General features: G+C 41.9%; 1 long non-coding RNA gene and 2 pseudogenes across 4 annotated transcripts; 2 read left to right on the top strand and 1 right to left on the bottom strand.

Moving 5' to 3' along the window:
• The first annotated feature begins 4062 nt into the window (after positions 1-4062).
• On the top strand, positions 4063-7017 carry LOC149744019 (putative POM121-like protein 1; annotated as a pseudogene).
• Positions 7018-7638: 621 nt separating this feature from the next.
• On the top strand, positions 7639-7744 carry LOC115802476 (U2 spliceosomal RNA; annotated as a pseudogene).
• Positions 7745-8302: 558 nt separating this feature from the next.
• On the bottom strand, positions 8303-57971 carry LOC149744020 (uncharacterized). Of its 4 annotated transcripts, XR_016391562.1 has the most exons (6): positions 57628-57939; positions 53046-53127; positions 50995-51085; positions 14655-16222; positions 10123-12048; positions 8303-8494 (listed from the first exon to the last, which is right to left on the bottom strand). It is a non-coding gene; the product is annotated as an uncharacterized LOC149744020 (long non-coding RNA). The 4 variants fall into 4 exon arrangements; XR_016391561.1 differs by lacking the exon at positions 8303-8494 and having other exon boundaries at positions 10539-12048; positions 50995-51209; positions 57628-57971; XR_016391563.1 differs by lacking the exon at positions 8303-8494 and having other exon boundaries at positions 10539-12048; positions 14652-16222; positions 57628-57958.
• Positions 57972-60948: the final 2977 nt, after the last annotated feature.

Below are 60948 nucleotides of genomic sequence, written 5' to 3' on the forward strand. Positions count from 1 at the left end.
TAGTAGTAGAGGCCGGAACCGACACACCCCTAAAGTCAGTCTTGGCTGGGCATGGGTTGCGCCCTCCGCTGGAAGTAGGGGGGCCCTGCCTGGGTGCGCCCACGGGGATGTGACCTAAGATGGGCCCTCCCGTAACACTGAGAGCTGCAAACATGCAGCTCAGATCTCGGGCAGCCGCTCTGCTCCCAAAACCCAGCTGTGTGCTGGCATGGGTGCCCACGGTGGAATTTGTAAATGATGAACACCCAGAAGATGCTTGTGCGGGGCCGTCCGAAGCTGCGGGGCCTGGAGCAGAGGCAAAGCCTGGAGCTTTCCGCTTCCTATGCTGGGGAGAGCTGCCACAGGCGGTGGTTCCTCGCTGCTGCCAATCAGGGGCCCCAGAGATGGGCTGGGTAGTGGCTCCAGGCTGCAGAGGAAATCTCAGAGTTTGGGTGCGGGACCTGAGTGCAAGCAAGCTGGTGGTGACTGTGACTGAGGATGTGCTGTCACTGGGGGGCGTCTGCCGGGCCTGGGTCGAGGAGAAGAGGCTCCCACTGGAGCCAGGGGCGGACCCCAAGAGGAGAGGATGGGAGGGTGGAGTGGTGTCCATGGGGGTGACCTCAGGGTCAGAAGCGGCCTGGGGTGCCAGGCCCGCAGATGTGCCGGGTGAGGGTCTGGAACTGACAGTACACGTAACGGGCAGGCTTGGGGAGGGGGCAGTAGGGCTGGTGACGGGAGGGAGGTTCTGTGGGGTGAAGACAGGAGAGTCCACACACATGGGTTTCCTATGCTGGGGAGAAATGCCCAGGTCCCCGATGGCATAGGTCTCACCCCGCAGCGCACTGTTGATGCGCCGGAAGGCTGCTTGCTTCTCCGAGTCTAGGTCTTCAGCGGTGACCCGGAAACCCGGCTCAGGGGCTGGGGGCAGCCTCAGAGGCTCCCCTCGCCGGTGCGGCAGCAGAGGAATCCTGCGTTTTCGGGGCCTGGGACTGTCAGACGTGCGGGAGCCCTTCCTCCAGGGTCCTTTCTGCCCTCTTGCTGTCTCTGCATTTTTGTCAGGCTGGCTTTTCCTCCGGTAAACCACCGGAGCTGCAGAGGGCGATGGAGGGCCCTCCTCGCCCCCTGTCTTTGTAGACTTCTGGGGCAGCCCTTGCGGTATAGCGGGACCCCTCCTTCTTTCCACTGGCAGGAAACCTCGGGTGGAGCTATATGAGCTCGTGATGGCGTTTCTTTGGGGGCAGGAGCTCATACAAGTGGTCTACAGTTTCCTGGCGGATCTGTCCTCTGCCCACTTGGCGTGGAGGTCTCTCTGCAGAGGTCCAGACCTGGGCACGAAGAAAGAGCCCCCCAGGGGCCTAAATGCAGATCGTGCGTCCCCGGTGTCATTGGGGCCGCTTCTCTGGTCATCGTTCCTCACTGTGACTGTGGGGACTTCCTCCTGCTTGGCCATCCCTTGCCCCCTCTCTCCCAGGGCCCTCAACACCGTCTTCTCGGTGCTGTAGTTCGGGACACAGCTGGGTGTCGTGGCCGGCACTGGCTGCCCCTGCGCCACACTGGCAGTGACTGTGTCCACTGCGGACACTGAGCTGCGGGACGTCGTGGAGGTGCGAGCACCCATCACTGCCTTCTTCCGATGGCCTCGCCTGAAGATGGAGATAAGGATCCCCATAAGGAGTGCAGCGTCTGCGGGATGGTAGAATGGGGTCTCAGAGACTCTGTGGCAAAGCGCAGATGCAGAGTCACTGGACACTTGTGGGCTGGCCTGCGAGTGGATAGCCGGCCATAGACAGCTGGGTGGCCCGGGCCGGCCACGGGAAGTCGGTGGGCGCGGGGAGCGGGCTGGGGGCAGCCGAGCCCTCCTGGCAGGTGCTGGTCCCCCAGTGCCCGGGGCGGGGGTGAGGGGCAGGGCCTACCTAAGTAACTGCTCCTAGAGAACTTAGGTGAGGTCGGTCCGTGGATACAGAGCTGGGCTCTGAGCACTCTCCTTCAGCTGCCAACTCGGCCAAAAGTGGAGTGCGCTCTCTTTGGCCTGTTGCCTTTTTATACTCTGAAACCTGTGAGCGAACAATGGGCGTGCGTTGGTGGGGCGCAACAATTTAGGGAGGGGTGGCGCATGCGCAGAGTACACGTCAGGCCCTGGGGCGCACAGGTGAGGATGCGCGCCCCTGGACCGTCTAGCGCTTCTGAATCCCCCGGGGGTCTGAGGGCTGGAGGTGTTTGCCTTGAGGGTGATGAGCTTCTTGGCAGGACAGCTGGCCCTTCTCCCCTGGCCGCGCCCCAGTGCTGTCGGGGTAACTAACTGTACTGGACGGGATCCCCGCCCAGCAACGTGGAGCAAGGTTGCTGGCTGTGCAGCTCCCACAAGAGGCGGCAGCTTTGGCAGCAGCGCCTCTGCGTTCCCCTGGCGCCACTGGAGGGGAGAGCCGCTAAGAACGGAAGTGCCCACACCATCCAGATCCTGCTGGGGTGACACCTGAAGTGGTGGCCAGGGCTGGCTGAGAGGGCCATACTTACCATATGACCCAAAAACCCACTCCTAGGCAGTTAACCAAGAGAAAAACTTTTCACAAAACACAAATGTGAATGTTTTAGCTATCTTGTCCACAATTCCTAAATATAGGACTATTGAGGTTATCCAATTTTCTTGAGTTTGTCATTTTTTAATTGTTCTTGGAATAACACTATGTATACGTATTGTTTCACAGTCTAGAGTTAATATTTTACCAATTAAATAAAATTCAGAAGGCTTACATCCATATAGATTCTTTTACCTTCCACTCTTTGTTATAGCTGTCATATGTGTCACCTTTATATGACTTCAACGCCACCCTCTGAGACTGTGGTATCCTTTTTTCATACATATACAGGGAACTCCCTGGCGGTCCAGTGGTTAGGACTCAACACTTTCACTGCTGGGGCCCCGGCTTCAGTCCCTGGTAGGGGAACTAAGATCCCGCAGGCCACGCAGGCGTGGCCAAAAAAAAAAAAAGTCATACATATATAAAATAATGTAAGAGGATAATTTTTCCAGATACTTGCCATTTTTGTTGCCCTTCCTTTGTTCCTGAAGTTGCAAGCTTACTTCTTTCTTGTGTCATTTCACTTCAGCCTGAAGAAGTTCCTTTCATGTAATGTTTTTATAGCAAATTGGTGATGAATTCTCTTAGTTTTCTCTCATCTCCATCAGACTTCATTTTGGCTTTTGTTTGGCTTTCAGTCTTTAAGGATATCCTTGCTTTAAGGATATCATATCCTGGTTTGGTCTTTTCCTTTAATACTTTAAAGATGTTATTCCATTCTTTTCTGGTCTCTGTTTTCTGATGAGAAATCACAGTCCTTCAAGTTGACATTCTGTGATGTATAACAGGTCGGTTTCCTTGACTGCTTTCAAGATTATTCTTCACCTTGGCTTTTTTATCAGATTGTGTGTCTGGGTGAGGCTTTCTGAGCTTAGGTCTGTGTCTCGAAATCAGTGACGTTTTCAACTATTCTTTTCCTCATATATTTTCTTCTGCACCTTTCCTTCAGACCCTCCAACGGCACAAAAGGTAGAACTTGCAATATTGTTTCACATGTCTCTGAGACTTAATTTTTGTTCAGTCATGTATCCTCTTTGTTTTTCAGATTGTGCCATTTCTATTGATCCATAAGTTTTCTGAATCTTTCCTCTGTTTTCTCTGTTCTGTTATTCAGCCCATCCAGTGAATATTTGCTTTTGGATATTGCATGTTAAGTTCTAAACTTTCCATTTGCTTCTTTTTCATAGTTTGTACTTCTCAGTGAAGAACTTCTTTCCATTAATTTCAAGAGGATTTACCTTTAACTCATTGAGCATTGTTGTAATGGATGCTTTGTCTGCTAATTCCTCCATGTGGGTTATTTCAGGGCTGGGTCTGTTGATTGCATTTTTCTCTTGAGAATTTGTCACATTTTCCTAGTTCTTTGTATGCTCCGTTGTGTGATTTTGGGTGGTATCCTGGAAAGTTTGCTTATTATGTTTCGAGACTCTGGTTCCTATTAAAATCCTCAGGAGATTGATACTTTTCCTTTTTCTGTGGTTTTTATTAAGCAATTCATGAACCTATGGTCAAACAGGTATTGTGCCTTGTCTTCTGAGTTGTTCCAGTCTTGGTGCAGTTTTCAGGACACTGCTGTGCTGTTTGTGTCCACATGGTGCACGTACCACTCAGGGGTTAATCTCGGAATTGAGTGGCAGTTTATACTGTAGTTCACTTCCGCAAGCCTCTATTCTGCCTCGTTGGCTCTGTCTGTGCATGAGGCTCAGGGGGATCCCAGGACTTATGTGGGCTCGTACACAGACCTAAATAATCTCCTCCTATAGCTCTCTCCTCTTTGGAATTCTACCCACATTCTCAGGCTTCAGGGGCCCCTCCTACATGTTCCTTAAAGTGTTTAAGCCGCCATGCTGTCATGCAGTTCCCTATGACCAGGTTGACCTTTCAGGTGAAATAGCAAGAGAAAAGAAAGGAAAATAACGGCATGCCCCCACACTCTTCAGACAATAGGAGCCTCTTAACCTGTTCCTTTGTCCAGAGACACAGGCCATTTCTCAGTGAAGGCCTCTACCATCACTGAGGTTGCAGGGGAGATGTGGTAACTGGGGAGAAAAAGACCAATGGGGATGACCCCCTCACTCCTCAACATCCAAGCCCCCCACTTTCTCACTTGTCTGCCTAGAAATAAAAGGTTGATCCCATGGTTTTAACTTTCAGCTGTTGCTGGACTTTGCGTGCCTTGCGTAAGCTGGGAGACAGAGGCAGGAAAAAAACCCACCATAATCACCCTGTTACGGGCTGTTATTCAACTTTGGACTTCCAGGTCCCATCTGCCTGTTAGCGTTCACTTCTTAGAGTTTCAAGTGCATGCTGTTTGTCCTCTATCTTGCTCCATGCGGCTCTCAAGCCCTCGTAATATGACCACAGTTCTCGTGCCACATGTAAACATTCGAACACTTTGCAGATACTGAATTAAAAATCTATTATTTACATTGACTCCACCATTTTTATTTTCCTGGTGTGTTCATTAGAAAATTCAAAATTACATATGTGCCTGGCATTATGTATTTTTTGGTGAGCAGTGATCCAGAGGATGGAAATGTATGCCTCCTTCGACTCCTTCAACTTAACCGCACTCTGGGGCAATGTCCCAGCCAGGCAGAAACTGCAGGTGGAGCTGGAGACCTTGAAGAGTTTGGCTATACTTCCAGCTCAGCCCAAAGCCCAAGGATGATTCTGGACTTTCATTCTGACTCGTGCATTTCAGATCTTTCTGGGTTTGGACCTGGTATATATGTCCCTCCCAGCCCGCCCTGCCTGCCCCTTCAGTTGTCACCCCAGCAGGATCCGGCTGGCTTGGGCACTTCTGGGTTTTTTTTCTTTTTTTTGCACTTCTGTTCTTAGCGGCTCTCTCCTCCAATGTTACCAGGTGGGAGGGCAGGTGGACGCACAGGCGCTGACGCCAAATCTGCCACCTCGGGCGGCGGCTGCTGAGCCAGGTACCCTGCTCTCCAGCTTTCCTGCTCTGGTGGCCGGGGACCCATCCTGTACAGTTAGAGCCGGCCGGGGGAGAAGGGGCAGCTGCCCTGCCAAGAAGCTCATCACCCTCAAGGCAAACACCTCCAGCCCTCAGACCCCCGGGGAGATTCAGAAGCGCTAGACGGTCCAGGGGCGTGCATCCTCACCTGTGCGCCCCAGGGCCTGACGTGTACTCTGCGCATGCGCCACCCCTCCCTAAACTTTTGCGCCCCGCCAAAGCACGCCCATTGTTCGCTCACAGGTTCCAGAGCTGCATCCCAGCAACAGGCCAAAGAGAGCGCACTCCGAGTTTGGCCGAGTTGGCAGCTGAAGGAGAGTGCTCGGAGCCCAGCTCTCTATCCAAGGACCGACCTCACCCAAGTTCTCTAGGGGCAGTTACTTAGGTAGGCCCTGCCCCTCACCCCCGCCCCGGGCACTGGGGGATCAGCACCTGCCAGGAGGGTTCATCTGCCCCCGGCCCGCTCCCCACGCCCACCAACTTACCGTGGCCGGCCCGGGTCACCCAGCTGTCTATGGCCGGCTATCCACTCGCAGGCCAGCCCACAAGTGTCCAGTGACTCTGCATCTGCGCTTTGCCACAGAGTCTCTGAGGCCACATTCTACCATCCCGCAGACCCTGCGCTCCTTTCTGGGGGTCCTTATCTTCATCTGCAGGCGAGGCCATCGGAAGAAGGCAGTGATGGGTGCTCGCACCTCCACGACGTCCCGCAGCTCAGTGTCCGCAGTGGACACAGTCACTGTCAGTGTGGCGCGGGGGCAGCCAGTGCCGGCCACGACACCCAGCTGTGTCCCGAACTACAGCACCGAGAAGACGGTGTTGAGGGCCCTGGGAAAGAGCGGGCAAGGGATGGCCAAGCAGGAGGAAGTCCCCACAGTCACAGGGAGGAACAAAGACCAGAGAAGCGGCCCCGATGACACCGGGGGCGCACGATCTGCACTTAGGCCCCTGGGGGGCTCTTTCTTCGTGCCCAGGCCTGGACCTCTGCAGAGAGACCTCCACGCCAAGTGGGCAGAAGACAGATCCACCAGGAAACTGTAGACCACTTGTATGAGCTCCTGCCCCCAAAGAAACGCCATCACGAGCTCATATAGCTCCACCCGAGGTTTCCCGCCAGTGAAGAGAAGGAGGGGTCCCGCCATACCGCAAGGGCTGCCCCAGAAGTCTGCAAAGAAAGGGAGCGAGGAGGGCCCTCCGTCGCCCTCTGCAGCTCCGGTGGTTTCCCGGAGGAAAAGCCAGCCTGACAAAGATGCAGAGGCAGCAAGAGGGCAGAAAGGGCCCTGGAGGAAGGGCTCCCGCACATCTGACAGTCCCAGGCCCCGAAAACGCAGGATTCCTCTGCTGCCGCACCGGCGAGGGGAGCCTCTGAGGCTGCCCCCAGGCCCTGAGCTGGGTTTCCCTGTCGCCACTGAAGACCTAGACTCCGAGAAGGAAGCAGCGTTCCGGCACATCAACAGTGCGCTGCAGGGTGAGACCTAGGCCATTGGGGGCCTGGGCGCCAAGCAGCCTTCCTGTCCCTTTCTGCTGCCTGCCGCAGGGGCTGCTTCTCCGCAGAAAATGTTTCATAGTTATTTCTATTTTAATATGATCATGGTACATTAAAATGTATTAGTGCTTGCCTGTGAACACTAAGGTCACTTGACTTGTAATTGTCTATGTTGTTCTATATTTTTGTGACTAAAGGCATTACTTGGGGGAATGAAAAGAATATCTTGAAGCGATTTTGGCTTTTGATCTGCCACTAACTCCTATTTAACCTTAATTCAGGGGTCGGATTCTTTGACCCAAGGAAACAGAATAGTATAAAAAGAAAGAATGTGAGTGTCAGATGGTGGCAGTGATTAAGTATAGCAAGAGACGCCTTTGCAAAAGTTACTCTTGGTCCCAGAAGACTCTCACTTAGCTGTGTGACCGTGGGCAAGTCACTTCACCTAAATCTCTGAATTATAGGGCTGTGCTGATGATTTAAAAGTGACTGAGCACGGTGGACACTCGGAAATCCTGGGTTCTCAATAAAGCCACTGCCCTGCTCTTTGGTCCTTTGGGATTACTATATTAGTAAAATTTATACTTGACAGTAATTTTAGCTTAAAGTTTATTTTGTCTATTTCATCTCAGGCTTTTGGCTAAGATCAAGTGTAGTATCTGTTCTTGTCAATTTAAATAGCAAGAGAAAAGAAAGGAAAATAACGGGCATGCCCCCACACTCTTCAAACAATAGGAGTCTCTTAACCTGTTCCTTTGTCCAGAGACACAGGCCATTTCTCAGTGAAGGCCTCTGCCATCACTGAGGTTGCAGGGGAGATGTGGTAACTGGGGAGAAAAAGACCAATGGGGATGACCCCCTCACTCCTCAACATCCAAGCCCCCCACTTTCTCACTTGTCTGCCTAGAAATAAAAGGTTGATCCCATGGTTTTAACTTTCAGCTGTTGCTGGACTTTGCGTGCCTTGCGTAAGCTGGGAGACAGAGGCAGGAAAAAAACCCACCATAATCACCCTGTTACGGGCTGTTATTCAACTTTGGACTTCCAGGCCCCATCTGCCTGTTAGCGTTCACTTCTTAGAGTTTCAAGTGCATGCTGTTTGTCTTCTATCTTGCTCCATGCGGCTCTCAAGCCCTCGTAATATGACCACAGTTCTCGTGCCACATGTAAACATTCGAACACTTTGCAGATACTGAATTAAAAATCTATTATTTACATTGACTCCACCATTTTTATTTTCCTGGTGTCTTCATTAGAAAATTCAAAACTACATATGTGCCTGGCATTATGTATTTTTGGTGAGCAGTGATCCAGAGGATGGAAATGTATGCCTCCTTCGACTCCTTCAACTTAACCGCACTCTGGGGCAATGTCCCAGCCAGGCAGAAACTGCAGTGTGTCTTGGAGAAGGTCTTTTGCATTGAGATAGTAGGATGCTCTTTTAGCTTCAAGAACTTGGATGTTGTTGAGTTTAACCTGGTATAAGTTCAAATTAGAGTGTTTTAATTTTAGGATGTTAAAGGTAATCCCCATGGTAAACACAAAGAAAAGAGCTATAGAATATTCCCAAAAGGAAGTGAGAAAGTAATTTAAATATTGTATTGTAAGAAATCAGCTAAACACACACAACGAAAGAGAGGAATGCAGGAAATGAGGGGCAAAAAAGCTTTGGGCAGATGGAAAAGAAACAGCACAATAGCAGAAATAAGTCTTTTTTTTGTCAGCAATTACTTTAAATGTAAATGCATTAAACTCTCCAATCAAAATACAGAGATTGGCGGAATAGGTAAAAACATATGATCCAACTATATGCTGTCTACAAGAGACTTACTTGAGATCAAAAGACTCAAGCAGGTTGAAAGTTAAAGGATAGAAAAGGGAATTCCAAACTCAGTGAGAAAACTCAAATAGTAACCAAGAGAGCAGGAGTGTCTATACCAATATCAGACAAAATAGACTTTGAATTTAAAATGGATCAAAGAGTTAAATATAAGAGCTAAACTATACAAATTTCTGAAGAAAAAAAGGGATAAATCTTCATAGTCTTGGATTTGGCAATGAACTCTTAAATATGATAGCAAAGGCACAGACAACAAAAGGAAAATGAAATTGGACTTTATCAAAATTAAAATCCTTTGTGTTTCAAAGAACACCATCAAGAAAGACATAATACAACCTTCAGAATGAAGGAAAATGTTTGCAAGTCATATATCTGATAAAGCCTAGTATTCAGAATATGTAAAGAACACTGGCAACTCAACAATAAAATGTCAAATAACCAAATTTTAAAAATGAGAAAAAGAATCTGCACAGATACTGCTCCAAAGAAGACACAAATTGCCAATAAGCACATGAAAACATGTGCAAAATTATAAGTCAAAATTATGCAAACTGAAACCACAGTGAGACACCACTTCATACCCACTATTGTGCCATATAATTTTTTTAAAAACAAGCGTTGGCAATGATGTGGGGAAATTGGCACTTTCAATCATTGCTGGTGCAAATACGAAAAAGAAAATAGTTTGGCCGTTCCTCAAAAAGTTCAACACAGAGATACAATATGGCCCAGGAACTCCACTCCCAGGTATATGTCCAGGAGAAATAAAAAACATATGTTCACACAAAAACTTGTACATGAGTGTTATATTGTCGTATCATTATTCATAATAGCCAAAGAGTGGAAACAACCCAACTATTCGCCAACTGAGGAATGGAAAAATAAAATGTGTTATATCCATACAATGAATATTATTCAGCCATTAAAAGGGTGAAGGACAGATACATGCTACAACCTGGATGCACCTTGAATACATTTTGCTTACTGCAAAAGTCAGACACAGAAGTCCGCACATTGTGTGGTTCTATTCATATGAAAGGTCCAGCATAGGAAAATCAATAGAGACAGAAAGACCCAGGGCTGGGGTGAAAGGGGTGGACAGAATGAGAATGACTGATACTAGGTATGAGGTTTCTCTTGGGGATGATGAAAATGTACTGGAATTAGAGATGTTGATTGCAATACCTGAGCACACTAAAAGCAGCTGAATCACACAGTTAAAAAAAATGTGAATTATATCTCAATCAAAAGATAATATGACAACCTTTTTATAGTCATTACTCTTGATCAGTTTCAGGATGGAATTCTCACAGTGATTTCAATGGAGTGGCTTGTATGGGATGATATTTGAGGCTCAACCCTTTGGGACTAGATGTTCATTTTGAGCTGTTGAATGACGGTGAGGGCCAGCCAGTATATTTTCTTCACGGAGGATCAATCCCCATATGGTATCTTGGTTTGAATCCTTGTCTTTTTCTCTTCATATTCCTGAAACAAGCTCCTAGGAAATACATTCACAATAGTGAGAGGTGTTGACATCTTCCTGGCAAAAGTCTTATTCACAGGTGAAACTTCAGATCTCCTTATTACTAGCTGCCCGGGGAGTCCCCTGAATCAAAGTAGGGCTTATGAAGATGGACCTTGCATTTTAGCGTGCACTTAAAATACCCAACAGGCTGATCACATGGGGAAAATAACTTTATTTACATGAGACAAGTACAAAGTCAGCACAACACAATGAGGGAGAGTATGGGTGCTGGTGCCTGATGGCCTGAAATCAAATCCTATTCGAACGCCATGTGTACCTGGGAAGGTTAGTTACTTAGCTCTTCTGTTTCTCAGTTCCCTGGCCAGGGATATGGAAATATTAGTAGGACCTGCTTATTCGTATTATGTTCTGAGGCTAAAAATTAGTAAATACAAAGCCTGAAGAAAAATGATGGGTACTTCATAAGTGCTACCTACATAAATGTTCAAGTATTAAATGCCTGGAAGAATAAGTAGGTTGTCTCCAGAAAGGGCACCTAGGAGGCTACAAATAGGAGGATAGAGCCTACTTTTTCACATTGATGACACGAGTAAGAAGTTTTAGAGCTCATGGAAAGAATATTATTTCTTGTGATGCACTGTGGGGTGGGCAGAGTAGGGGCTGTGACCCATATTTTATGGTTCAGGGCACTGAAATTTAGACAGATTGAGTAACTTGTCTAGCGTCACAACACTGATGAGTGATGGGTCTGAGGCAGGGGAGGGACAGAGATTCCGGAACACATGGACATGAGATCATACCCTGGATACACAAACCAAGAGCTCTCCTCACTCCCTTTCCCACATCCTCCTGCCCCAAGAATGCTGCAGGGAGACAGCTGGTACTCGGAGGAGGTGCCTGGCCCAAGAGAATGGCTCAAACCTGGACCCACCTCCTGGCTCTACGTTTCAATCCCTGACCCCAAATACAGTGTCTTTCCCCAAAATGCAGACCCCCTGATGGACCAGGGTATCCAAATATGTGTGCATCTCCCCTCCCTTCCCCCTCAGCGCTTGATTCTAGCAGCTGATTTGCAGTGAGACTTCCTGGTGGTCAGGTGACCACCCTGAATGACCAGTAGTCTACTTGACTCCCTAACTGACTCAAAACCCAGGACATTCCAAACCAACTGCCCACATGACAGTTGCACAGAGAATTAGCATCATCTTCAACTGATCAAACCCGGATGATGAGCAGTTAATATTCATTAGCTGGGAACAGGGTCTACTGGGCTGGTGTTTTGGTGCCTTAACACATGAAGGTTACAGGCCCCCAGGGTCTCACTGACTAGAAACTGACCAATCGTCTGAGCAGCTTGGACTAAGGCCTGGCTAAGAGCGGGCAGTGGCTGCACGGGCTCTGAGTGGGCACCTTCCCTGCCCAATCCTCCCTCAGCCAGATCCAGGCTCTGCTGTACAAACTACAGCCATTGCTCCTGAATCTACTTGCTGGTATTAGTTCCACAGTACCTTCAATGGAGTGGTCAGTGGGGGTGCTATTTGGGTCCCTACCCTGTTGTTTGGCCAGATGCTGATTCTGATGTGCCTGAACCACCGCTGTGGATGGCCAGCAGATTATCTTGATCACAGATGATATTCTTGTGCATCCTGTGTTTGATTCCTTTATAATCTTCCTTTTCTTCTTGGTACCCGAGTCATGATCCTGGAAAACACAACAAAAACTGAGAGAACTATTGATATGTTGCTGGGAGAAGACCACGCAGAGGTGTCAATTCATTCCCAGGTCACACGTCTGTTCTCTTTGTTCACCAGCCTCCTAGGGGAGTCTAGGGGAGTCACGTGAATCGAAGCTGGGCTGAGAAGAGGGTGTTGCAATGTGGTGTGCACTTAAAATAGCCAGCAGGCTGACTGCACGGGACATGACTTTATTTAGTGAGATAATATAGAAAGGGAGCACAGCACAGTGACCGACAGAGTGGGAGCTGGTGCCTGATGGTCTGGATTCAAATCATACCAGAAGCCACATGAACCTGGGAAAGTTATGCAGACCCTCTGTCCTCAGTTCCTTGTTCTGTGATAGTGGAAATGTTAATAGGGCCCACTTATTAGTATTACATGATGAAGCTTAATACAGCAAATCAGGTAGACCCTGATGAAAAATGATGCTTACTTCATAAGTGCTACCTAAGTGTTCAAATATTAAATGTCTGGAAGAATAAGCAAGAAATGTGGTAGTGCTGCCTCCAGAGAGGGGACCTGGATGCCACAGGGCAGGGGAGTGGGGAAGGTTATGGGTGTGATGCTTTAGAGCTTGTGAAGAATATCTGTCATCATCTCCTGTGATCCCCACATCAGCCCCGTGGGGAACTCATGGCAGGTGCTGTGAACCATATTTTATGGTACATGGCACTAAAATGTTGAGATTTTAAGTGACTTTCCCGGAGTCGCAAAGCTGATGACAGATGGATGTGGGACAGGAATGTAGTTGGTTCCCTGGGACAGAAATCCCTGAACCCCTGAATCCTCTAGATGGTGCTCTGGACTCCTGAGCCCAGGGCTCCCCTCCCTCCATCCCCCCAAGCCTCCTGCCTGCCCCATGGTTGCTCCAAGGACAGGAGGGGTCTGAGCCAACAGGAGGGCCCAAGCCTGACCCACTGCCTCCCTTACATGTTGATCCCTGACCCCACAGCTCTTAAATATCCCTGAAAGAAGGTCCCTTGAAGGATCAGGGGGTCCCATCTACGTCCCTCCTCCCTCAGCGTCTTCACACACTGGGTGAGCCTCCTGGTGGTCTGACCAGTGGTCGGCTTGTCTCCACGTGGCTCAGAGCCCTGGTCTCTCCAAGCCAGTTGCCCACGTGGCACGTCTCTAACAAATTAGCTTGGTCTTCAACAACCAGCCCTGGATGCACAGTTAGTGCTGATTAATCAGGACAGTGGCCTGCTGGGCTGTGCTTGGTGGTTTAGTGGGTGAAGCTGGCGTGCCCCACTGTCGCCTGACTATTGATGTGAGCAACTGTCTGAGTAGCCTGGGCTACGGCCTGGCTGGGGAGGGGCCGTGGCCGCACTGGCTCTGAGGGCGCACCTTCCCTGCTCATCCTTCCTCATCAAAATCCAGCCCCTACAAACTCATCCATCCCTAGACCCTGCAGTGGCACAGGAGAGAGGCCCATGCCCTTCTAGAGGGACCCCTCCATAGCCACAGCCTAGAGACCCCATCCCAGGACTGTCTCTGAGGATGACCCAGGCCCTCCTAATCTCTGTCACCAAATGTTCATTCCACTAACCCGATGGCATTGTCCCTTCTCTCCACATTCCCAGGCAGCGCCCAAACACCCAGTGATCCTGTCCACATCAACCACTGGAAATACCGCCACGAAATCCCAGTTTCCTTCCTTTCTGAAAACCTCTAGGTTTAGACTGCTAATATTTGCTTTTGGATTTTGACATCGACATTCAGAAGTGTTTAGCCTGGAATTTCTCCTGTCCTGTAATATCTACTGCTGGTATGACATCAGTATTCTCCTGGTCCGATGAAAGCAGTGTGGGTGTGTTCCCTCTGTATCTGTTCTCTGGAAGAGTGTGTAGGAGACAGGCATCGTTTCTGTCTTAAATGTTTGGTAGAAATCAGAGGAAGCCACCTGGCCCTGAAGTTTGTTTTGTGGGGAAATTTTTTTGGCATCTCTTTCTAATTGAAGTTTACTTGGTGTATTGTACAGGGCACAGATCTTAAGCATAGAGCTTTATGGTTTCTTGTAAATATAAACACATCTGTTACCAACACCCAGTTCAATATACAGGACGTCCCCAGCACCCTGGCCGCCCCCTGTCGAAGGGGAGAAGAATAAGTGCTAACTTATTCGGTTATAAGAATGAAGTCAGTTACTCCATGTATATTCCAAGTGCAGTGATTTACACACAAATAACTCAAAATGAGTGTGGCAGCACAATGAGAAAGTAGTGGAGGGTGCTGGAGGGCTGGGAGAATCCAGTCCCTTTGGGATTTCCGCTGTGGAGGTGGGGCCAGAGTAAGGAAGCTGAGAGGAGCTTCTCTGAAGCATCTGGGCTTTTACAGAGGGAAGAACTACTGCTCCCCAGAGTGCAGCGCCCATTGTAATTCACTGAGCCCTCCCTTTGCGGAGGGTGCTTTTCTATACTTGTGTGTTATTTTACATAGAAATGTTTAAAAAAAAAAAGAGGAGATCAATTTTGTTTGATGTAACAGCCTTTCACTGTTAAAAGTAAGACATATATCTAAAATTATGCTAAATCTGTACAGCTCCGACAGGAAGTAACCGGCACTCACTACCTGACTCAGGAGCGGAGGCGGAGCAGAGAGGCGGCCCTCCTTCCTTGGCCTCGTGTCTCATTTAAGCTGCCAGACGCTGCACAAGCTCCATCCCCTCTGAGTCTCAGGCTGAGGCCTCCAGGTCACAGTCTTCACAGGAGTCAGACGAGAACCTGCCACACAAAGGCAGGGACTGGAGTCAGTGGGGAGGTGGGCTCCCTGGGGTCGGTGTGTGGGACCCAGGGGGCTACTCAGACCCTGCAAGTGACTTTGGGCCCTGACATCCCCAGGGCTCACATCCCCAGGGCACTGGGGCCTGTTTGCTGCTCTTTGCCAAGTGTGTTCTGGTAGCAGAGAGACCTGTCCTACAGGGGCGATTTAACCTGGGCATTTGGCCGGGCGGCGTTCGAGCGACTGGTCCCCTGAACAGTGAAAGTGATGCAGAGGAAAGGGGAGGCACTGGGGCTCCAGGTTGAAAAGTGTGGGTCCCTCCCACCTGGGCGCTGTGAGGAGTGGGAGGTCTGATGACACAGGTGGGAGTAGTGACCCTGTCCCTCCAGCCCACACGCAACACGGCCCATCATGAGACCAGCACAGTGGAAGTGGGCAGAGAACCGCAATGTTCCCTTTTCCCCTAATAATCGTTTTTCTTTCTTTAACACCCCAGCCAAACTTGCCTGTGCTTTTTAATTTAAAAATATCCTGATGCTGTGGTCACAGAATCATAAATTCTATAGCTTTGCTGTATCCCAACATGAAAAGTTTGTAGAAGACACTGCTTTTCAGCATGTAATAAAACCAGATGTATTTGTTATCTAATTTTAAGGTCATAATTAATTTGGAATCCTGGCCCTTTAACTCATCCTAAATTAGCATTGCTTTGAATTGCCTTCATTTTGTGTGTGTGTTGTATTCAATTTTTACACATCTATGAAAAATCTATAGAACCTCAGGTTGAGAAATGGTGCCATGAGGTGACCCAGGCCCTTCAGTGGGGCTCCACAGAGGCTGAGGGGTCCCCAGGGGTTGGGCAAATCCCAGCCAGGTGTGGATCCTGCAGTGTCCCCTACCGGATGACAGGGCTACTGTGTGCCCACAGGGATGCAGCAGCGCTGGGCCAGGTGAGCTGTCTGCTTGCATGAGAAGAAGCCCCGGTTCCTCTGTCCTCCTCACCCTTTCCCCAGGACGCCTGAACTGGGGGGTACCAGGGCCACTCCAGATATCTCACTACACCTGGTGATTAACTGGGGATGTTGTCTGCTGACCTTGGCGGGTTGGGAGGGCAAGGCTGGGTCCTGCAGAGGGAGATGTTGAACCTCACCAGGGACACTCTTTACAAAGAACACAATGTGAACAACACCTCCAGGAGTGATGTATGTGATGACTCCACAGACACCTTCGGCCCCCCATCTAAACATAAGAGCCTGGCATCTTCAGGGATTCTATGGAACGGGGACTGTTCCCTGGCGAGATGCACTCAGGTCATCCTCCAGTTGCCTGCGCAGATTACCACCATTCTCTTCTCTCCACCTTTTTGTTCACATGCAGTGGTGAGCACCTCTGTGCTCTTCTCTGGCTTTTGGGTTTTCCTGAAGCGCCAAAAAAAAAAAAAAAAAAAAAAAGTCAGGGATGGCAAGAGAAGCACATACACAATTATTTGCCTTCTGCTCTTCCTCCTACCCTCTCCACGCTCACATTTCCTCTTCTTGTTCTTCCTCATCCTTTTACTTCATCCCTTCTCTTGAATCCAGGATGAGAGAATTTCTTTTTTTTTTTTAATTGGATGAGTCAGTCTTCTTTTACTTATTTATTTTTAATGTCTTTATTGGAGTATAATTGCTTTACAATGGTGTGTTAGTTTCTGCCTTATAACAAAGTGAATCACCTATACATATACATACATCCCCATAAGCCCTCCCTCTTTTGTCTCCCTCCCACCCTCCCTATCCCACCCATCCAGGTGGTCACAAAGCACCGAACTGATCTCCCTGTGCTAAGTGGCTGCTTCCCACTAGCTATCTATTTTACGTTTGGTAGTGTATATATGTCCATGCCACTCTCTTTGTCACAGCTTAACCTTCCCCCTCCCCATATCCTCAAACCCATACCGTTTTTATGCTAAGTTATATTCTACATGTACCTGGAAAAATGTTAAAAAGATTTTTAAAGAACTGCGCATCTATTTTTGCAGCTGATTTGCCTGTTCAAGGCTCGCTAGCACTTTACCCATCTCAGTACTATTTCACTTAGTAAACAAATGCAGTTACCATAATTGCTGCATATGTGTCTGTGTTCCCTTCTAGGTTATATGTTTTTGAAGTTAGAAACTATATTTATATCACAGCCCCTATGTATGGCACAATATCCATTGCTAATTCAGATTGTGTTTTAAGATATGAGACAAAATTTAAGACTTTTATTATAGTCATAAACATCTAGCAAATCAACCAGAAAATAAAAACTAATTTTCAATTGGTTGGCCAAGAACAAAAAAGGGAGGAATACCTAGTGCAAAATCATATCTCTAATAACTACTGTTGGATTTAGAGCACACACATGCTAAACTTATTTTAAAATATCTTCTTATCAAAGATTTGAGGTTGGACCGGAAAAAATTATATCAGAAGTGAAAATAATTATGTGGTCTGACCAGCGTGGGTCACAGAAAGTAAGGGTATACTATATATAAAGTAGATAAACTACGAGGTCCTGCTGTATAGCACAGGCAACTATATTCAATACCTTGTAATAACCTATAAAGGAAAAGGGTCTGAAAAAGGAATATATATATATCTGAATCACTTAGCTGTACACCTGAAACACAACATTGTCAATCAACTAGTCTTCAAGGGAAACAAAACAAAACAAAGTAAGTGTAAAGGGAAGTATAGTTTTATAAATTCACCTCTGATATCCAATGGACCAACTGAAAGAAAACAGAAAGTACAACTTTCTAGGAGACAGGACATGGCCAGCAAACCAGGCCGTTACCCTCGGTAACGGTCATACCTGCCAAAAAATATACAGACAAGCCTGCATTCAGGAATACATAGGAATTCTTCATTTATCTGGCATTGTTAGGCAATGAGGTATTGCATGTTAGGAGAAGTATTTTTAAAATGACAAAATGAAGAGGAGTTGTTTTAACCTTCACTCGGTAATTTTTTTCTAAAATTAAGAAATGTATCCACTGGTGTATTTAATGTTTCTGTGATAACTCGGGGTCATCAGTTCAATCAACGTTTGCATGAATAATGCAAATGGAAACAAGACAGGCATGCTTACTTACTGAAACTGAAAATGACATGGCACTGGCTGGAATAACTGATGAGAGAGCACGAAAAAAGCAAAAATGAAAACAAACCGTGATCAAGAAACAATCAGTCAAGTTCTGACTTTCTGTACTTAGTTTCAAAATGAGATACCACAAATCCCAGCGAGAGACTCCAGCATCATCAGCTGTCTTTCTCCTTTGTTTCCACCTTCCTTTCCTTCTCCTTCTATCCTAGACTGTTCCAGGCAGTGCTTATGGCTGCTTGCAAGAGAAATTCTAATACTTGCTTTCTCTCACACAAACTTCACAATATGTCCATGTGATAACTAGTGTGGAGGTAAAAGACAATTCATCACAGAGACATCTCCTATGAAAATAAAATTAGAAACTAGCTTTTAAACATGCAGAGAGAAGGGCGTGGAGTCAGGCACTAATTTCCTTGCGAATTCCTCTCCATTTCTAAGAGACGTTCTTCTTTACCAAGATCCCTTTTTATTGGTGTGCTGTTCCAGACTGCTCCACTCCGCCCATCCTCATTCTGTAAAATACATTCACACTCTTTTGTGACCCTACTTATCTGCCCATTAAATAATCAATCATAGAACTGTCGGAATTATTTACAGAGTGAAATTAAAATGCTGGAGTCACTTGGAGGGTTTAAGCAACTCCACCAGAAAATACTGGGCATGGATTTAAAAGAGGCTGCGTGGGACTTGCTCTTGTCCAAGTTCTTTCTCAAGAAGTATCTGAAATAAGCCTAAATTCAGAGTTAATCAGACTGGCCTGCTTTCTCAGGTGGACTGGAACTCATTGCTCTTTCCCCTCAACTCCCTGATGTCAGCGGCACTTTCCGGAGAGGAGGTGGACTTCTCTGCCTACTGCAGAAGCTCAGTTCCCCCCGGGCCCACTCCGTGTCTGAATCCCACACTTGAGGCCACATGCCAGCCTTCCCAGAACATTCGTGGTCTCATTTCAGTTTTTGACCTGCTCAGATTGAGTCCCTCTAGACTCTTCCTCAGCTTGAAACCTGATCTTCCACCACTTTCCCTGACCTCCATGGTAACCTGCCTACTTTAGGCCTCAGGTGCTTTAGCTATAAATTGATATATTTGCCCTTAATTCTAAAGTCTTCTTTCTAAAGCTCTACAATGTGGTGGCTCCTTGAAAATGTTTCTCTTTGCTGGTTGTAATTTTGTACAGAATTAAAAGCACAGCTACTCTAAAAGACAGTAAGTTGCATTGGATAAGGAAAGTGTGCTCTTGTAGTTAGATTAACAGGGATGGAAGACGACTTAGTATGTTTTAAGATACTCATGATCCGTTCTCGTGAGAGTCGGGGGAAGAAGGGGAAGAGAGTTAATAAAATACCAAATGTTTGTGACAAATTAAGTTCAAGATGTAGCTGATAAGTTACTACTTGAATAAGCAACACAAATCCAATTCAAGTTTTGCTTTATTTTTCTAAGAAGGATCCCAGTGAACTGAGTCCCATGTTCAGTAACTCCACGTTCAATGGCTTAGTCTTTAAAAACTGTTATGTTGCTGGAAGAAGAAATATTGCCCACCATTCCTAACTGATGTTTAGCTATCACGCACATTTGAAATAAATTTATTACTTTGCCTGATCTCAGGGTAATACATTCCAAAGGGGCAAAGAACACACGAAAAGTTATGGAGTCTCCATCTTCTACACTAAAGTGTGCAATAAATTACATATTATTTGGCCGTTAAGTTCACAAGCCATAGAAACCATTCCATTTGCAATGTATACAGTGGTAATCAGCAGGTAATGAGAATGATATAAAACCAAACAGACCGTGTATGATGGCACTGCTGCCAATAAAGCAATCATTAAATGCATTCATATGCATCTACGATAGGTAAGCTCTTTGAGGGCAATTGCTATGAATTCTACATACCTGTCAGGATACTATATATAGCCCACTTTCTATGGCCTTTATTCAAAGACGCTGAGAAAGGGTTACTCTGGGTAAATTCAGACCTTTTCTCAATATAGAATTTGGTCAACATGCATTCTGAACAGCAAAATTTCACAGTATTTTCCTACACTAAGTGCCACCTCAGCAAATGCAGGATTAAGTATAATGGATTATAAGAAGTGAGAAAGGAAAGATGGAAGAAAAGAAGGAAGGTAGGAAAACGGTGGGTATGGAGTACTTCAACATTTATGTAAAGAGTGGAACTAAAACTAACCTGAGGTTACCCTGAATTATTAGCATACGCTATAGAAACTTAAACGAAAAAATAAAAAAAACCCAGCAAGGGAAAGCCAAAGATTCTCTGTTTTTTCACTTTACTGCATATACACGTCCATCTTAAACAATCTATATGCTTATATCCAATAAGAGAGCATTGTTTTGCAAGGCTATTTGGCTTCTATCAGCATGTAAAGGTCGGACAACTCAACTTTAGCAGAGTCAGCCTTCAGGTGAATAATTGCTTCTTTCAGGTTGTGAACATTTGAATTTTCCAGAAATGTTTCCCAAAAAATGAAAACTAAAAGAGTCCTAGGACAGCGTCCTTTAGAAGTTTTATAGTACCAAGGTTTTTGGAAGAAGAGTATTCTTGTCAATTATCAACACAATGATTCCAAGCAGGTCAATTTTTGCTGAGAATATTATATAACAGAACCCACTTCACCTCCATTATACTGACAATGATCTTCCTTACTTCAACCTTGTGCTGCTTAGTAAAGTTGAAAATACGGAGCCAAGAACAGACAGTGACAATGCCAGAGACTCAGATGTACCTATAAGTGCCTTCAGACAACATCAGCCACCCAGGCTAAAGTCCTGGTTTAAAACATCCCAACATGAATGAATCTCAAAAACTATATGCTGAGCAAGTGAAGCCAGATCAAAAGGGCACCTACTGTATTATTCAACTTACATGAAATTCTAAACTGGGCAAAAGTCATCTCTAAAGATAAAAAACAGATCCGTGGTTGCCTTGGGGTGGGAGATGGGGATACTTTTGCAAAAGCCTAGGAGGAAACTTTCTAGGGTTTTAGAATTGTTATCTATCTTTATGGGGGTGGTAGTTATACAAATGTATACATTAATTAAAAGTCACTGAACTATTGACTAAAAATGTCTGCATTTTATTGTATGTAAATGATACCTTAATAAGGTTGATTACAAAATGAACCAAAAACAAAACAAAGCAGAAGAGAAACCTCTCAAGACTTCAAAGGAAATACACTGTTTTCTTCCAGGGTACCAGATTGGAAATGAGGCATTGGTCTGTTCTACCCTCAGCTTATCCCTAGGGTTATCTAGTCTATTTTAAAGCACTAGAGTCCCCTATCAGGAAAACTCACCCCATGTTTAATTACTTTGAATCTTCTCTGCCTCTTCTCCCAACACACTGAAGTCATTCACGGAAGAAAAACCAGCTTTTTCCAACTTTGCATCATGACACATTCTTTCCAAAGCTATTAGTTATAGAATAAAATTTGGGTACACTTTGTAAAAAATCTAGCTTTTTGAGCCTTACAAATCTTAACAGTTAACCTATTGCCTCCACTGGAATTTGGAAAAAAATTATTTTGAAAAGGAATAGCTGAGACTTGACATTTTTTTGTGTGTGATTTTCTCTTCCCCTAAGAGAGAAGTGAGTAGGAATGAGAAACACATACATAAAGAAAAAAAATTATCTTGCTGCCTTTGCATGGTTATAATTTATAGGAGGCCCTTTTCAACAATAATCTATTATCAGAATCAATAAAATATAATCTCCATGAAGACCAGGCCAGGATACTTGTCTCTTTTTCAGCAGATTGCAATACAAACCACATTCATGGATATGCTTCTTGATGATCTTTGTAATACTGTAACAGTTGACCATTTCCTCATGCCTCTTCACCTTAACTTCAACCTGGTTTTTCACTAATGACTTCACATTTCCTTCTCTAACACTTGGTTGTGGGCCTCTTTTCCAACTCCAACTCCAACTCGCATTTCACTCTGGAACCAAAGGAAGACTCACACCTTCCTGCTACAGTTGCAGATTATATAGACTAGAAAAAGGAAGGTTGCCAGATGGTGGTTTACATTATCTACAGACTGTCTCGGCTCAAGGTTAACTTCCCTGGGAGAAAACCCATAAACCCAGAAGCATCAAAAATAACCTGCATGTGCAGGGGGGAGACAGCTTTGCTTGTCTCATTTTACATTCTTTCTGATTTCTGGGCCCTGGTGATTTATCTCCCATGGAATGGAACAAGGAGGGGAACAAGTAGGGACAGTCCCTTCGAGCTAAGAGAAACACTCCGGGAGGTTTTGAATCAGACTTGGTTTTTTGTTAGCCAAGTTACAGGAGAATTTTTAAAGTGGGGGAAAGGGAAGAAGGAAGCGGACCAGGAAAAGAATTTAAGCCATCATCTATAAACCAACAAAGCACTGATAGTTCCAAACATTATGTCACAAACTAAAATGACTGATGTAGGCTCAAGTGGTTTATAAAACCTATAAAAAGACTACAGCAGCAAAGTCCCCATTTATCTGTAGAGTTCAGAAACTAAAACAAGGAATATTTTAGCTTAAAACCTTATCTCAAGAGAATCATATACACTTCACATGAATAAAAATACCTGAAACCAAACATTTTTAAAAGCTCCAATACCCAAAATATAAAGAAAAATATTAATCCAGAAGACTCAATCAATCCATGATAATCACAAAACGGCTGGGCAATCTCTATCTCCCTTCCACACTAACCATCCATCCCATGGAAGACCAAGGGAGATCAGACCTTCCAGACTTACCTTCCAGACCTTCCAGACACCTGGATGCTGCAAAATTCTATGGAGACTCCTTGTGGAGCAGCAGTTTCCCATCTCTTGTGTCTCTCCCTATCGTGATCATGATCATGCAGGAAGCAAGTCTGGCTGTGCTATCTTATCATTGTCTGTCACCCATCTGCAACATGGTATTGTACAGATAAGGAGAAAGTAGTTGCCTTTCCCCCAGAAGGTTGAGGCTCAGGTACAGGGTAATTCTCCTGTGCACACAGTCATTATTTAGGCCGACTCAGTGACTTCAACAGGCTTAATCATGTGATCAGGTTTGTTGCCAGCTGCGTAATGCTCCCACATCTGTAGATAGAGCCGCTCTAGGTCCATTGTGTATTGTCTGGTGTTGAACAGAGGGCTAGATGTTCTCTGCTTCCAGACTTTGCCACGAATTTTCTTCAGGTATTCTAGATCAGTTCCCAGTTTCACAGCTATGTCTTCATATTCTTGTCTATTTTTAGCAATAAGCTCAAGACAGCCTAAACAAGTGAGCTGGGAAGCTGCAACTCGGGAAGCAAGAGTCTCTCCTGGCATAGTCACCATGGGTGTCCCTGACCAAAGGACATCCATCCCTGTGGTGTGTCCATTACAGAGTGGAGTGTCCAAGCAGACATCAGCCAGCTGGCCTCTCCGAACATGTTCCTCTTTAGGAGCAACAGGTGAAAAAATGATACGGTTCTGGGGAAGGCCCATATTTTGTGCGTACTGTTGAATATTAGGTTCTCCTACTGCTGGAAAACGCAACAGCCACAGTACACTATTGGGAACACGCTTCAGAATATTTGCCCACATCTGCAAAGTAGATGGGTCAATTTTATATAACTGATTGAAGTTACAGTACACAATGGCATCTTCCGGTAACCCGTACTGAGAACGTGTGGTTACAATAATGGTACGGGGAACCTCCTCTCCAGTGGCAGCCTTAATGTTGATCTGGGTAGTTGCCAGTCCATTGCTAAGACTGAATCCATTAATTGTTATCTGAATTTGTCCTCTGTTAATCATTTCAATAACTGCCTCTGCAATAGTATTCATAGGAATGACAGACATATTAAGAGCTGTATTACTGCTGTCTGCGGTGTCTCCTCCCTCAGGACATTTCATCTTGACAATTTGCACATCTGGGAGACTATCAAGAAATGCTTTGAGGTCGATGCCATTCAGCACAATCCGATTGTCATAAATGTGCCCATTGGACTTAAAATCGATGACTGCTTTCTTCTTCAGGTGAGGGAACATATTGGCATGATCACCAATAAAGAAAGTATGGGGCATATAAGCCAGTTTCTCAGAATACTGCTCAGCAACTTCAGCAGGTGAAGTTTCCTGATCAGTGATGATATAATCCATGAAAAGCACACCACTGGTTCCAGGGTAGCCCAGCCACATTGCCTGAATAGGAGCTGGCCTGAGAGCAAAGAGTTCATTTCGAGCACCCCTGGTATAACCATTCATATTTACAAGGATGTGTATACCATCTTGATGGATGCGATCAGCTGCTTTCCCATTGCATGGAATCTGAGAAAGATCAATGAAATGATGGGCTTCTGCCATCACCTTCGCTCGGAAGTTTGTGCCGTCATCTGGGCTCAGGGCATAATAGAATACCTCAAATTTATCAGGATTGTGCGTGCCTGGAATAGACTGCATAAGATGAGAAGTAGGATGATTCCCAAAGTCAGAACTCACATATCCTACACGCAGTCGACCATCACTGAGCTTCAAGTCTTTTGGATGTTCATACGGTGGTTTACGAAGGACACTGATCTCATCCAAGGAGAGGTTCCCATGGCTCTCAGCAATAGCCTTCCTGAAGCCATGAGAAAGAGGATACAGCATACTATGATGAGGCTGCACAGAAGGCAACCTATTCTTCTCCAACTGGTCAGCCACAATGTTGACCAACTTCTTCATTCGCTCATCATAGTCTGTCCAATCACAGACAATCTGCAGGCAATGAGCCAAATCACAATAAGCGTCAGGAAAGTCAGGTTCAAGCTTCAGAGCAGTGCGATAAGAAGCAATTGCTTCTGGAATATTCCCTGAATCCTTGTGAATGGAAGCCAGATTGCTGTGGGCATCTGCAAATGCAGGGTTAATCTGAATGGCAGGAGTATAACACTGCAAGGCTCCCTGAACATCCTGCATCTCCTTTAGAGTGTTTCCCATATTACAGTAGGCGTCAGCCGAGGTAGGACTGATTCGAACACCCTCCTTATAATGCATCGGAGTTTCCTGCAGTTTTCCCTGTTGCTCCAATACACTTGCTAAATTTGAATGGGCAACAGCAAACTCTGGGAAGACTTCTAATGCTTTACAATACAAGCGAACTGCCTCTTCAATGTTTCCCTGGTCTCCTTTGATATTGGCTAGAGAGTCTGCATGGGTGGGGCACAGCCGCAGAGCTGTATTATAACAATCTTCTGCTTTGGCAACACGGCCCTTCTCTTCCAGAGCGTTGGCTAGGTTGCAGTAAGCATCACGGAAATGTGGTTGCAATCTAATAGCTCACCAATAGGTGTCTATTGCCAGATCTATCAGGCCTTGCTCGCAGTGTACACAAGCCAGGTTGGCACGTACCACTGCATGATTTGGACTCAAGCTTAGGGCACAAAGGTAAGCTGCCACAGCTCCGTCAAAAATCCGTGCCTCTTTCAAGATATTTCCTAAATTGATATAAGCATCCAGAAAATTGGGGTCAAGGGTGACAGCCTTTTCAAAGTGATGAATTGCAAGCCAAATCTCCCCTTGTGCATTGAAAACACAGCCAAGATTACTCCAAGCTACTGCAAAGTTCGGTTGCGTCTCCATTGCTTTCAAATAACATGCCTTGGCTCCTTCCAAGCGACCCAGGGCTTTGAGCAGGTTCCCCAGGTCACTGCGAACACAGTACAAATCAGGATTGTACTGAACAGCAGAGACGTAAGCTTATACTGCCCCTTCCATGTCACCTGCTGCTACCAAAGCAGCTTCCAGGTTAATATAACCATCGATGAAATCTGGTTTGAGACGTAATGCATGCCGGTAATGCTCCATTGCTTCCTGCAACTGCCCTCTTTCCTTGTACACATTCCCCAAATTCGACTAGGCTTCTGCCAGAAGAGGGTTCTGTTTAATTGCCAGAGTACTAAAGTGGGCAGATCTGTCCAGCCTTCGACACTGGAAGTGTAGAGATGAAAGTAGAAAATAAAAGAATAGGATGTGATTTGTAGTCGATACTACTTTTGCAAAAATTAGAAAATACAAAACAATTCGGTATTTCAAATATATACATATGTTTAAAATAACTATAAAGGTGAGTTGGGAGATTACATATTAAATGGCCCAAATGGTGCTACATAGGGGAAAATAAAGGAAATAAATCTGGCAGAGGAACGTCGGGGCCAAAACCAATCTTAAAAGTATTAGAAAATAGTGACCATACACACTGATGATAGAGTGACATGAACTGAGGCATATGGTCCCTTTTGAGTAAATGCCTTAAATACAAACTAAAAAAATAATGTCATAAGATTTACAAGCACTATAAAAATATTTAGCAGTATTGCAGTAGACAGTAGAAATATATAACCTTTCAACTTAAATAAAAACAAGACTGATGAAATATCACCTTTGTTTCCATGTCATCCATGCTAAGGAAGAAATAATAAATCAGCTTTCAAGATAGAATTTTTTACAATGAGAGATACAAAAACAAAGAAAAAGAAACCCTAACTGTTTATCCCATGAAGGGAGAAAAAAACAATTTGAAAAGTCAGAGTAGAACTCTATGAGGATAATATTTAACATCAATTTTTTTTTGTAAAACAGAATTTTAAGCTGGTTTTGAATTGTTTATAGAGTTTCTAATTAGCATGCTGAGGAAATACAGGGTCCATCTTAATCCAGAAGCAAGTAAAAAGTTCTGACTCTTAAAATTCTAGGCTCTAGAGTAGGTGTGTGCTGGTGTGTATGTGTGTGTGTGTGCACATTTGCTGTGTGTTTTCAATAAACTCAAGAGTACATAAGGGTGTATGTTACTACATTGTAACAATTCTTGAGCAAGTCTAACTGAAGGTCAGTAGCAAACAAGTAGATGCCGCTTGGGTGGCCCCCCAAACTCTCAGGTAATGCGCAGATCTGCCTTGGCAATCATGTTCTGCTTTTAGACATAATGCATTTTTATGTTCTTGTTAGCACTGAAAGGCTAACTTGAATATTCTGCAACTGATGAAATGGACAACAGAGCAGTAACCTAGAGTTTACAAGTATTTGGGGCAGTAAAACTTTAGTTCTAGATTTAACTTGGATTTGAGTCCTAATTTAACTTGGATTTTCTACAACGCATTTTTTTTTCTATAAACTGGAGGTATATACCACCATAATCCTAAAAAACCTGTGACTTTGGGCTTCAGGGGTCTAAGCCTTCTCTCTAAGTGACTGAAAGGTACAACTGGATATTAGACCTGTCTAAAAATTGTCCTTTTCTGTCCTCACATACAAGGGAACGCTTGATTTTTGGATAGCTGTCATTAAAAAAAAAAAAAAAAAATGTGCAAAGAGCTAATGTCTTTTGCTACAAGACAAAACAATTTCTCCTGGACATGCAGTAATAGGAGGCAATGCCATGTGTTGGAAGCACGCACATATTTTATGACAGATATTAATCTGGAGGTTAACAGCTAGGTGCTCCGGTTGAAGCAGTTTATTTCAAACATACATATAATGTTAGTCCACTTTGTAACAAAGCCTTCAACATTTCATATGCAAATTCGTTTTTCTTTCTAGTTTAAGCCCAAGGAAATCCCTATAAATCTTGTCTCCAAAGAGAAAATATAAAGAATTCATAAGATTAAAGAGTTCTTATCAATTGTATAAAAAACTAAAAAGGTACTAACTAGATAAAAATGTAGATGTCTAAGAGAACGTCCAACAAATAGAAAAGTAGAGGACTGCACTGAGATTGCAATCCTGAGAAAAATACATTATTTCTAAATGAAGAAGTAAAAGGAGATAGCATAAATTAAAGCCAGAAGAAAAATTTAAAACCTACAAAAGTACGAGTCGATACAAAGTTAAAAACCCATTAATTTTACTATATACCCAAAGGCTTCACAAAAGATCTCATGAATATCACAAATTAAAATAAACAAAAGCCAGAAATATTGTTTTCCCCAAATTGTACTACTACCTGCTTATTGCTTCAGTGGTAAGAAGAAAAATGATCTTCAAATAGTTGAATTGTATACCTACTTATATTTTAACTCTTAGGTGGATCTTGTTATATAATATATATGATCTTTAAAGAAAACTTGTTGATTGTTTATTTTGGCATCTGTTAGGAAATTCCTATTTAATTAGATAAATCTCCTTAGATAACTCTTAAATAAAAATAGATGCAAATATAGTATGTTTCCTATCATTCATTTTAGACCTCTAAGAGTTGGAAAAGCTCAACCTGGAGAAGAAACTAGTTTTACTGAGGGAAGAAACTACTTTCCAGTTTAGAAGAGGAGGGATTATCCCATTTCTGTAGAGGAAGCAATCAGGAAGATACAAAAAGAATGATCCTTGCCTAGTGCTAAGGCCAGAACCACTGTGAATATTGTACCAGATCTTGTAAAAACAGCCACTGTGCTGGCACTCACAGGCCTGGGTCATGGTGTGTTCAACAACAAAACTTTGTTCCAAAGGATGGAACTCCTTCGGGCCAAAAAGCTTTCACCTGCATGATTCCATTAACCTCACTGTTTTGTTATGGGAAATGCGTTTATTTTTTGAAATGACATTGAAATATATCCTTAAAAGAACACTTTAGGTCTCAACAAGATTCTCTTCTCTTTCAGCCAACACATTACCTTTTAGAAATCAACAGTCTACTTCTTTCTTTAAATCATCACATTTCAAAGCTGTAGCAGCTAATAAATGCTAATATGATTTTTCCAAAACTGCAATCTCCCTAAATTTCTATGCTGTCTTCTTTATCCTGTCTTTTCAAGGTAAAGGTATCTTTCCAGTTTTCTTAGCATTATCAGGATTATGGATTTTGTTCATTGTTAAAGTTCGTTATTTATGGACATAAGTTAATGTAAATGCAAAAATATCTCGTATTATTCACAAGCTGGCTGACTTAAATCACTCGCTCTTAAAACAACTTTACTGCTCTCCAATCTGTTCAAATGCACGGAAATATAAATTCAGGATGATGTGGCTTTTCTGCAATGCTTTCTTTTCAGGCTGCAGTCTACATGACAGCGTTATATCTTATCCTTGCTGCTGTTGTTGTTCAATCTATAAAACCTCTCTTGAAGACCCCCAAAACAGCTTGTAATTTAAACTTTTACTTTTGGTGACTCACTGTTTTCAAATTGCCATCTCTGACCATATCCCCCTTCCAGGGGAATTTATGCAGACTCTTAACCCATAATTGCTTTACTCTTTACCTCTATTTCTGGGTTCTTAAATTAAATTAACTGTTACATCAGTGTTCTTCATTACTCAAATTATTTTTTCTTAAGAACTTTTCCTGGAAGTAAGTTCATGCTCTTTTTGACAAGCAAACATTTGACTTCTGAAAGAATTCTTATGGAAATGGGTTTATATCCCAAATGCACCACCAAAAATCTTGGTGACCTTGCATAAACGTCCCTTACCATTTCAGGTGCTATCTTTGCTTGACTCCAAAGGGAACTGATTAAAACTATGAGCATCTAGCTGTTATGCACTTTTGTCTCAGTTTGGTCAATGAAACTCTTAAAAATCCATCAGATTTTCATTATTTTTATCATTAGCCTGTTTGTGTAAAATAAGTTACCATTTATGGAGCCAGTGTTCTCCTTTATTCCGGCATCCAATCATTGTAAATATTTCTCATGGACACATTCTTAGAAGGCCTATGAATAACCTGGCCTCTTACTGATTCTCCCTTTTGGAGTCTTACTAGCCAGACTTCCCCAATAACTTTCAGAGAGAGTTCTCCCAATTTCCGGGTCTTCTTTTTGACTTCTATACGCCATAGAACTTTCAAAAGTCATCACACCAATACTAAGATTACCACATACCCTCCAAAAAGCTCCAAGCTGTTTATGCCTATTCATTAAGTTAATACTTTATCAAAACTTGCCCAATTGAGTAGTTTTAGCACAGATATTTTATACATTTTAGCACAGACATGCTCTGTTTAAGGCTGACAGATCCATTAGGAATTAACTTTCTGGTACATTTTCCCTCTGACATTTTCCTCACAACTGCATTTCCTCATAACTGAGCCATCAGTTATCTCTTGCCTATAGAAAGGCAGATAAAAGAAAGCTAAGTGAGAAAAGATATGTAAATAGACTAGCACAATATTGGACACATAATAAGTATTCAATAAATGATAGCAAGTATTCTTACCCTTATCCTCACATTAGTTTATATGTATTAAAAACTGATTACTGGACTCAACTCTTACTTCCATTTCTCATTAGATCCTCACAGAAACCTTGGAGGAAGCGAGGTTTTATCCCCATTTTACAGGTTGGGAGACTGCAGCCTAGAGGGCTTAAGTACCTTAACTGAAGTCATATAGTCAAGAAATAAGCCTATATGTCACAATCACTTGCCCATGCTTTGACGTGACACCACCACCCATCATTTACCCAGCTTCACCAAGGTACTACTAAATTTTTTACTCTTATTCTCCTCTCTGCTTCATACTGCCATTGCCACCAACCCAGTCAAATTCACTTTTAATTTTCCAATGTTAGTGAAGGGAGTAGAAGGTGGAAATTGAGGTTAAAGGAGGAAACTTTAATGTTATTCAAGGATGACTTCATCTTAACTTCCAGCCTTTGTCTACCCATTCTCTGCTCCAGTCACACGCAGAGTATTTGCTATCTCTTCCGTAAGTCTTGACTTTTCTTGTCTTTATGCCACTTTTCTTTTCTCCATTTGCAATGAATCTCCCTTTCCCTTGGTTCTTCACCATTTCTTACTCCATACTCTCCATTAAAATTCAAATCTACCTTTAAAGCCCAACTCATATACCAGTTCTGTCCTACAGTCTCCTGGATCTGCCAAGTCAGAACTAACCACTTGCTCCTCCGTGCTCCTGCAATGGCAATGATGTTAGAAGGGCGAGTGATTTTACAGCTCGCTCACCACCTGCGGGAAATATGTCCTATTTGCCCTTCCACATCCTTTCTCCACCCAACTCTATATGGATGGCTTGCATGGCCTATCTTAGTAAGTGTCCTTGCTCTGGCTTCTGTTTGGCTCACCAATGAAGAGTACCAATAGAAGATTGTAGGGAATGAAGGAGGGGAGTGAAGTTAGGGTATTAATTCTTGCCAAATTGCTGGGAGTTGGCTGCATCCCCCAACTAACGTATAGTGCTTCTCTGTGGGGCATCACAGCATCTTTGGGGAGGACTCTCTCTCCAGCAAGGCTTCCTTTCTCTTTCATCTCCTATAAAGTAGCCACACTTTTACTGAACCCAGGGCACTACACTATCTCTTGATTCTCTACATTGGGCTCAATTTATCCCTATTGATGTACCCCTGATTTCCTGCTGAGACCCTGTCTGATGAACTTCGTAATGTGCTCTTCTAAGCTGTTAATTTTACAAACCACATTATTACACTTATTAGAAGAATGTCTTCAGGATGTGTCAGTAAGCTCTGATTGATGATAATGGTAAACAGCTAGAATTTATGGAACATAACGTATGCTTTGGTTACTCTCTTGAGTACACCGTGTGCATTATTCTAATTAATTAAAATCACTATTAGCTAAGCAAGGCACACAGATGCTAAGAGGTTCCCAGAAGTAACTTGCTCATGGTCACTCCAGTGTCTCAGTAGTGTTTAGGACTCAGATCTGTCCAAAGCCTAAACCTTAAGCTCTAGGTCTAAGCAGTGGCTCTCACACTTGAGTATGCATCGGCATCACCCAGAGAGCTTCCTGAAACAGGTAGTGGGCCCCACCCCCAGAGTGTCCGAGTCTGCAGGTCTGGAGCAGGACCCAAGACTTTCACTTCTAAAAATTCCTACGTGCAGCTGATGTGCTGGTCTGGGTACCAGACTTTGAGAACCACTAGTCCAGGCATTTTAGGTCCAGAATTTCAGGTGCTAGAATAATTTTCTGGTGATAAATTGTCGAAAAAAAAAAAAAAGCACTGCATTTTCCTGTTTGTAAGGAGGTAATACATTCAGTCTTAAAGAGTCAATAATGGGGCTAAGTATTTAAGAAAGAAGAGTTATTCTCCAGGAAGATGGGAGGAGATGGACATTCTAAGGACAGGAATGCCCTTTCGGGAATCTTGCAAAGGGAACAGAAAAATAACAGTAAGATTCTGCTATCCAGTGTTCACAGAACATGAGTGGGATACTCTTGACTGTAAAATGGGAAGCCAACTTTTGCTCACCATATACATACCTTATTCAGTACAAATGTTTATTAAGAATCTCCAAAAGCTAGACACTAGGCATCAGGGCTACACTGATAGAGCAGATAAAGTGCCTGGCCTCAGGGAGCTTGTGCTTCAGAGGATGTACATCAGCTAGATAGACTGAATGATGGATACTATATTGGGTTCACACTTCGTCTCAAGAAAAAAATATATCCATAGACGTGATCCAGGAGTCAAATGGCAAAAGACCGAGCCTCAAAGTGAGTGTTAATTTCATTAAATGGTAGGTAAAAATTATTTTATATGCCGAGATAGGCTCTGCTTAAAAGACACACTATTCCTCCAAACGTATTATACAAGCCAGCTTATAAACCTGTGACTTTTTCTAGGAGACATGTTGCCTTCTTTCCCAAGAAGGGAGCAGTAGGGGTCGGGGTGGAAATAGTTTCATCATCAGAGGCACAGTGTCACTACTACTGCTCAGCTCCAATTCGCAACCTTCTGAATGGTTTCCAGACTAAGAAATTTAGCAAAGTGATGAAGAAAACATGGCCCATTAATCTTATGATGCGTGTTATAACTTAACTCTGGGTTTAGCATAGGAAAAATATTATTTGCATTGATTAGAAATATGCTTTATGGCTGCATATATTATTCACTCTGAACATTCTAAAATTATTAGCTGGGTTGACATGATGAACTGCACAGGAGTACTTCTAGATGACATCTCAATGTCATCTGTTACTCACATCATACAGGTCTAGGAATCAATACGTATTTTACTCAATACGAGATATTATTCCAAACACCAAAATATGCCTGTTTTTATTCGATGGTTATCATCATGAAACTACCAGCTAAACATCATTTAGAAAATTCAAAGCAAGTAAATTACTGTATTAACTGTCCAACTATGATTATGACTTTCCTCCACTTATAGCTGAACCTAATATAATGATCTGGTCAGTCTGACTAGGAGGATTTATTCATTAATTTACTCAAAGGTTCTGAGGTATATTTTGAAGGACTTAAATTATGGTCTGGTTGGTAGGATCCAACAGTAAGGGTGCAGGTTTATCTCCTACAAGCTCTGTGACCTTGCCCAAGTGACTTAGCATCTCTGAGACTCACTTTCCTAATCTGTAAAATGGAAACAATAGTAGAACCCAAGTTGTAAAGCTGAAGGAAAAAAAGGAATATGGTAATGTATTTTGGCACAAAAGAGCAGTTACGCTGACGGTCATTATTTGTGAATACTGTTGCTAAGATTATTGAAAACCTGTTGTGTGTTAGGTGCTGTTCAAGGACTAGAATTTTAAGACTGTTCTTCACCTTTATCCCAGTTTTACCTGCAAAGTTCTGCCATGCACTGGAAGAACATACTGGTATTTCTAGGGAAGGGGACCACTCAGGTGACATTTTTGTTTCACCAGGTATATAAAGTATACAGAGGTTATAGTGTATCTTTTAAGTCCTTTGGACGTCTAGTTACCTTTCACTAGAATGATTCTAGTAGATCCTGATAGATACCTGAGACAAGGTCACGTCAGTGATGTTGGTACCTTTTCTGGCTTAAGAGCATAGGGCAGAAGCACAGGAAGGGAGGTCTTCCTTTTCCACTCCTGTTACTAAGAACCCTCTCGAATAATGACAATCTGAAACAGATCACTACATTGTTGTATGTTGTAGAATCAAAGCAGTGTACAAAGCAAAGAGCACTGGCCTCCATTATACGTGCATTTCACTTGAGATTCACTTTTCTAGACCGTGGAGAAAGCAGATGTTCCAACACTTTCCAGGCACTGGAATATTACAATCTGGCAATCTCTACCACTGCATGTTTGATCACACTATTCCCTGCAAATGGAATGCTGTTCCATCAAGGTCGGATTGACCAGTGCAAATACCTAATTTTATCGTACGGTCAGAACCAAATTAACTTACTGAAATTCTGCCCAGCTCAGGGTCTACCTTCTCTGTGAAACCTCCTGTGAGATCCCAAGTTACAAACAACTCTATCTTCTTCAGAAGACATTGTATACTATATAAATAGTAATTTACATATAAATATATGTATATGTGTGTGTATTTTTTTGTTACGTTAAGTTATAACTCCTGTGGTTTGTTTCTCTTCTTAACTAAACTGGACCCCCTTATCATCACAGTGGCCATGTACATCATTGTATCCTCCAAAAAATCCAGATAATAATATCATGGATTCAGTATATAGTTGTTTAATAGAAAACAATTAACTAACCACTGCAGAATACTAGTGTGTCTCAAGTGTGTTCAGTGGATCATAAATCCTATGAGACAGTCCATGAAGGAAAAGATTTCAAATAAATTTGGGATCTGTTGTCCACTACATCTCCTTATCAGAGACTCATAATTCACAAGACTGGTAAAAAGCTCTGTAGCAAAGAAACTGTTGACTTAGTTTGACCCAGTATTTCTCTTACAAGAGTATCAGTTCTGGAGGTCAAGGACATTTTCCACCTCTAATACAACAGCTCTACTGCCTAGTAGAGTGCCTGGCACTTAGTAGACACCTAATAAATATTTGAATAAGTTTCAACATACATTCCCCTTTTAAGCTATAGAAGAAAAACACAGTATATAGATTTTGATTTACTTGGGGAGAATAATAATATGAATAGATAAATTTACACAAATCATTTTAAAGTATATGTATTTGATAATACTTTTTTCCACAAATCTACACAATTGCACATTTAGTGGTGATAGTAAACGAACTACATTTGCTTCTGAAAACTTGCTAAGAAGGATGGCTACTAAAAACTACAACTTGAACCCAAAACAATTGATTTAGTTCATGGGTCCCCACTCCTTAGCAGTTTTAATATAGAAGAAAATAGACGCATATATTTCTTTTCTACCATAATATGACATCATATAAGGAATGCTATTTTATTAGCTAGAAATAAGATTTGCTTTTGTTATTTTAGTACATTTGATCACATAAGAATAATTCTAGATTTTGTCCTAGACTGCTTACTATGTGCTTTCACTATAGATTTTAATGTCAATAGAGAAAGGAGAAGGAAAAGTCAGAGGGAAATGAAACAGGTGTATGCAACACCCCTCTCTACTACCGACATTTCTCAGAATTCTGGGGGAAGTTGCATCTATAAGGGGAAAGTTTTTCACCATGGAACTCACGGTGGTTGAACTTCTCATGAAGAATTTTTTTTCACTACTGAAGAAAAATATGTTTGATTTTACCATAACTGAAAAGTTCTCCTGTTTCTACTTCTGAGGTTTGCCCTCAAGACTACTGTTTACCTAATGGAAGTGACTCCTATGCATGGAGGAAAAAGTGCACCATTTGAAGGAAAAGCTAAAGGAGTGATATTCAGGTAGCTCCTCATTCCACCAATGAAAACGTACACATAGATTTTCCACTTTACACCTCATTTTCCACCTTATTTTCATGATTTTGAAATGAATATGTAGGGTCTGATGAGTTTGTCAATAGTCTATAATTATTAGTGTTATTAAAATAGAATACAAATGATAAGCCATATGTAAAAATGCTGTGTGAATAAACTGCTATACCCCAAATAATACAAATGAGTGAATGGCAGTAAATGCTAAGAGGGATTAACAACATAAAGGATATTAAAAAAATGATGACCGTATTTCATATTTATGTGTCTTTTTCTCTCTCACTCTTTTTTTTTTTTGCGGTACGCGGGCCTCTCACTGTTGTGGCCTCTCCCGTTGCGGAGCACAGGCTCCGGACGCGCAAGCTCAGCGGCCACGGCTCACGGGCCCAGCCGCTCCGCGGCATGTGGGATCTTCCCGGACTGGGGCACGAACCCGCGTCCCCTGCATCGGCAGGCAGAACACTCAACCACTGCGCCACCAGGGAAGCCCTTCTCTCTCACTCTTACTCAACTCCTAAATAACTAAGAGAATATGCTCACAAATGGTAAGCATGTTTTGGATGTTCGATGTGTGTTTGTGGGAAAGAACAAAAAAAATACTGCCTCAATTAGGCCAAATATACAAGAGATGAATGAGATTAGAGATGGGATTGGGATTTGTGTTAGTTACTCAATAGCTAACCAATCACAGACATGAGAGTGTAGTGCAATATGCAAATATACTTTTAAACAACTTCTCTTAAGTTATCTACTGTCTGTAAAGACAATCACACTCAACTGCTCTGCACTTAAACCCCAGAGCTTCTGAGTTAGAATCTCTTAGAAATAGGTACACGTTTCATTGCTTTGGCAACATTTACATGGCTCTGCATCAGGCAATACAACTGCTAAGATCACACTCTGGGAATTCAGGAAAGGCTAGTGTCCAGTTCTGGTCGTTCTACCACCCAACTGTGATCTAGGGTAAATTCCTGATTAAAAAAAAAAAAAAAAGAAAAACTCTGAAGATGCTGAAACAGTATTTCCTACTTCACAGGGTCGTCATGGGGATAAAAGGTCATTAGGATAAAGTGCCTCTCACCCAGGAAACACTGATAAATGCTACTGCTGCTACCATCATCATCATCGTGACCGATCAAGAACATATGGCCACATGGAAATTCAACATTCCCTGGGCCATTCACAACTTTCCTTTAAAGGACTCATATTCTATGTGGGGTCTTAACACCTTCAAATAACAGAAAATACAAGTCTTTACACCTTTTTTTCTGTAGCTAATTTTGGCATCTTTCACCTCTGTCCACTTAAGTGTTGGTTTAGCATATTCTTGTCACACAAAGAAGCTACTTCCCAAAGAGAGGAACAATATGTCAAGTGACAAAGACACTGAGTGAAGTCTTTCACATCCTAGATTGTCCACGGTACAGCTCAGCTGGTCTCTGGGTTGGAAGGCCTGGGTCTACTTTGCTCGTCTGTTACAGGGGAAGGGACACGGTCCTTAGCATGTGGTCTGTGAAACAGAGGCAGCTGCGGGTAGAATTATAACACAAGCAGAACTGGCTTCAATTCTTCCTTCTTAGGTCTTTTTCTTCTTGTTCAGCTGTTCAAGGAACTTGCCTGCCCTCTGTCCCCGCCAGGACGATGTTACATCTGCCTGGATAAGTAGGTCACCATTGTATATCAGGAAAGGTCTTATTTGTAATCATCAGGAACCAGATACGGCTAATTTGAGCAGAAAAGGAAACTTCTGGAAGTTTATGGTTAGGTCTCAGTAACTAGAAGCAGACTAAACAACCGAAAGCCAAGCCTATGCTATTGCAATTATAGGATCAGGCCAAAGTGATGTTATAAGTCCTAGCTGGCCTTGCTACCAAGCAGGAACAGGAAACAGGAGGTTGACCCAGCACTGCTGGCCTTGCTTCTTTACATCATTTATTTGTAATTCAAAATCCAAGAGAAGGGTGCAGTTGGCCAACCCGAGGTCGCCCGACTGTTTTCCATCTGTAAGGGAGACTGAGCATGTGAGTAAACAGTGTATCTGACATGTTCAGCTTGTATAACGAGAGGAAGGCTCTGTTTCTCACCAAGACCCACAAAGTGGAAAATTCCCCAAAGAGAAAGGAATTTCACATCAGATGCTTGGAAAGTTAAAAACAACAACAACAAACAAATGCAGATGTGGAATTAAAGACATGGAGTCATTAAGAACCTATATGTGGAGTGATTCAGACCTGAGTTCACATCTGGAGCAAGCTACTCAATCTTGCTGAGCTTCAATTTTCTTTAAAGGAAACAATGTGGAAGATGATATCCACATGTAACTTGTGGTGCACATGAAGGAGGATAGTACAGTATATGATGACTGGCACATCCTATGCATTTTCTAAAACTACTAGTAGTACTATTATTATTGTTACTTATTATACAATTTATTGTAGAAATTAACAGGGAGAGTATTAATAAATGTTAATACAGTGCTAAGTGTCACATTTATGATCTCAACTAATTATCTGTTTATTCAACAAACATTCCACATATCAGAAAATAACCTGTGTATATATATATATATATTTTTTTTTTTTTTTTACAGAAGAAAAGAAACCCTGAGGCTTAGAAAGTGTAAACAATGTACCAAAAGTCACCCATTTAAGAGGTAATGGAATATTATTCAGCCTTAAAAAAATGAAGGAGATCCTTTCATTTGTGACAATATAGATGAAACAGGAGTGCATTATGCTGATGAAATAAGCCAGACAGGATAAATACGAATGATATCATTTATATATGGAATCTAAAAAGAAAAAAAGCCACACTCATAGAAACAGAGTAGGAAAATTGGTTGCCAGGGGCTGGGGTGTGGGTGGGGAAAAGAGGGGAAGACTGGTAAAAGGGTACAAACTTTCAGCTGCAGTATTGTATAACTAACATTTTCGGAGAGAATAGAACTTAAGTGTTCTCACAAAAAAAAGAAAAAAAGCAAAAAGGTGTCATGAGCTGTTAGATGTATTAATTAACGTGATGGGAAGGATCCTTTTACAACGCATATGTATATCAAATCATCATGATATACTCTTTGACTACCTTACAATTTTGTCAATTATACCTCAATAAAACAGAAAAAAAAAGAGGTAATAAATATGAGACTCCAATCCAGGATTATCCAGCTCAAAAAACTACACTCTTAACCATTACAATATAGTATCCATCCATATGTTGTAACTGTAAAATGCTTAACACAAAGGAAACGTTAAATAAATGGTATTTATTCTAACTCTAATGCTTACTAGGTATTAGTTATGTGGTATGCTTTACTTCTAACTACAAGGGTATAAGGTGCAAATTCTTGCTACAGAACATAAAAGCCCCTGTGGTACCCTGTAGGATAAACACAGTACCTGTAAATCTCTCATCTCTCAACCCAGAGTCTCCTCAAGTTGGAGGTCTTTACCCCCTTTATAATGTGGGAATAATGCCTTTCCCACATTTGCACTGGGCATGAAAATCCATACTTCCAGGTGTATACTGAACATCTGCTTAGCTCCTCGTCACCTTGGAATCACCAGACCAAAGATCATTTATTCCATTAAGATAAATGATGTAGGGATAGAAGTACAGAATATACAGAGAGTGTTGGAGGAATCCAAACAACAAGTCCTCCACTCTCAAAACAAATTTTACAGTTCCAAAAGTAAAGAGCAATGTTTGGAAATAAAACTAAAAATGAAACTAACATCTACAATTAGCCAAGTATTTATTATGGGCCAGGCTACTTACTAGGCACTTGATAAACATTACAGCTCATCTTCCTGCAGCCCTTCAAAGCATATAATATTGTTTCTATTTCATAGAGAAGAAAACTGTATCTCTAAGCAGGTTAGTGATTAGCCCAAGACCACAGGGCTAGGCTGTAAGAAAAGAAGGCCAAGTTTCAGTGGTCAAAATGGTGATGGATGTTAGAACTAGAAGATTATGGCTAATCAAATAAAAATATTCAGAACGGTCCTAATGTATTATTAGGATTTCTTTAGAATAACTTGGGTGCCTTAGTGAATACAGTAGTGGTAGGCACTACAGTCTCTTTAATTTGCTAATCATACAAATCTACTTTAATATTCTTGGTGACAAGGAGCTAACTATTGATAAGACAGCTTCTTCAGTTTTGGGGCTACTCCAGGGTGAAATGCCGAACGTCTTACTGCCTGCAATGTCACCTAGTTCTACCAGGGGGAATAAAGCAGAACAAGTAGCCACTGTTCTTGACAAATGGATACAGTTTCAGTTTTTCAAACTATGAGTGTCAGATTCATTCATTGTATCAGATAGATCTGTCAAATGGCTTTGCCCATTTACTAATGGATGGCACACTGCAGACACACGTTGGGTCAAAGGACTCAATGTCACCTCATTGATACTGTCATCAATATAATTTGTATTGGCATTTTGTCTCACCCTGACTTTTAGGACTATGTGAGGAGATCCAAGTCTCCAGACCATGGACTGATCACCTCTGCTTGACACAGTATTCTCTGCTCATTTCCAGAGGGGACCAAGGATGAGCTCTTGTACTTCTGAGTCTATTCACCCTACCTGGCAACACATACTAGCTGGGCTGATTGGATCAAGCAGGAGCCCCACAGTTTAAATTTCCAGCTGCATTGGAGGAAACAGAGGCTATGCCCCAATCCCATAACCCCTCACTTCTTACCGCTAGCCTATCCTAGGCTGTTCTTGCTGATAGGAGTACTTCATGCTAAAAATTAATTTTGCTTACCTGATGGCAGTCACACAACCTCAAATGCCATTTTTATAAATAAGGCAACCACCAATGGAGTGTGATTTAGGGTTTTTTCTTCTGTAGACCCTGCCTACCCTATAAAATCTCCCATTACTGCATCATGGAGACTATAATCCCTTTCCGAGGGAATAGATTCTTTCCAACCATAAGATGAAATAAGAACTTACATTTCCATACTGCCCAAAAGGAAATACATTGATTACAAAATGCAGGAGAGTGACTGATTTTCCACATTTGTTGTGTTCATTAAAGGGTTTTTGAATAGACTTGACAGTATTAAAGAAGTTCAACACACACAAAATAAAAATTAATAAATGAAGAGAAAAAAATTGCATTTACAACAAACAAAATAAACACATTGATATATAAAAGGTTGTTATACATCGATGAAAAATGGATGTCATAAAGTCACAAAGTAAAAAGTATTAACAGCCAATTAAGATAGGAAAATATGTTCAACCTTGCTATTATTAATCAAAGAAATACAAATAAAATAATTCAGGTGTCATATTTTACTGACTAGAATGACAAAGTTTTAAAAAACGTGATAATACTGGTATTGATATTGATAATACTGGTACTGATGAGTGTGTGTAAGAAACCACACTGGATGTTAAATTCCTGGTAGAAATAAAAAGCACGGTAACCTTTCTGGAAGACAATACGTCAGTATGTACCAGAACTGACAACCAGCCATTCAAGTTCTAGAAGTCCATTCTAAGGAAATAAACAAATGCTCAAAGACATATGAACAAGGATGCTTGTCTCATTGTTTAGCAAAGCAAAACAGGAATAATCTAAATGCTGAACAGTAGGGACTGGTTAAATAAATAATAGAATGCTGTTCAACCATTAAAAATGATGCTGCAGATTTTTATTAGGTGATGAGTAATCATACTTATATTACTAAATAAAAATGTTATAGAACTGTTTTGTAGTTGGATATAATAATTAAAGGTATTTTATACTTGCATTGTATTTATATGCACCCCGTCACAAAAAAGTTTCAAAAGATACCCTCAAAAATGTTACAGAGATGATTTATCAGAAATGGGATTTTGAGTTATTTTTCCTTTTTTCTTTAAATCCTTTCAATTTTGGAGTTTCTGCAATGAGCCTGTACTATTTTTACAATTAAAACTATTTAAATTTACAATAAAAGGATCTAAATTCCTCCAGTTTTCCATTTATTTTCCACCCTGGCTCAGGGCATTTGTGTAAAAAAAAAAAAATCAGCTTATTTTCTCTTTTGTATCAATCTAAATTTACTTTTCATAAGTTAACTATTTTAGTCTGGCAAAAGTTTCACACAGGAAAATTGTTAAGGTCTGAGTATTCTATTACCTTTAAAAGCACTGGAAACTTTGAAATTATTTCTTTCAGAATTTTCATATAATACTGAAAGGTGGGGGGGAGGTAGCAAAATGAAGGGAAATAGATAGTAGTAGTCAACTTCAATTAAGAAAAAGCAACAAGAGGCAGTTTGTACTCTTTTGATACGGCAGAAGCCCCCTGTGTCAACTCATGCTAAAAAATGTATATATACACACACATATATATGTTTGTGTGTATTATATGTATATGTGACACACACACATAATTAATCCACAGTCTTAGGCTAATCACTCATTGTGGCAGAAACAACGAGCTGTTGACTACACTTTAATTAGCTCCTCCAGCCTGTAGAGGCATCACTAGGACCAAGATAGGAACAACAGTCTCCATCTCCGCTTGCATCTGGGTATGGTTCTATCCCAAAGAATGTGACCAGAGGTGACCTGAAGAGTTTATGTCTGAAGGATAACGAGTTGATAATTGTAGCTTGCAGCTTCCTCTCTCCTTTCCTTTTTAGGACAAACGTAGAGCCACTTGATGAAGGTGGTGGGTCCCTGAATAACTGAGCAGAAAACTGACCCTCAGACCACCAAAGTCCATACTACACTCCTGAGTGAGTGAGAAATGAACTGTCCATGTGTTGCTCCACTGAGGTTTAAGGTTTATTATTTAGTGTTTAACTAACGCATTTTTTCTTTAAACCTCAGTTGCCTTCTCTGTAAAATAAAGTCTTTGAAAAGGATCCACTGTAAGTTTTTTCCATTGCTTATGTTTTTATCTTAGTTTTTAATTCTCAGAAACACTGCGCACATTTTACCTTTTAAGTTAGTAAGTCTACTTTTTTTCCCACAAAGATGGGTTCTTCAAGTTATGGAGAAGTCATAGCAGACTGTTGCTTCAGTTTAAGATACGCATTCACATATGAGATGAGAAGGGTGAGGACCCAGAGAAACGCCTTTGACAGAGGGGAGTGAGAGCATACTGAAGAACGTTTAGTAATAAAGAATTCAGATGGGAGAAACGGATGGGTTACATCTAACAGATTTGCTCAAAGGAATTCTGGAAAGGCAAATATGTGAAAATGTATAGCAAAGACGTGAAATGCCTTTTGGTCCCTAAATGGATTTCATTTCAAAGACGTGCATATTGCAAATACATGTACCATAACACTTCTCTGTCCACTTCTGGAATTTTCTAAAGCCTGACAGAACATCTGCAGAGAGAGGATGTCATTCCAAGATAATCGACTGCAAGTTACTAAATTAAGATAAAAATGTCCTTAACCTTGAACAGTTTTTAAAGAGATTTTAGAAGAAAGGAGCCCTCCAGGGGGTTGTATAACTATATAATTGTACCCTTTCTAAAAGGCTATTTACAGATACATAATGTTTCCCCTCCATTCTTTAAAGTAAAATATAGGATAAAAAAAAATAGTTTGGGGATAATATTTGTTTGGGACAGCAGGCACTGCTAATCAGTACCACTCTCTCCTTATTCCTTACTATCAGAGCCCTGGTTTAGGAGACCCCATTATCCTTAAGGCTAAGGTGGCCAGTTTAAAATCCGAGCTGATGAGATCTAAGTGCAAGTCTGCTGACCATCTGTGGTAAAAAATTTGCTCTCTGAGTTAGACACTGCCTTTTTTTTCTTACTTAATTTCTTTTTTTTTTCCTTTTCTTTCTTCCTGCCCAAATTGTTGGAACACTATTGGAGATTCTGGGGTCACTTTGAAGCTATGTGGACGTGCTAGAGATGTGGAAGCTGGAAGAGCGAAGCAACCCAGTCCCCTGGTGATGCCCTTCAGCAGCTGGACTAACGCTAGAGGGACTATCTCCAAACTTCCTGCTACCCGTGGAAAGTAAGGTAAATCACTCATTCACTTTCTGTTACCTACTAACTGATCCAGAACTCTAACCTCAGGGTTCTAGAACCCTTCTCAGTATCCCATAGTCATACTCATGTTCCGGACTCCTGATCATCAGACTTGCTTATAGCAGATGTATGGGGAGGGCGGGCTCTTCTGGAAGCCCTCATACTTCCTCCCCGACCCCCACCACACACAAATAATGATCTTTATGTCCACTCATCCTTCTATCTACACTCAGAGGCCAGGGCCCCCAGGAAGGCTTCACTGACAACCCTTTACTCCTCTCTACATGCAGAAAGGGTAGAGGTGTGGGCTCTGGAATCAGACTTCCTAGACTTGAATTCTTAATCTGTTACTTACCAGTTTAGGACGTGGGCAAAGTAGTTACTTTCTCTGGACACCCCTGTAAAAGAGGAACACTAAGTAGCACCTATGTACCTTACTGAAAGGATTAAATGAGCAAATGCAGGTAAAGTTCTTATAATTTTTTCTTGGGTCAATCAATTCTAGCTGCTATTGCTACCTTTGACTAATTTAGGGCAGTCCCTTTGCCCTCCTTTGGTTCTCTGGGCCCGTCTCATTCACAACACACACAACCGCATACTGCATTCACAACACACACAACTGCATACTGCAGAGTTTTGAAAGGTGGTTCTCAAAATGTGGTCCCTGGGCCAGCAATATCAGCCACACCTGGGAACTGGTTAGAACTCTGGCACTGGAGCCCTGCAATCTGTGTTTTAACAATATTCTCAGGCAAATCTGATGCACACTAAAGGTTGACGACAACTGAGAACATCTGTCTCAGACTCTCCTGGAGGCATTCACCAAAAATACAGATACAGGACTTACACCTGACCAGCTGGAGAAGGGGTCTAGTAATTGCTCTGGTTATCATGCTTGTCATGATTTTTCAGCACATAAATGTTTGAGAATCACTGCCATTTTGAATGTGTGTTTCACTTGTCTGTTTTTCCAGTGGACTTTACTTCCTTGCAAGGAAGGTTTGTGAAGATCTGTTGTTGTTGTTTGCATTATTAGTTTTAGTATGCTAATTCTAGAATCTCTGGCGCATAGTGCAATCTCAGGCAGGAAGTAGTGGCTCATTAAAACAGGTATCCCAAAAGTCTTAGTAGAACTTCAAGATTAATTCCTTCGGGAAGAGGTAAAATTGTCATTAGATGCAGATGATATGATACTATATATAGAAAACCCTAAAGGCTCTACATGAAAACTACTACAACTGATAAACGAATTCAGCAAGGTAGCAGAATACAAGATTAACATACAGAAATTGGTTCCATTTCTTTATACCAACAATGAAATATCGGAAAGGGAATGTAAAAAAACAATGCCTTTTAAAATCACAACCCCAAAAATAAAATACTTAGGAATAAACCTCACCAAGAAGGCAAAAGACTTATACACTGAGAACTGTAAGACATTAATAAAGGAAAGTGAAGATGATTCAAACAAATGGAAAGACATCTCATGTTCTTGGGTTGGAGGAATTAATATTGTTAAAATGCCCATACTACCCAAAGCAATCTACAGATTTAATGCGATCCCTATCAAATTACCCATGACATTTTTCACACAATTAGAACAAATAATCCTAAAATTCATACAGAACCATAAAAGACCCAGAAATGCCAAAGCAATCCTGAAGAAAAAGAACAAGGTTGGAGGCATAGCCACCCCAGACTCAGACAGTACTCCAAAGTCACAGTAATCAAAACAGCGTGGTATTGGCACAAAAACAGACATATGGATCAATGGAACAGAATACAGAGCCCAGAAATAAACCCACACACCTCAGTTAATCTTTGACAATTAATCTTTGACAAAGGAGGCAAGAATATATAATGGGAAAGAGACAGTCTCTTCCGCAAGTGCTGTTGGTAAAGTTGGACAGCCTTATATAAACCAGTGAAGTTAGAACACATCCTTTCACCATACACGAAAATAAACTCAAAATGTCTTAAAGACTTAAACATAAGACCTGACACCATAAAACTTCTAGAAGAGAACACAGGCAAAATATTCTCTGACATAAATCATACCAATATTTTCTTAGGTCAGTCTCCCAAGACAATAGAAATCAAAATGAAAATAAACAAAGGGGACCGAATCAAACTTACAAGCTTTTGCACAGCAAAGGAAACCATAAACAAAATGAAAAGACAACCTACAGAATGGGAGAAAATATTTGCAAATGATGCGGCCAGCAAGGGCTTAATTTCCAAAATATACAAACAGCTCATACAACTTGATGACAATAAAAGCAAACAACCCAATCAAAAAAATAGGCAGAAGACTTAAAGAGACATTTCTCCAAAGAAGAAATACAGATGGCCAATAGGCACATGAAAAGATGCTCAACACTGCCAATTCTTAAAGAAATGCAAATCAAAACTACCATGAGGTACCACCTCACACCAGTCAGAATGGCCATCATTAAAAAGTCTACAAATAACATATGCTGGAGAGGGTGTGGAGAAAAGGGAACCCTCCTACAACACTGTTGGTGGGAATGTAAGTTGGTGCAGCCACTGTGGAAAACAGTATGGAGGTTCCTCAGAAAACTAAAAATAGACCCACCATATGATCCAGCAATCCCACTCCTGGGCATATATCCAGACCAAACTATAATTCAAAAAGACACATTCACCCTGATCTTCACAGCAGCAATATTCACAACAGCCAAGACATGGAAACAACCTAAATGTCCATCAACAGATGAATGGATAAAGACGATGTGGTACATATATACAATGAAATACTACTCAGCCATAAAAAAAAGAATGAAATAATGCCATTTGCAGCAGCAACATGGATGCAACTAGAGATTATCATACTAAGCAAAGTAAGTCAGAAAGAGAAAGACAAATACCATGATACCACTTATATGTGGAATCTAAAATATGACACAAATGAACCTATCTATGAAACAGAAACAGAATCAGAGACATAGAGAATAGACTGGTGGCTGTCAAGGGGGAAGCAGGTGGGAGAGGGATGAACTGGGAGTTTGGGATTAGCAGATGCAAACTGGTATATATAGATTGGCTAAACAACAAGGTCCTACTATATAGCACAGGGAACTATATTCAATATCCTGTGATAAACCATAATGGAAAAGAATATGAAAAAGAATGTATATACATATGTATAACAGAGTCACTTTGCTGGACAGCAGTAATTAACACAACGCTGTAAACCAAGTATACTTCAATAAAAAATAAGTTAATTAAATTTTTAAAAAGATTAATTCCTTCAGAAGAACAAGTACTACACATTCACAAAAAAAGCACCCTTTGAAAGTTTAAATTTTTGAATTTCTTTGCCACTTCCTTAGTTTTGATCATCTTGGACAATATATTTTTAATATTGACTTTTAAAAAGAATTGTGTTTCAGTGTTTGCTATCCTTAGAGAGACAGAAACAGATAAGTACAACTAAATACTTATTTTTCAAAAGTCTCAAAAGTATAAGGGAAATGAAAGTAATTTATCTTCAAATGATTTTGGGGTATGTTTCTAATTTCATACTTCTGATGGGATTCAAGATTAAAACTGTATTAAGACATTTGAGACATGCCGCATTGGTATTAAATGAATGTAATTTTGTGTAAAGTGGTAGAAATATTTTCTTCAGCAAACATACCTGCAGATATAAAATCACAACCATAAATCTACAAAAAAGCAAGCTATTGAATGAAATCTGATTGGTTATTTCCCTGCAGTATGGATCTGCTAATAATTTAATTTACTACTTGCTAACACAAGCCAAAATTTAAATATACATATATATATATGTGTGTATATATACATCTCTTCAATTTTAAATCATTCATATATATGAACAAGTATACATACACATATATAACAATTGTTCATATATATATATATATAAACAATTTAAATTAAAGAAAGTACATCTGGTGGCCTATTTCCCCCCACCCCCCCCCCCCCCCGATTTCTAAAGAACACCATATTCTATTCTAGGCAGTGGAATGTCAATCCACCTTAAGGGTTGTTCAATGAGCATATCTGAGAAACCACTGGTTTAGCCAATGATGTACTTATTCAGGGAGGTCCTAGTGCCACTGTCAAGAGCTTATCCACAGGACAGATAAGAAGGTACTTGTTTGGTTTGTGAAAAGAAGGAGTAGTGAGGAATGGCAGGTAGCTGCAGGCTGATGACACGTGATGTCCATATATATGTAGAACCAACACGCCCATAATTGCACCCATTTTCCATACCCAAATCCAAAGCCTTTATATCATTAATCCCAGGCAAAAATGGTAAGATTCATGTGTGTTACTATCCCACGGCTTCAAGATGCCTATAAACTCATATGAGTATGTCTTAGTTTTATCAGTGGAGGACAAACCAGGCTTCTATCACCAAGCCCCATTCCATAACAGGCAAACCAGTCCAACACTTCTCTGAGTGCTGCAGGAGAGTCTATGGAAGGGGCGCTCACTCCACTGTGATGCCTAAAATGCCTTTGCACAGAGCAAACATTCAAACCATGCTGAGTGAATGAATGAGTGAACTGGTGTCATAAAACAGGCTTATTTCAGGGAAATTCCATTCAACAGGCTGGCATTCCTTCCTACCCATCTTAACTGTTAAGCTTGCCATCAGACAAAAAATTAATTATAAAACATTAGAGCTGAGGAAATTTTAGAAACTATCTACTCTCCAGAGGTATACAACTTTAATTTAGTGGTAAAAATCACTAGGAGTGATTTAGGAGTCTATCAGACCTGAGTCCAAATTCCACATCTACCATATTTTTGTGAGCAAATAACCACTTCTGAGGCTCTGTTCCATGTATGCATTATGGGATATCATAATAATACATACATTAATTGTATGACTATCAGGGGATGAAATGACACAATCCATTTGCCATGGTCGGCTAAGTAATTGGCACCAAGTAAGCACTCAAGACATTAGCCAATATTAATAGCGGAGAGATGATAACAAAACTCTGGGACTGATGCCCACCCTAGTGGCCCCAGTGGTCATAATGACTTTCTTCCATTCAGCCTGCTCTCTTCTCACTAAGACTAAGGAAGAGAAGATGAACAAATTAGGAATAACAATTTGAAAATGGTTTTATACTCCCTGAATGAATGGAATTATAATAAAATGATTCATGAGTTCTGCAGAAATATGATGAGACTTTAGATCTTTATGTTAGTTCTCTGCAAAACCAATTTATGGCCCTAAGATGTACCTTCCCACCCAGCCCCATCCTTACCAGGATCAAATATCATTGTAAATGGAAAAGTCAACAACACATAATCAACAAGCTAAGTTACAAGCCAGTGAAGTCTCGGAGGTTTGATAGAGAAAATTCAGATTTATCATTATATGTAAAAATAAGATGATATGAAGAACTCAATCTAAAAAATATTACCTGGAGATCTATAATTCTACAATAGTGCTATAAAAAGTAAAGAGCTAGAAATCTATTTAGATGGTTTTCCTTATAAGAAAGCACTTTCTGTATAACTTTTAATGTACTATTGATGAGAACAATTCAACAAAATTCAAATAAATACCTGCAGATGTCCTACAAGAAGAAAAGAACAGAGTTAGATGTGACAGGGGATAACTGGACTTCAGGATGAGTAAGACCCTATACTTGACCTCAATAAATTACCATGAAATACAGTGGATGAGTCATGTACAGAATGTCAGAATTCCAAAAGGCCAAGCTAAGTACCAAAAGGAACATGTGGGGACTCTTAAGAAGGAAATAAAATATTGGTTAGTTGATTACGAAAAGGCAGAAGGGAGTAGGTTCCCTTTGGCTGCTCTTTGAAGAGATCACTTCCTTTCCCCTCTAGTCCTGAGGCTAGGGTGGCATGGGCAATAGAGGAATGTGGGGACTGAGAATCATTTCTACTCTCACCAGAGTGGCTGGAAGCAGATTTTCTTACCAGGATGTAGTAGTATGCTAATATTTAAGGGTTCTTGAGGTCAGAGAGAAGGGTTTGAACACTCCGGCTCCATCTCTTGCTGTGGGTCAACTTTCTTACCTTTCCAACACCTCAGCGTCTTTATCTGAAAATTGGGGATGACGATAATGTCTCCCACCTGAGTGTGAGAACTACATGATATAGTGCATACGCAGGGCTAAATCTGGTGCCTGGCAAACAGAAAGTGCTCAGTACGGCAGGCGAGTGTAGTGACAATAAAGGCAAAGATGACGGGGGTAGTGCCGGTGTTGCTTCTGCCCCCAGAACAGGCTCTGACTGGGAGAGAGTTAAAGCACCTTTGGGTTCATGGGGGTTTATATATAAGCAACGGTTGATCAATGGGAGCTGGTTGTCCAAATGATTATGTGCAATCTAAGAAAAAAATGGGCCTCGGATCTGCTCAGCTACTTAATATTAGCAGCGGTAGTAGTCAAAGAAGCTAAATTTTATTACGTGTTTATATGCCAAACAACGTGCTGAACGTTTTAAAAGGATTTACTCACTTACTACAACGAGGCTATACGCTAGGTCCTGATAATGTTATTCGTCTCTTTCAGATGTTGACTGAGCCTCAGAGGGGTTACAAAAGCACCTAAGATCCCGTTGTCAGTACATGACGGAAATGAGTTCAAATCCAGCCTGTCTGACTTGTTCTTAATCACTAAGGTATGAAATTAAGCATGTTGCCCTTTGCCTGATTCTCCTTCTGAGGCCTGAATATTTCACTTAGCTCTCTGTGTGCAGAAGAGAGAAAATTCTCTCTCCTTCACCCAACTTGGCATCAATATCCAGCTCCCCTTCTCAAAATGGGTTGCTTCAACGAGCAGCAATGAATGCCGGGTCGTGGACCAGTCACCTTGATGACTAAGAGTCAGACACTAGGGAAAGAAAATGCTCTGTGACAAACCTACCCCTGTACAGAAACAAGACAGAAATGGGGGGACAGGGCAGAAGATAATGGAATAAGGCATAGGAAAAATAGCACCTGGCATCGTGATAGTAATAATAATAATAGTAGTAGTAGTGGTAATAGTAATAATAATAGACTTTACTATGCTCTAGGCATTGTATTAAGTGCTTGGTGTAAGTGACTTCATTTTAACATTGAAAACAAGTCTATGAGGATGAAATATTATTAACATCATTTTATAGGCAGGAGTATTGAGGTTCAGGTAATCAGGTAAATTGCCCAAGCTCATATGGTTAGCAAGTGGAAAGCAGAGATTTGAACCAGCACCTACACTCCTAACCATTATGCTATAACCATTATGCTGAAGACATAAGAATTCCAATGGTCTTTCCCCATAACCCACTCCTGCACTCCAGACCTAAACAGTCCAAGATCAAGAGAGAGCAAGCTTGGAGTTGCCACTCTTCAGTGAGTGTCAATCATTTCAAAACACTGTGTTTGCTAACATGATGTAGTTCCTGTGATAATCTTCTCAACCAGGTATCAAGAAACAGGAAGCAAAGATTCAAGTAACAGTATGCTCGTACTTACGAGGAAGGTGGGACAGCATAGTTGACACTGGGCTTAACTGTTCTGGAAAACGTGGTCCCAGTAGGCATACACGCTGGTACATTTTCCCCACCTACCAAATACAAAAGAAGTATTTCATTTCCATGTTGCTCTTCAAAGTTCCACCTCATTCGTGCCTGTCATTCATCCTCTGGCCTCTTCCTGTCTCCATTTCTGTACAGAAAGGTGCTGAGTCTCTGCTCTCGCATACGAAAGGGTGTGTTAAGGAGAGGGAGCCATGGTACCTCAGTCTTTTGTTTTTCTTCTTAATTCTATTATGCCAACTCCACTGAACTTAATTAGAGTGAATACAGAATTACACAATTATCCTCTGTTCTATTCTTCAGATGTTATATTTTGATAAAATTTACGACATGCTGCTCTCCCCTTGAACACCAGATGAACACTAGAAATGGATGTGTGTTGACATAAAATCTGTTATAATTACAACTAAAGTATAGCTTACATAATGATAGTGTTAACATAAAATTATAGATGTGTAGAGACAACGTGGTCATGCATTTTTTAGTATAAGTACATGCTTAGACCAATATCTGTTAGCGCAATGAAGATGGAAGAGAATTTTGGTTAAGCCACAAAGGCTGTTTAAGGACTTGCAGATAGCTAAGGGGAACTCAAAGACCAGTAAGATAGTATTTCCCCTGCCATGTTTTCAATTGCAAAGTGAAGGGAAGATGTGAAAGTAAGTACCCCTATGGAAATGACAAGACAAGTACCTTTTTTTCCTTGAATACCGGGGTAAATGCTTAAATTCTAATGTATATCAGTGATGCAAATTTTCAACTGAGTTTGATAAATCATAAAATAATAATTATACATATATGTATATAAAACTGCATGGAACTAGACAGTTCAGAATTACTTCTAATTAAAGAGGTACCCTATGACAACTAACTTAAACCTTACAAAATATGGTTCCAAGTACCCTATCAGAGTGAAAAGTAGGAGACTGAAAGGTTTATTGTAAATGTTTGTAGTCATGGTGTCTTACCTAAAACTACTCTGTCACAAATACTATTAAAATAATTGTGACATTTTATTCACTTTTACTGCAAACAACAAAACAAACTATAGGTATTTTTTCATTTCAGGTAATTATTTTAGCTAACAGTTATTAAATGTTTTGAGAAAGCAGAGTGCTAACTGCATGACTTCATTTTATCTTTAAAATAGCGCTTCCATGTCATTATTCTTAATATCTCCATTGTATTAAAGTGTATCTCTAGTTTAGACCTTTCTTCAGAACTGCAGACTTGTGTATCCAACTGTGTACGCAGCATCTCTGCTTGGACGTCACGAAAACATCTCAAATCTTACACCTCCAAAACTGGTCTTTAATCCACCAAACACGCTCTACCCCAAACTTTTTCCATCTTAGGTGACAGTAACCACACCTTTCCAGTTCCCCAGGCCCTAAATCTCGAATTCACCCTTGACCCCCTCTTCCTTTCCATTCTTGCATTCAATCTACCACAAAGTGCTGTCACAACCTTCCCAATGTGCCACTTCTGAGAACTACCAGCCGCTAGCAGCCTGGTGCAGGCCACCAACATAGACCTCGAGGATCCTGTCGTCGCCTCCCGAGATTCTCCCTGACTCCACTCTCTCCCCACATCCTCAAGACCACAGATAGAGTTATGCTTTTCAAACAAGAGACAGTTCATGCCACACCTCGGCTAAAATCCTGCCCCTGGCTGCCTACATTTAGAGTAAAAGACACAATGCATGTGATGGCCTCCCAGGACTTACCCAATCCATCCCATCACATATCCGACCTCCAGCCCTCCTGCTGTCTCTTCCTCCCCACTGACTAAGTCAGCCAGGGTGGCCTCCTTGATATTCCTCCAAGCTGCCCGGCATATTTCTGCCTTAGAGTTTTGGGACTGGTTATTCTTGCTCCCAGGGAGTGGTCTCCCCATCATACATTCTGACAACTCCCTCACTTCAAGTCTTTGCTCAAATGTCAACTTATAAAATCCACCCTGACTACCCTATCTAAAATCAGAACCTACCTGTACACTCCTCCAGCACTCCCAACCCAAGCCTCTTCAGTGAGCTTCACATCCTTTTCCTTATCCCGTAGTGCCCATCAACCTGTGACAAAGCATAGAATTTATTTATAACATCCGTTTCCACACGAGAGTGTAAGGAGGGAGAAAGCATGCAAGAAGGAGCACGCAGGCAAAGGCTCTTGTCTAATCTATTCATTGATACGTCCAAGCATAGAGAACAGGAAGATGCTTGATAAATAGTCCTGAAAAAGATACAGATGAGGAAACCAGTAGTAAAGCTCAGAAAGTTTAAGAAACTTCCTCAAGGTTCCAGAGCTAGAAGAGGGTCACAGTAGAATTCACACTTGGGGATGTCTAACTTCAAATCTCTTAGCCTCTCTGCTATCTTTTTTTTCTTCTTTGCGGTACGCGGGCCTCTCACTGTTGCAGCTTCTCCCGTTGCGGAGCACAGGCTCCGGACGCGCAGGCTCAGCAGCCATGGCTCACAGGCCCAGCTGCTCCGCAGCATGTGGGATCTTCCCGGATCGGGTCACGAACTCTCAACCACTGCGCCACCAGGGAAGCCCCTCTCTGCTATCTTAAGTCCATGAAATTCAGGATTTGTTTTAATCAGTGCCATGGAAATTCTCACTCCACTGAATAGGATCACTAAAGTGTTCTCTGTCTAGATTTATATATATATTTTCCATTTAAACAAAGGAAACAGAAGAGGGGAATTCATCATGGGTTATTGCGGTAATTTTACAGCAATTTTAGCAATAATGACATTTAAGTAATAGTGATATTTAATGATAGCATAATAATAATAAAACAATAGCTCTTAAATGTATTGAAGATGAATTGCATGCTAAACTCGGTGCTAAAATATTTCCATGTATATTTTGTGCAAAATCCTTATGAATATTCTATCGGATGAGCTTTATGTGTAACTCCACCAGGCATACTTCTCTTATTCCGCTTTCAAAGATAAGGAAATTGATGAGAAGTGTGGTAACCGTTTGATCAAGATGAGACTGGTAATAAGTTGTGAGTATGAATTTAAATTCAGGTCTAACTCCAGAATTTGATTCTCAATCCATACATGAAAATTCTGATAACTCTTTTGATAAGGGTATGTTCTCTCCTGGAAAACATCCCCCATTATGTCTGCCTGTGCTCATACCTTCAGAACACAGTCAAGTTTGAAACATGATAAAAATGTTTAAATAGTGTGCTTTAATAAATGGAAATATCTTCATCTAAACAATAACACAAAAAGGCAGGCTGAGCCCTTTGAAGTGGCTTCGTTGCTATCTTCCATCCAGAACAAGAGAAGGAATCAACAGCTGCAGAGTAAAGAAAGCATGAAACCCAGAGATGGAGGATTCTGTAAATGACCAATTACAAGACTATTAAGCCACACTTTCATAGCAAGAGGCAAAATATTCCGTTAAACTGAAAATTCTTCTACCCCTCACTCCAAGGCCCACACAAACATTAATGTTGCATTTATTAGGATGTATTTCCTGTGCTCTATCAACTTGACTTTCAGCAACTGTATTAATACAGTCCTTTCGCTTTGCACATATATCTGAATGACGGATTCCATTACTGGAGTTTTGTAGAAAGAGTGGAGTGAATGAAGTAAAGTTTGGGAAGAGCCATCATAATCCATAATGATGGGCACTGAATCAGGACAAGAAGAAACCTCTCTTCTCATTTATTTGAATGAAAATTCTACTATATATTTATTGCCTCTGTACAGGGCCATCTGTTGAATAATGGAAAACAAGCATCTTTCATTTGGAGGTAGGATTTGTGTGCTCAAGTTTCGATGGGCCTGCAGAATTAATCTTGTTTTAGAAATGAAATAAAATGTAATTTCTTACTGTAAGTAGATGTGCTTAAGCAACTGGCAACTTTGATGTCTTTAAATCACTGCAGTTTCAGGGTAGGCAAATCTATAATTATTTCAAGCACTTCTTTATTGGTGCAACAATTGAGCAGTGTACATAGTGGTCAACAACCTGGGCATTGTCAGAGGACTCTAAGTTTGAATCTAGACTTTGCCACTCACCAGCTATGTGACTTTCAGCTATGAGAATCACTTTCTTCAGCGTTACAGTGTGGATTATTATATGCCCTTTGCAGAACTACTGTAAGAACTAAATGTATATGGGCACAGTGGCTCATAGTAAGGGCTCAAATTAGTACTGTGGTCACTACTAGTAGTATTGAAAAGAAATTACAACTTCTATTCTCATAAAGTGGGATATGTGTCCCTTTATCATTGTAATTTCATATCATTTTACTTTTGACCTTATAATTTAATAGCTTGATCCAGGAAACATTTAGCAGTAAATATAATTGAAAGAAGGTTACTTGTCAAACATGAAATACTGTAGTATCAAGTGTGCTGGCACAATACTCTGCTCAGATAATTAACCTGTAAAAATATGTTATTGTCTTCTTTTTAATTAAGCACATTGAACATATATATTTACTGTGCCAATTGGCAAAAGGTCCATTAATTAATCAGTCTAACTATATGTTGCATAAATGTCTTCTAAACATAATCGTATATGTATTTTATTTGTTGGGAAAATGTGTTTGAGATTGTTCTTTTCTGCCTATTTAAAGTAAAAGAGGGTGAGAAGTAGAGTTAGGCTTAATGTACTTTGTACTCCATTATGCCATGAAAATGCTTCTGTGCCCCGGAGACAACAACAAAAGATCTGCTTTAATGACAAGAATCAAGTATGTTCTAAAGCTTCCAGGTAGGAGGCGTATAGGTTGCAGTTTATATCAGAAGTCTTTGCTCTCTCTCTCAACTGCGTCTAGATGGGAAAGATGTGGTCACAAATGCTTCAAGGTGATATAGTAAATGTTGGAAAAGAGGGGGGTAGGAGGCAGAGTTTTGAATATCTCAAACCTGAGCTAGAAGGATTTTATTTAAAGAAAATAGCGGATATGATTTTTCACTTAAGGAATGCCAGTCAGCAAACCTGACACTAATGTAGGAAATTAGCTCTTTTAGCTATGATGCTTTCAAATGCACATGGCTGAAAACAAATTCAAAATAGTCCAAGGAAATTTCAAAACAAAAACCAAACAACAACAACAACCTCAACAAACAAGTACTAGAAATTCAGGGATGCAGCCATATTCAGATACAGCTGGATCTGGAAATTCCAGAGTATCAGCAGGGTTCCAGCTCTCTCTCCATCGCTCAGCCCTGCTTACCTCTGCAAGACTTTATTTTACAGAAAGTCTCTTCTGGTGCTGGATGGTCACTGGGAGTCCCAGAGTCCTATCTCCCCAGCTTAGAAATTCCAGAGAGAAAAGACAATTCTTCCATTTTGCTCTGAGAGAAAAGTCCTGGGGAGGAGTCTGATAGACTTAGCCGAGGTCACATGCCTACCCATGAGCCAATCACCTGCTTTACTGGAGTTCAGTCCCTGGGCGACTCATCCCCGGGGCCCGTGAGGAGGCAGGATGGCATTATCTGGCAGTTCTCCAAGAAAAGCCTGCTGTTTTTGTAAGATGAAAGGGGAGAGGACATGGATAATGAAACCTGTATCTGCTTCTGTAAAATCCACAGAATCTTACTCCCTGCCCTGTGTCGATGACCATGCAGTAAGCTGACCCAGGAGGTCATTTTTCCCACAACAGTCTTTATATATATGACTAAGGAACACACTGGTAAAAGAATATGGGAGAAAGTCTGAGTATGACAAGTCAGCTAGACTGATATTAACTAAAAAAGCTGTGTAAAAATATCCTTAAAAAGTTGCCCCCAACTCACTCAAAGTCCAAAGTTGGAGCTGGAAATACAATGTCATGGAGTTCGGATAAGAACAGGTTTTCTCCAAGTTGAACTATGACACAGAGATTAGAGACTTCTAGAAACTACACTTTTTCAAAGAAAAAACATCACATGAGAAAAATGAGGCCTAGAAAAATTAAATGACTTAAGATAACATAGCTAATTAATGGCAGGACTGAGACTAGAGTATATACTTTGTGTAATTGGCTATGGTTTAGTTAGTTTGTTTGTTTTGTTATCACTTCAAAACGAGACAAACTTAAAGAAAGGAAACACAACCAAAACTCAGTGGTTGGAAAAGAGATGGATGTGAACGCCCACTTGTTTCTTACGTATAAAGTTACCCCTCGCAGTGTTCTGGAGGAGAAAACGCTGGCTCTTCCCAACGTTGGTTACATACACAAAGATTCCAAAGACAAGACAAGTGCTTTGCAAACGAAGTAACTAGAACCAGCTCAGGCTTCCCCGCGCCGGGTCCTACGTTCCACGGTCAGAACCACCAACTGTATTCCCCCGGGTAACAAGGTGATTCAGAAAAGCTGGCGTCTTCAGAGAAGGGAGAAAACTTAGCCGGGAAGAGAGGAGAAAACTTGCTCAGCTTCTTGCTGGGGTCTGAAACGATCCCAACAGAGTCCTTAAACCCCTCAGGTTTCCCCAATCAAGCACCCTCGCCTCCAACCTGGGCCACCCCAGATCTATCAGACGACAGAAGTATGCGGACGCACGAAGAGCTAACCACCCCACGAGAGGAACCTACGCGCGGCCGCACCCACTCACCCGCCGCTCCCCGGGAGACGGGAGACGAGTCCGGGGTCCAAGTCCTGGGCGTGGCACACTCGCCCCTCTCCGGGCCCAGCTCCAGCTCACCTCGGCGCAGCCCGCCTGGGCGCCGCCATCTTGACCACAAAGGGGGCCTCGCGCCGGAGGCCCCTGAGCGGGCGCCCTGAGCGGAGCCGGAGCTCCGGGGAGCCCCAGGTCGGCGCCCTACGTCCCCCGCGCGCTCGCGCAGCGTCCACGCGCGACGAGAATCCCTCACGCAGCCCCCGACCTAGGCTTCCGCGGACCCGGCGCCCCGCGCAGCCCGCACCGCGGCTCAGGCGGCGCCGAGGGCGGCCCGGGCGGAAGAGCGGGCGCGGGGCACGCGCTCGGTAACCTGGCAACGCGGAGCAACCCGGCGTCTCTGGCGAACCCCTGCCTTCCACCGCGAGGAAGCACGGACCCCCCCCGCACCCGCTGCCCAGCCCTCGCCGCCCCTCGGTCGCTCCGCCCGCCGCTGCCCGCTGGGTATGGTCTTTTAAATCCGTGATACAACGTCTATATGTAACAAATCTGTTAAACCCTAAATGTTTATGATATTCAAGTAATCCAGTATCTGAATTATTCTTGAAGATAAAACATCCAAAGACTTCTTAATTGTATGGGTATACATACATAAAATACACGTGGAGGTAACTTCAAATATAGTATGTGCCTGTCTCTATTCCTTCCCTCTCCGCTCTTTGAAAAAATGCCCCTTTAAAAATTGCCCACTCACCATCTGTTAGGTAAATTTGCTGAAACACAGTAAATGTGGAGACAGAAATTGTTATAGAGACTATTCCAAATGGCACTGACACCTGTATTTATGAAAGAGTTACTATTTTTATTATTATCCTAATTTTAGACAAGAAATTATTGTAATAGCTAACACTTATCTGGAACTTACTATGCCCCAGGTACTGCTTGAATGGTTTACACATGTTAATTTATTTAATCCTCATAATAAACTAAGGATTTATCTCATCCCCAACACATAAAGGGCAGGTATTATTATTCATCACCCCTATTTTTCAAGATGAAGAAATTGAGGTACAGTGTTCTTAAGAGACTTGCCAAGGACATAAAGCTAGGAAGCACAGAGCTCAATTTGAAGTCAGGAACCATCTTCAAGATCTATGTTTCAACCCCTCTGCCACCTAGCTCTTGGGTGCAGAAACAGAGCTCATACCCATGTCTAATCTCAGCAACAACACTTTTAACTATTGTACTCTGTTGTCTGTCTATGTATTAGACAGTAATCCCTATCAGCAGTGTTTCCAGAACTATTCCTCTTGGATGAATCACGTTCTGGGTATGTCCAGTGAACAACTGAACATAAAATGTTTAAATTATTGGAAAGTTCTCTCTGGGGAATGTCTTACGAGACCATCTACCATACTTAATTCCACTAATCGAATTAAATGGAATTTTAGACCATCTATCATTTTTTAATATTCACATCTCATTTAATATTCAAACAATATTCCTTAGGGTAATTACTCATATTCTTTGCATATCTTGATTCTTTGTGATGTGGGCCCATTTCTCATGATCGTATCTGCTTTGAAATTATTTAACGTAAGTTGATACTAGTATCTTCCCCATGCAAGTTATTTATCTTACAATGATTAAAAAATTTTTTTATCATTGTGTTGTGAATTCACAGCATTTTAAAAATTATTTTTTATTTTATTTATTTTTGACTGTGTTGGGTCTTCGTTGCTGTGTGCAGGCTTTCTCTAGTTACGGCAAGCAGGGGCTACTCTCCATTGCAGTGTGCTGGCTTCTCACTGCGGTGTCTTCTTCCGTTGTGGAGCACGGGCTCTACGCGTGCAGGCTTCAGTAATTGTGGCTCACGGGCTCTAGAGCACAGGCTCAGTAGTTGTGGCGCACGGGCTTAGTTGCTCCAGGGCATGTGGGATCTTCCTGGACCAGGGATGGAACCCGTGTCCCCTGCATTGGCAGGTGGATTCTTAACCACTGCACCACCAGGGAAGTCCCTATCCTATAATGATTTTGATTCTTCAGTTCCTCAACCCTCCACCCCATTAAAATAAAATCAGAAGTGGGATCAAGTCTCATTTCTGTGGGGAGAAGGTAGCAGGTAAGCTCTTGTAGACATTCATTCAGTCAATCAATCTCAGTTGAGGACTCCTGCTTCTAGCCATTATGGAGTAATTGGCCCCAGAATTTTCCTCTCAAAGCTAATCATTAGAAAATTAGAATAACATAAACAACCCTTTTAAGACACTGGGCAGCTAAGAGCTCAGGACTGTGTTCCCCAAAGGAGGGGGAACAAATGAGGCAAGCCCTATGAATGTTCCTGCCTGGTGCCACTTTTCAGACCCAAGCTGAGCATGGTCAATGGGCTAATTTGAGAAAACAGAGATCAGAGTTCAGAGAGACTCAGGAAGCTGCAACTTGCAGGCAAGAGTACAAGATAGACAGGAGGTACACAGAGAAAGAGGGCTAGAAATATGTATGGTAGTCCCTTGAATTTTGGCTCAACACTAAACTGGGAAAACATAGGATGAGGATATGGGACCCTAGGAAAATAACAACTATTAGGGAACTGTAACAGAGCTCACGCAGCACTGGGAGACACTGAAGTGCTAACCCTCTGGAGGGGAGAAATCTTTCTGAAGACTCGGACAAATTAGTAGAGACCCAGAAAGACTTTAATAGCAGGGCTAAATACCCACTGGAAAAAGTCTTAAAAACCAACCTGGAAAGGTTCTAGCTGACCTGCAAGTAACCTAACATCTGCTAAAACAAGATTCAATGCTTTTTAAAGGAAGACAGTGAAATGAAGACACAACCACATTATTTTTACACTGTACAGAATCCAATAAAAATTATAAGGCATGTGAAAAGGCAGGAGGAAAAACTAGTCAATAAAAACAGATCTAGAAATGACAGATTTTAGAATCAGCACAAATACAAAAAAAAACAGTGTGACAGAATTCTAAAATAGCCCCCATAATTATATAGTGAATGGGATTTTGCAGGTGTAGTTGAGGTTATTAATCGGTTGGCTTTGAGAGAGATTCTCCAGGTGAGCCTAACCTAATCACGTAAGTCCTTAAAATAAGACTTTTCTTTGGCTGGTCACAAAAGAGTATGTCAGAGAGATCCTAAGTGTGAGAAGGATTCAACATGAAGGAGGTTCTCTATTGCTGAGAGGGAAGGAGCCATCTGGAAGGGTCTGAGAGTGGCCCTAGCAGCTGTCTGGCCCCTGGATAACGGCAAGAGAAGACAAGGACGTCGTCCCTACAGCTGTAAGTAACTGAATTCTACTGA

Source organism: Delphinapterus leucas, unplaced genomic scaffold, assembly GCF_059928025.1.
Source record: "Delphinapterus leucas isolate spDelLeu-1000000601 "Yukka" unplaced genomic scaffold, BTC_Dleu_Yukka2 spDelLeu_asBTCV2_sq25, whole genome shotgun sequence".
Classification (NCBI taxonomy): Eukaryota; Metazoa; Chordata; class Mammalia; order Artiodactyla; family Monodontidae; genus Delphinapterus; species Delphinapterus leucas.